This window comes from Mustela erminea, chromosome 10 (assembly GCF_009829155.1).
Source record: "Mustela erminea isolate mMusErm1 chromosome 10, mMusErm1.Pri, whole genome shotgun sequence".
Lineage (NCBI taxonomy): Eukaryota > Metazoa > Chordata > Mammalia > Carnivora > Mustelidae > Mustela > Mustela erminea.
This window is the reverse complement of record NC_045623.1, coordinates 79,442,604-79,500,190: the sequence shown is the minus strand read 5'-3', so window position 1 is coordinate 79,500,190 and position 57,587 is coordinate 79,442,604. Positions and strand designations below refer to the sequence as shown.

The 57,587-nt window shown below is 52.3% G+C and overlaps 2 protein-coding genes across 4 annotated transcripts; both read right to left on the bottom strand.

Moving 5' to 3' along the window:
• Positions 1 to 7,234: 7,234 nt before the first annotated feature.
• Positions 7,235 to 22,211, bottom strand: HEYL (hes related family bHLH transcription factor with YRPW motif like). 3 transcript variants are annotated; one of them, XM_032301864.1, is made up of 5 exons: positions 22,059 to 22,211; positions 15,630 to 15,696; positions 14,517 to 14,600; positions 13,303 to 13,384; positions 7,235 to 10,209 (listed from the first exon to the last, which is right to left on the bottom strand). In XM_032301864.1, the coding sequence occupies exons 1-5, from the start codon at positions 22,136 to 22,138 to the stop codon at positions 9,536 to 9,538; spliced, it is 987 nt and encodes a 328-aa protein (XP_032157755.1). In that variant the 5' UTR covers positions 22,139 to 22,211; the 3' UTR covers positions 7,235 to 9,535. The 3 variants fall into 3 exon arrangements, with proteins under 3 accessions (XP_032157755.1, XP_032157757.1, XP_032157756.1); XM_032301866.1 differs by having other exon boundaries at positions 15,630 to 15,692; positions 22,059 to 22,148; XM_032301865.1 differs by lacking the exon at positions 22,059 to 22,211 and adding an exon at positions 16,510 to 16,694.
• Positions 22,212 to 35,019: 12,808 nt separating this feature from the next.
• On the bottom strand, positions 35,020 to 55,565 carry NT5C1A (5'-nucleotidase, cytosolic IA). Its single transcript, XM_032302525.1, has 6 exons — positions 55,352 to 55,565; positions 48,539 to 48,706; positions 47,981 to 48,110; positions 46,228 to 46,350; positions 43,731 to 43,915; positions 35,020 to 42,188 (listed from the first exon to the last, which is right to left on the bottom strand). Exons 1-6 carry the CDS (start codon positions 55,475 to 55,477, stop codon positions 41,823 to 41,825), a joined length of 1,098 nt encoding a protein of 365 aa, XP_032158416.1. The 5' UTR covers positions 55,478 to 55,565; the 3' UTR covers positions 35,020 to 41,822.
• Between the last annotated feature and the right edge of the window lie 2,022 nt (positions 55,566 to 57,587).

The window sequence follows — 57,587 nt, the reverse complement described above, 5'->3', positions numbered from 1 at the left end:
CCTCTCTCGCTGCCTTCCTCTCTGCCTACTTGTGATCTCTGTCTGTCAAATAAATAAATAAAATCTTTAAAAAAAAACTGTGGTACGTCCACGCAGTGAAATAGTACTAAACAATGAAAAAGGGAAGGAACTTATTCACAGAACTTGATGGCTTTCTAAACCATTATGCAAAGTGAAGGAAGCCAGACTCCAATAGAAAACAGATCAATGTTTTCCAGGGGCTGGGGTAGCTCCAGATGATGCCAAGGGAACTTATTAGGTAACAGAAATGTTCTATATCACAACTATGATGTCCTGAGTGTGTATCTTGTCAGGATGCATCACACTGCACATTTAAAACCAGTGAACTTTATTGTATGTAAATGATACCTTGATTTTGTTGCTTTTTAGAAAATAACACTATTCTCAAGGTTGCCCAAACCTCCATATTCCACATGAGGAATAAAGAATGATCACCTTCTGAGAATGGACAGGGAAGGGAAATGGGTTGTGAGGAGAGAGGCCAAGTAGTAATGTGCTTACTGCCGAAAGCTGAAGCGGGTGGAGAGGCAAAGTGGGCCGCCATGTGAAATTTCTGATTGTGAGTAAATCAGACCAAAGGCTTTCTTGTCAGTTGAATGACTCTTGTCCAGCAGGTGTAGAACAGGCAAGAAGTTGGTTGTAACCCAGATTCAGGTCTTGCCTGGTATATTATCCATTGCTGTGTAACAATTACCACAAACTGAGTGTGTTAAGCAACACATATTCATTGCCTCATGGTTTCTGTGGGTCAGGAATTCTGGTATGGCTTACATGGGTCCCCTGCTCAGGGTCTTAGAAGACTGTGATTATGGTGCTGGCCAGGCTCAACTGGAGGAAAATCCACTCTCAAATTCATTCAGGTGGTTGGCGGAATTCACTCCTTTGTACTATACGATGGGGCCCTGGCTTTTTGCTAGCTGCAAGTTGAAGCATGCCCCTGAGGCCCCAGAGGCCATTCATAGCACCTTGCCCATGGGCTTCTCCAACACAGCCACTGACTTCATCAAACATCCAGGGAGAGTCTCTTACTCCAGATGGCCAAGACAGAATCTTACGTTAGGTAAGATAACCACAGGGGGCGGGGGGAGGGGACTCCCATCACCTTTGTCATAGGTTGTAGTTTCTCCATGAGGGTGATACCTCTCATCTTTACCATATTCTATTGATTAGAACCAAGTCACAAGTTCTGCCTTCACATAGTGGATAGGATTGATTATATAGGGTATGGACACCAGGAGGCGGGGGTGTCATGGGGTCATGGGGGCCATTATAAAGTCTGCTCCACACCTGATGACTGCAGTGAAGGGAGGGATGGGACAAGGACTGAGGTTATTTGAAGGGGTGGTTACAGATATGAGGGTCCATGGGGCCTTAACAAGTGAAGGAAAGAAGTGAAACCAGGAGGTGACCAATGGCTGGGAGAGGGTGGTGGGGTCAACCGTTTGAAGAACTGTTGAGGTTAAAGAATTTTTGTCATGGGAAGCCTGAGCAGAGGGAGCGTGGAGGAGAGCACATGGTAGCTGGAGAAAGGGATGTTTGAAATCAGGATTCTCCAGGGCGCCTGGGTGGCTCAGTGGGTTAAGCCTATGCCTTCGGCTCAGGTCATGATCTCAGGGTCCTGGGATCGAGCCCCGCATCGGGCTCTCTGCTCAGCAGGGAGCCTGCTTCCTCCTCTCTCTCTCTCTCTCTCTCTCTGCCTGCCTCTCTGCCTACTTGTGGTCTATCTCTGTCAAACAAATAAATAAAATCTTAAAAAAAAAAATCAGGATTCTCCAGAGGAGCTTTCTTGGAGATGGTGGGTTCTGTGGGAGTAGGCAGTTGAGGTGGTGTGAAAGTGGTCACTGGAATTGGAGAAGTGTTACATGGGCTCCCTGCTCCCACTCCTGTCCACGCTCAGTCTGATCTTCACACTGTGACTCCTAATATGTACCAGATCAAGAGTCTTCTGGACACTAACCCTCCCATGCCTTCCCGCCTCACTCAGAGTAAAATCTAACATTCTCCCATGACCTTTCCCCCACCTCTCTTAGACTTTGTCTCCCCCTGCTGTCTACACCCCAGGTACACTGGACTCCGGGACTAGCCTTTGATCCTCCCTGCCTAGAATGCCCTGCCCTCTGAGAGTTGCATATCTCCCTCCCTCTCCTCCCCTCCTTCTTCCTTCACCCTCTTTGCCTTCCCTTCTCTCCTCTCTCTGCCCCCCCTCTAGTGTCAGTCCCTACTTCCATCCTAAGTAAAATAGCACTTTCCCCCACCACTCTCTGTTCCCTTATCCAACCCATCATTCTTCCGCATCAAGCATTCCATGTATTTATGTATTTGTCTAGGTGTTTATCATCCGTCTCCCTCCATGAATTGGGAGCTTTGTTTTATTTACTGATGTATCGCAGCACCTAGATGAGTGCCTGGTGCATAGTCAACACTCCCTCTGTGTTAAGAAGGCAGACGGAGGGGCGCCTGGGTGGCTCAGTTGGTTAAGAAGGCAGAGGGAGCTGGTTTCTATGTCCTGAGTTGATACCGATGGGTGTGAGGCCAAAGCCTTGAGGTGTAAGCCAGGAATCCTTGTGGAGGTCTGGGAACCCCTCCCACCCTGAAATGTGGAAGGGGTGAGCACAGAAGATGGAGCACTTAAGTAGGCTGTAGAACTTGGCAGTTAAGATCTCTGCCCCCCAACACCTGTGTTACATCAGGTAAGTCACTTAATCTCTCTGAGCTTCTATTTCTTCACCTGTAAAATGGAGATAATAATAGAAACAAAAACTAAACTGTGACCTTGTGCAGACAAACTCAGACCTCACATGTACCTGGTACCAAGGTATAGGTACCAGGTAAAGTACCTGGTATGGAGCTTGCATAGGACAAGTGCTCAGTGATGGTTGGATGATGTTCTGGGACTTCCGTGTGCCTGCTTATGAACCATGACTCTCTACTAGTTTCCAAACAAGTTTTGCCATTTGCTGTTTTTCTGATCTGGAGGCTAATTACTGTGCCTGAAATATGACTGGGTTTCTCATCTGCATTACAGAAATAATAATTCCTACCCTGGGTCCCTTGACCAAATTGTCAAGGGGCATAAGTGAAGTAAAGCCCTTGAAGGCTCTTGAAATGTAACATGCTGTGCTTTGTGGAGCATTCTTACCATTCCTTCTCATTGACTGATTCCTTTTAGGGTTGCTGGAGTTGTTCATTATTTTACTGAGGCTCCAACAGAGCATCTGGGTGCCTGGGCTGGGGTGTGACACATTGGACTTCCTTGAGCAGAGCAAAGCAGCCCAGATTTTGCCCAAAGCTCTGAGTCAACCCTGACTTTAAAATGGCCCTTGGGCTCAAGTTGGTCCCTGAGGTTGGCCAGTCAGCTTTGTGAGATCCATGGGCTGAATGATACTCCTGCTGCTTTCTACTCTGACATGAAGTTTAAAAAAAAAAAAAAAAAAAAAGTCCTGAGAGCTGAAGTCTTTGGAGACCCAATGCCTGGCCCCTCTTCACCCACCAATGTCAAGTAATTAATGAGGGCCATCTCAGAAACCCTACTCATGAGAGACTCAAATGAGAGAGACTCATGAGCGACCACAAACAGAACCCATGGCTCTGTGAGGCCCGGCCTTTCACCAGAGCTCCAGGTAGGCTGTGTGCCTGGCAACTGGAAGAGAAACAAACAGGACAACTAGTCTGGGTCCGGGAAGGTATGAACATCACAGGGCCTCCACCCCAGTGGGGAGCCAGGATGCTGGAAAGAGGCCCTCAAGGCCCCGTGTGGCACACAGTCCCTCCAGGGGAAGCTGATCACCTGTGGGTGAGGCCCGCTGGCAACAAGTCCTCTTACTCTTACAGTGTGTTTTCTGGGGGAGTTCTCTGGAGTGCTGGGCCCAGTGCAGACACAATTCCATTTGAAGGTATTTAACCTACCCTTGTGGAATCAGAGGATGGTAGATAGAGTGTCTGTCTATACTTGGTTCCTTAAACTCAAAGCAAATTGACCTCCAGATCATGCATGTGTGGATGTATGTGCACGTGTATACAACACACACACACACACACACACACACACACACACACACACGGGAGTCAGTAGCTTCCAATGGCCCTCCCAGGCTGGGTGGTAAGGGCCTAGCGATAGAGACAATATGTCAACATCCATTCATACCTATTGCAGAGAACAGGACTAAAATGCATTTCCCAGCCTCCTTTGCAGTGTGATGTGGCCAACCATCAGAGTTCTCACCTAGAGAAATGGATAGACATAGACATGCCACTCCTGGGTCTAGACTTTAAGACTGGTCATGCCTATACCAGGCTCTTGTTCCCTTCTTGCTGGCTTGAATCTATGGAGACCTCACTTCTACCAGGAAGGCACAATGCCCTAAGGGATGGTGAGGAATCAAGATGGAAAGAATCTGGGTTCTAGAATGCCTGCATTGAGCAGAGCTTCTGGCTGACTTGGAATATTCACCAGGCAGTTACATAAGAAATAAATAAGCTTCTGTTTTCTTTCATCCACTGAGTTATTTATTGCTGGGCCTCTTTGTTACAGCAGCCAAGCCTTATTTTCACTAGCACAGAGGAAAAAAGCATGGTGGGATGAAGGCTTCCCAGGCTAACATAATAGTCCAGCCCACCAGTCCTTCAAGCCTACCACTGAATGTCTTCCCCTTTGTAACAGGAGGCAGCTTGGGCAGGAAACAGTGTCCTGTACCAGTTTAGACTAAATCAGACAGATCTTCATTTTCATTTTGACTAGAACATTGATTAGTATTGTAAATTTTGGGTGCTTTCCCTAAAAAATTGTGTCAATTTCCTTTTTAGTAAAATGGGGGATAATAATGTTCTTGCTCCCAGGACTATAGGGAAGATTATAATGAGAATGTCAAGGGCTCGCAATGTTTACTGTTATGAATAGAATCAGCTGATACCCAGGCCTGGTTTTTCCTACACTTTTTCCCCAGGAGGAAGGGAAGGAAGCTAGTATCTTGAGTTTTCCACAAAGTCAAAAAAATACTCAATGACCCTTGAATGAATTACAAATCCCCAAAGCTTTCAACACAACATGTTTCTTAGACATCTACCATGGGCCAGGGACTAGGAGGGGCTTGGGGGACGGAGACATCCATCTGGAAATTAATTTCTGCTTTGTTTCCCAGAAAGTATCGGTTCTTTTTAGGCTCACAAACTAGAGTCCAATTCACCTACTGAATGGAAATTTATGTTGACTAGGAAATTTATGTTGGAAAAGAAATTCCAACTCTCCTTCACACCTCCTTATGGGATGTCTGGGCTATTGCACACAGGTTAAATCGTCATCTCTGGGGCCTGGGCACTGATGTTTTTGAAAACATCTAAGTGTTTCCAATGAATAGGTAGACTTGAGTCTGGAACATTGATTAGTATTGTAATCTCCCAGTTACTACCCCAAGCAAGACTTTCTTAAATAGGTCCAACCTTGGCATTTACCTTGGCATTCACCTGGAAAAACCTGCCATGGCTTCCATTGCCCAGAAGCTAAAGTCCAAACTCTGCATGGTGTCCAAGGTTTCCACCAATTTGGATCCAGTCTCTTTCCATTAATGACACCAATGGCTAAGACTGACTCCATGTTTCATATGTCCCAAGCCCTGGGCTGAGGGCTTTCTGTGTGCTACCCCATTTGATCTAACTTCAGGAGACAGTGTCTTGGTTTAGTTGTCTCATCTGTAAAATGGGAACACTCTAAGAAAAGCATTACCAACAGTGCCTGGTACATAGTTACCACTCAGTTTATTGCCATTACTGCCTCATCCCTATTTTATTGATGAGGAAATTGAGGTTTAGGGGTGTTAAGTAATTTGCCCAAGACCACAATCCTGGTATGTGACAGAGGTGAAGGCTGAACCCAGGAAGTCTGGTTTCAGTGCCCCGGCTAGCCTGCCTTTCCTTTGTTGCCAAAGGCCCATGCTCGACTTAGAATCAACTCACAGGGCAGCCCGTGATGTCTCCAGGTCTTTGCACAGAGGTTTCCTGTGCTGGTAGAATGCCTCCTCTGGTATACCTTCAGGAAGCCTTTCTCCCAGCTGTCCCCACCACCGTGGCCACGATGGGCAGAGGCAGACATCCCCTCTGGGTCCCCTGAGCCATCTCAAGAGGCCCCCCTCCTTTCTCATCTCAGCATACCGTCGCCAGACAGAGGTCCCAGGCCTCGGAGCACCGGTATGCTCATCACCCCTGGCTCTCCCACGCCTGGCCTGGCACAGAGCGGACCTCTGCAAATGTTTGTCAGATTGATCGCAAGCCAGATCCATCAGGGCAAGAGTGGAGAACAACATGTGCTGGAGGGCCTTGTGCCTGTGCTCAGCTGACGGTGTGTGCTCCAGCGCGAGGGCACGCACACTTTTCTTTGGCCAGAGCCTCCTCACCATTTGCCAGAACTTCCAGTCCCTTGGCTCTGCCTCTCACTCTGCTCTCCAGCCTCCCCGCAAAGTCGGCCAGTCGGGGGTCCGCCCCTCGAGGCCTTGTGTCATCCAGCAGCTTGAGTCTGGAAGATTCCTCACCTCCTCAGTTCATTTATTCAACAAATATTTGTTGAACACCAACTTAGAGCCAGGTACAGTGCTTGACACTGGATCCAGGGCAGGGAGCAAGCCACCCGTGGCCTCACGGAGCTTATGTGCTGGTGGGGGACACGGTCAATCAAGAAGTAAACACACACAGATGTGCGGATGCACGATGGCAAGTGCCTCAGGGACGGAAAGAATAGGGGACTTTGAGATAGATGCGCTAACTATTCAAGCACAGTAGTCAAGGAAGGCTTCTCTGAGGAGGTGAGTTTAAGCCAAGAGTATAAAGAACTCAGCCATGCAAAAGGTAGGGGAAGGGCATTCGGGGCAAGGGAACCGTGTATGCCAAGTCCTAGAGACAGGCCAGAATGTCTAGGAAATGACGGAAAGCCAGGGTGGCAGAAGCACAGCGAATGAGATTAGAATTGGCTGGAAGTGACTGGTGGGATGAGAAGAGCTTGGTCTTTATCTTGGGTTTTACACCAGGGTTGGTGTGATATGATTTGCACGTTTAAAGCTCTCTCTGGTTGCCTTGGGAACTGAGTGACAAAGCAAAGGGAAGCAAGGTGACCTTGTGGAGGGTAGTGATCTGCGGACAGGTGAAGTGGCCAGATCAGCAGATAGCCGTGGGCTCAGAGAGAAGTGGATGGACTCCAGAGATCTCAAGAAGTAGAATCTTTCAGAGGTTTTTAGAAGAACTGAAACAATTTTATTTGATGTCTGCTACAGCCCCAGCAAGGGGGTAGGAGTCGGGGACACCAGAAAGGCTTGGGAATAAAAACAGAAGATACAAGTCCTCAACCACGAAAACGAATACACAGTCACCTTTCCCACCTGCCATCTCTTGGGGAAAATGAACCCAAGATCAACTCAGATGCTGAAAAGATCTGGGCTGTTTCCAACTCCTTCAATGGTGTCAACAGATTCTTCTGCAATTGGGTCCCAGAAATGTGGGAATGGGTTTCCCATCTTCTCAGGTTATGAAGTTGTCAAAACTGCGGGACTGGAGCCCAGACTGGTATCCTGGGAGCAGAGAGAGCCGTGGGGTGGGGGAGCTGGGGTGGAGAATGATTAGGAACAGCAGCCGTTCTTCCTGCCCTCTATGACAACGGTGAAGTCGGGCTCTGCCTTCTGCCACCTCCCCCTGCCCCTCTCTCCCAAGTCCTGGCAGTCTGCTGACTTGCCCTGCCCTCCCTCTCTGTCTCCCTTAGGAGCCCCCCTGGCTGGTGACCCACTCCCTGAGATTCTGCCCTCACTCCCTGAGGCTGCACGTCTCAGACGCATCCAGAAACACAGAAATCTGAACGAACACTGAATATGTTAGCTCTTCATGCCTCTTGGAGGAATTTGCGTTTTCAAAAGAGATTTCTGGGTCATTTAAATGATCTCTGCCCTCTGTCCCATTTCTCCAAAAGGGCCCTTTCACCAGGGTTTTAGCAAATTCTATGTCTGAGCCCAAGGATCTCCTCAATTTAGTCTCTGGGGAGGGTAGTCCCATCAAAAGGCGGGAGTGAAAGAATCTTCCCAGGGGTGACATTCAAAAGAAGTATTTACCAACCAGCGCAAATGAGCACCAAGGAATTGCCGGCCGGAGGACACCGTAGCCTCTGGTCAGCCTGGCACTGATCAGTGCAGGGTCCTGGGGGAAAGCCACATGGGGCAGGAGGGCATTTGGGAGCCCTCAAGGGAAGCAGATATTTGCCAGCAAGCACAGACGCGGCTCTACATTTCAACAACAGGTCTGGCAACACGGGTCCAGCTGAACGTCAGTCCCGTGTCTGCCCCGATCTTGTCTGATCTCTGCTGTTCCACTGGGAATGGGGGCCAGGCCATTTGCTCCTTCTGCTAGAGGACAAGTGGCCAGGGCTGGAGCTGGGTCATGAAACGGCCTCTGAGCAGAGCCAGCTGCATGGTATCCTGGGTGAACAGGATCTCAGGCCCTTGACCCACCGTGTGACCTTGAAGGGCCGAACCGCCTCTGACTGTCCTTCCTCTCGCCCCTCCTTGCAGTTATTTTTGTCCAGCTTGACAGCCCTTGGCTGTCCCACAGTCTGGGCTCTGCGAGCCGGATGCAAACCAGGCAGCACAAACGTCTGGTGCTGAATCCCAAGAGGACTCCTCCTGGGGCGCCATCACATGGGAACGTGACCCTCCGCACTGTGCACCCAACAGGGATCAGGCATCTGGAGGATGGTGAGAGGCAGGGAGCCTTTGTGTTCTCCACTCAAACCCGGCTCTTGTCTGGGAGTGCTGTCCCAGGCCTGCTGGTAAGGACCTCCTGTTTTGGAGTTTTACTGCTGCCCAGAAACCTCCCAGTCTCTATGTAGGGAACTGTGGCTTAGCTGGAGGGGAGGGGTCTGCAGTGGGACAGAACACCCGAGCAGGCCATGCTGGGCCCCTAACCCCCAGGCTTTGGCTGCGGTGGACGGGGGTTCCTGTCCTGTGGCCCACTACAGTGGGGTAGACAGGGGCAGATGGGGGTTCCCCAGAGACCACTTTGTGTCCCCTGCTCTGTTACGGTCTCCGGAAGTGAGGCAGACACTATGTCCTAGCCCTGGGGGCCTGGGAAGGCTGAACCAGTCACTGCACAAGCTGGATTCTGAACTCTCTAGAGAAGCAGCCAGCTTGAGGCTGTTGTGCCTTTTAGGGTCAAGCTTTATTCCCAGACCTTAGATTCGTGCCTGCTGCTCTCTGTGTGCTGGGACAGGAAAGGGTCTGGGCGACGCTTGTCGGGGCCCTCCCAGGACTTATTTGTCCCAGGTAAGAAATGAGACCAGGCCTCTGAGATCAGAACAGCTCCAGGAGAGCTGGGTCGACAAGCTGGGATGGGCAGTGAGGAGGGGAGGTGGGCCAAAGGAGGAAGGGGCCTCTGATGGGTAAGGGAAATGCCATCACAGACAGGAGCCAGGTCAGGAAGCAGGGCAGAAGACAGCACTGTTTAGAGCTCCTGGAAAAAGAACCCTCCTCGCTCCTTGGGAGAAGCCAGCTCAGAAGGCCCCGATTTCAGTGATTTCAGAGACCCAGGAGTGGCGGGGCCCAGCTCCTGCTGGCCTCCCAGCTGCCCCTGGGGAAGAGGGTCTGGGGGCAGGAACAGCCACATAAGCAGGGGACCCCACAATGCCAGGAGGTACAGGGGAAGAAGATCGTAGAAGGGGTGTCGTGTGGCTGCTTCTGGCAGCCCTGATGCTGGGGGCTACAGGCAGGGGAGCAGCTGGTCTCTCCAAGGGACGGGCCCTCCGCATGGAAGATGCCCCTCGACTGGGCAGCAAATTCCTGCGGGCTGGCAGGATGGTGCCAGTGGCTCTGCGCACAGGAGCGGTTCGGAGGGCCTGGAGGGGGTAAGCGAGAGAGGGGGCGCTGGGCAGGATGGGACCGGGCACTCTTCCCAGGATAGTAAGCTGGTTGCTCGGGGCTGACAGCCCTGGACAACTATGGAAGAAGGACCAGGGCCAGGCAGGGAAGGCCAGGGGGCCAGCAGGCGTGGGAGAAGGCTCCATCTCGGCTGCATAGCTGTTGAGGTGCGAGAGAAGACGAATCCGGACGGGGTCTGCACGGCTGCTTGGCCCTTCCAGGACCCCCAGGTACCTGATGACCTCGGTGAGGCACTCCCGAAAACCGATGCTGCGGAAGTCCACTGCCAAGGCTCGGGCATCAAAGAATCCTGCAAAGCGAGGTGTGGTGAGGGTGTGGGCCAGGCAAGGGCCAAGAGCAGATCCTAGGGTCAGGCCTGTGTGACCTTGCACCTGCCACCTCACTCCTTCGAGACCCCGTCTCCACCTCCATAAAGTGGGAATAATCACCCCTATGTGGGGTAGAGGGGACACACTGTGAGGATCCAATGAGTTCACTGAACTAGGAAGCATGATAAAACATGGAGTACCATTTTCATCAACATCTATGATGAATGCAAAGAAGAAACATGGTGACCAGGATAATGTCATTTAGGTGAATACTTGTCAGGCGTGAAAGGCCTGTGCCCATGGGAGGTGGCGGCCGCAGCCTTCAGGGCAGGTCAGTGGGGGGCTCCTCAGAGAAGGCAGTATAGTGTCATACCGTCGCCTGAGGTCTCTGGAGGCCAGGAGAGCTGAGTTCAAATACCAGCTCTGCCACTTAACTAGTGGCTTGACTGTGGATGCGTCTCTTAATCTCTCTAAGCCTCAGTTTCCTTGGCTGTAAAATGGACATAGAGTAATACTTGCCGCACAGGGTCGTGCAGGTGGAATTAAATGCAACGGTGGACAGAAATCATCCTTGACTTCTAAGTTAGCCCTCATTTACACTTGACCCTCAAACAACACAGGGGTTAGGGGCATCGATCCTCCCCCAGCACAGTTGAACACCTGAGTAAACTTTTGACTCCCCACAAAACTACTAGTAATGAGAACTACCAGAGATCACTTTTTACTGTGATAGCAGTCTGGAAAGACGGACAGCTCAGGCACGATGATTCGTGCCACCTGCGGTCTTAAGCAGATACTTGGCAACACGTGAATTCATTGCAAGAGTAACAGGAGGCAGCTAGGAAATTATTCCTGGAGTATAGTATGTACATACCACAGTTAACTTGATAAAGTTACAATTCCACCGCATCTTTACGTCTACATCTCTCTGTGCTGCAAATGGCACCGTGTATGATCTGAAAGGATTTGTATGAGGAAGTTCCGCTAAATTTTAACTTCAGTAATAAATGTGTGTATATATTAAGGTAGTAAGTGATAAAACAGACTTGTATCTTTGTTTACTTTATACATTCATGACACACCTAACTTTCTCTTAATTTTTTCAATATTTCGAGCCTATGTGGTATGTGTGCCTTTTTTTTTTTTTTTTCCAAACAGTTGCAAATCTCCCAAAATGTTTCCACTTAGTGTAAAAACTCTGCATGTAAGTAGACCTGCACTATTCAAACCTGTGTTCAGGGCTCAACTGCGTATGACTGGCCTGGCCCTTGGAGGTATGTGAGTTTGTGCCCTCACCTGCAGGGTGGTCAGGAAAGCAGGACCTGACTCTGGTCCTCAGTGGCCACCGCCACCAGGCTGGGATCCTTACTCAATCTGACTGGTTTCAGTGAGGTCTGACCAGGTGGCCTGGCCACGGAGGTATTCAGTTCTCACTGCCTTTCTACCTGCCCTTCTCCCAACCATCCTCCGTGCAAAGACAGACCAGCCTCAATGAGCACTGGCCTCATGACTCTGGTTGCAAACATCTGGTCCTTGGCTAATGGCTGAGGCTCCCACAGAGGGGCAGCTCTGCAGGAGACCGTGTTTGGAGTCAGGCCTCCTTGAGGGCAAGACCTTCCTTGGCTGTATACTTGTGATTTTGAGTAAGTCCATTCAGTTTCTGCGTTTGCTGTTCTTCTTCAGCTAACATATTCTGAGTTCTTATAAAGCACTCAATTCCCATTATCTGATTTAATCCTCAGAAAAATCCTATCATTCCTGTTCTAGAGATGAGAACACTGAGGCACACAGAAGTTAAATCACTGTCAAAGGTCATGAAGCTAGCAAGTAATAGAGCCAAATTCACAATTCATGGGATTTGAATCAATTCGATTCAGGATTCTAACCCAAAGCCAGGGCTCTAAGCCAGTCCTGTCCTCCGTTAGCCCTTGGCCAGAGAAGGGGGATGCCAACAACCCCTAACCTCGAGATTCTTGTGAAAATCAAATGAGATAATATTGGTGAAAGCATTTTGAAACGATAAAATGCTGGCCAAAATATTAGTCACTATTTTTCTTTGAATTGGATACCCATAAATGTAGTTGGAGAGCTCTCCCCCACTGGCTGATTAGAATCAGAAGTGTTTGCTGTTAGCCATGCATTCCTTTGGCAGAAGTTCTCAAAGTGACCACCTGCATCAGGGTCATCGTGCGTGTTTGCTAAACATGCAAATTCCTAACCTCCAGGCCAGGCCACCTGGCTCAGCATCTCTGGGGTGTGGCCCGTAGCTGTCTGCCCCCAGAGGATACTGTGGCTCACTGAAGCTGGAGAAGCACCAGGCTGGGTCACTTGAAATGTGAATGACCCCTCCAAAGGTGGTCAAGTTAAGGTTTTAGGACTTAGGTCTTTGTGGCCCAGGTCTGCGGAGCTTTCAAGATTTCTCAATTGTGAAATTGCCAAAATACATAGGCTTCATGCAGACAGAATTTCCATTTGTCCAGAAGTCTTTTTAAAGCCACAGTTCCACGACTTCACAGTAATGGACCAGCCCAAAATAACAGCACGAGTTACATTTGGGTTCTACTACAATCCCACGACGGATCTTCAACTGTGAGCATGACCTATGGTCCCAGTGCTGGTAAGGACACCACAGGACCCCAGCACTAGCCCACAAGGCACACCAGTAAACCGTTGTGGGTTAACATCTCAGGCAGCCCCTGCCAAGGTTTCAACTGGGACCCCAGTAAGAAAGAGTTCATTCAGGCTAAGGTTTAAGGAGGGTGGGGGTTAAGGTGGGGAACCTGTAGGGACAGTCTGTGTAGATGAGCTCCTCCAAGGGCTAAGGCTGGAAGAAGCAGAGTTGAGGACAAGGTGGGGACCAATGGGGACACTGACAGCAGAGAGGACAATGCTGAAAGGAGAGAGCCAAGCCAGGCTTTGTGACTGCTGCCCCTGGACCTGTTCCAGCCCCACCACAGACCGTGAGCTCCTTGAGGCCAGGGACCATGTCTACTCTGCTCACCAATGGATCTGCAGGACCTAGCCCCCAGATACGTGTTTCATGAATGACTCCCCGGAGAGAAAAGCACGGGTACCTGTCCCACCAGTGGCATGGAGCATTTTCAAGTGGTCCACTGTCATCTGCAGGACCTCGGCCTTCTCCAGCTTGGAGGAGCCCTGTGTGCACAGAAGACAGAATGTGAAGGCCTCCCGCTGACCTCTCGCTCCCCTCCCTGTGGTCATCAGCCCTCACCGGCTCCAGGTCCCCATCTTCCTCCCACTCCACCACGGCCTGCAGGCAGCCTTCTGCTTTGGCCAAGGTTTCTAAAACGAACAGATTCTCTTCTGTTCCCATTTCAGTCCACGTGCACCCCTGCACTGCCAAGCATCCTTCCCAAAACCCCTCCTTCCCTTGACTTTTTCTGGCTTCTTCTACCTTGCTCTGCCTGTTCCCTTAAAATGGGGCTGTTCCCCAGTGGGCACTGGCTCCCTTTTCTCACTTGCACATTCTCCCCTGAAGGTCTCGCCAACCTCCTAAGAGCTCACACCCTCTTAGCCCCACAGCACCTCCTCTTCCCCTGTTCTTTCTCCTGAACAATGTTTGCTATGCCTCCAGCATCCCCTGGTCTCTTAAGGAAAATCTGAGGGTCAGACTCTCCCCGTGAACTCCTAAGGGCAGGGACCAGGTCTAGGTCATGGCTGGGCCTGTGAAAATTTCAGCAAACACCTCTGGAAAGACCGACTTGTTCTCACCAGCGTAAAGGAAGTCACATAACCCATGACCGTGCCTTGGAGTACAGGGTGGAGAACCTTTGAGACTGTCTGATTGATTTCTCCATCTGACTCCCTTCCCACTGCCACACTCCTACCCCACACGGGCAGTGGCAGGGGGCTCACACCCCAAGCAGCCCGCTCCGCCTTCAAACAGCTCTGGAACTGTCAGCAGTGCAGAGGGTGAGGGGGCTCTAGAGGCACACAGTTCTGTGGTCCAGTTCTGTTCTGTGACCTCCTAGGTATGTGATCAAGTGCAAGGTACTTCACCTCAGTTTCCTTATCTGTGTAACGGGCATAATCGTCTCTACCCTTTAAGGTCATTTTGAGGATTCCTGTCAAGGGGTGATGGAAAGAAAGCCCCAACATTGGAGACACCAGAGTCAATATAAATTTCTATCCCCTTTCTCCCTGGCTGATACCAGCAGGTGACAGGTATCAGCAAATGAGGCAGCAGCACGTCAAGGAGCTGCTGCCAATCAGTATGACATGCCACCTGTGTGGGGTTTCCTCTGGCACCAACAGGAGTATCACATACCTGTTTTTCAAAGGCGGTGGGGACCAAGCGTCGCAACTCAGAAAGGCTGCTGTTGATGCGGTCTCGGCGCCGTTTCTCTATGATCTAAAACACAATGACAGGAATTTACTCACAGGCACTTCGCCGGTTTCCAATGTGCTTTGAGGGACACTGACTCATATCTTCTCTCACAATACTTCTGTGAGGGAGGGAAATCTGTTCTTACGTAAGCAGGGAGGAAACCGAGGCTCAGAGAGGGGCAGTGACTTGCTTAAGGTCACACAGCGAGGCAGTGCAAAGCTGGGAGTGAAACTCCAATCTCTGGTCGCGGTCTGGAGGGGTGATGTTCAAAATGCTCAACCACAGGCACAGCAGGAGACTGACCCATCAGAACGGGGACATCAGCCACAGCCCCGCAGCAGGCCCCGGAGGGCTTCCGCCGGCCAAGCTTACCCCTTCAGTTGCTGGGTGGTGAACAGGCACTGCTTCCAGCTGGGAAGGCCTCTCTCTCATTCACACAACCTCATTCTCACCTCCCCCTACTGGTAGCTGAATACTGATAGCAGGGCAGACATTATGACCCCCATTTTACAGATGAAGATGAGGACTGGAAGGAAGTGGTTGGCCTAAGTGAGTGGCAGGGCTGGTCTTTGCCCCATTTCCAGTCTTTGGACGCCCAGGGCAGAAGCACAGCTGCATCCTGGGGGCATAAGAGGGTGGGGGCTGGGATGAGGTGGCAGAGAGCCAGTCAGGGAGCTACCTTCTTCTGTTCCCCCACCCAGCATCCTGAGAAAAAATGAAAGTTCTGGTCTTGGACAGGAGAAGGGGAGGCCAGAATAAACAGTAAGGCCTAACTGCGTGTCAGGTGTCCTGAGTGTATTACATGAATTCATTTAATCTTCAAAATAGCCCTGTGAGGTAGGCACTCTCACTGGCCCAGTTACACAGCTGAAGAAATGAGGCAGGGAGAGGTTAGGGGGCTTGCCCAAAGTCTCTCTGCTAGCTCGGCAGAGCCAGGGTTGGCCTTCAGGCAGTCTGGATGGGGGTGATGTTTCTGACTTGGGTTCTCCTGACCAGGCCCTAGGGACTCAGGGCAAAGACTGGATGGGCAACTCTGCCCAGACAGACACTCACCCCTCTGCGTTTCTTCCTGGCTTGCATCTGCGAAGGGCTGGGGGTGGACAGCGGCCTGGCCATCTGGCTGCAGAAGAAGAGAAAGGCTGATTTTTCAGCGCTCAGGGACCATCTCCCTGACCCGGGCTGAACTCGAAGGAGGCAGGGATGTGGGCGGGCACTGCCCCCTCCGAGGCTGGTTGTGGTCTCCGCGGCAGCGGCCGAAGACTCCCAGGCTGGGAGGCGGCGCAGGGCAGGCGTGGGTGGGGGCCCATTGCTCCCCAGCCAAGTCGCCCCTGCGCTGGGTTTCGCCCCAGGGTCGCGCGACGGCTGAGGTGGAGGTTGCGGGGTTGGGGGGGCGGGGGGCGGTGGTCGCTGGGCTCTGGGCCCGATCCGCTCGGCCTCGCCCCCTGCCCCTCGCCGCGGGCGTCGGGGAACCGCAGCCGGCCGCCGCGCTCCTGCAACCCGATCCCGGGCGGGGCGGGCGAGGGCACGGGCGGCGGCGGCGGCGGCGGCGGGGCCGGGCCGGCGGGTTGGGTTTCAGAGGGAGCCGCTGGGAAGAGCGTGGAAAGAGCAGATGCCGCCGCTTCCCACGGGCCGGGCGCGCCCGCCGCCCGCCGCCCGCCCTCCGCCCCGCCGGCAGCTGCCGCCTCCTCCCACGCAGCGCGGCCCGGGCGAGGGGGAGGCGGCATCTGGGTCACAGGCCCCCTCGGACTCTCGGGACGCTGCCCTGGCCTCCCCCGAAGGCTACAACCCTGCATCGCGTCGGGTCGCCCCTCCGTAGGCCTGGCACAGGATGGATGTTTGCTCGCACCCCGGGGAGTCCCCATTGCCGGAAGGAGGTTCAGCAACGGCCCCCCACCCCGGGGAGGGGGGGGACGGCTTTCCTGCCGCGACTGACCGATATCTTCTCCAGCCCAACAGCTCGCCCCGCTAACGGTTTCCTGCTTCAGAGGCTCTCCCGGAACACAGGGGATTCGCGGGTTTGCACAGAGGGCCATTCATTTGGCCAACACCCCGAAGGTCCCATTCAGGTCCAGGGCTAGACTGGACACGGTCAGCCAGGCCCCAGCCGTCCAGACACTACACTCCCAGGGGGAGATGCCCTAGCAACAAATAACTTTAGTCAAGGGGACTCCCCTGCCATTTCCAAATGCAAAATGCCACACATCTGAGCATGTACCCGTGAGCTTGGCTCTGCTCCACCACCACCCTTGTCTTCCCCAGGGGCTCCCATCTCAGCAAAGGCATCCCATCTCCCAGCTCTGTGAGGCCACCTGGCCACCACTACCTTTGATTCCTCTTCTGTCCTCATCCACCTCATCCAAAAATGCCCGTTCCGTGTGAGATACATCTCTCCTCTGTCCTACTTATTTCCACTCCTGCTCAGAGGACAAAATCTGTCATCTGTCACCTGGACTGCTGCAAGAGTCTATCGCTGGGTCCCTTTGCACCCCTTTGACCCCCTACAAACAGGCCTAGTGATCATTTAAATACACATCTGATTTTGTCACTCTCTTAAAACTCCTCGGGGCCTTCCCAATGCTTTTAGGATCAAGGCTGTCATCTTCCAGGTGGCCCAGCTGGCTCTTGTCACCTCCTAGACTCAACCCTCCTTTGCTCTGTGTGCTGCAGCCTGTGAACGCTCTACTCCTCCTGTGGCTGCGCATACTGTTCCCCTAGCCTAGAGTTCTCTGGTGCTCCCTGTCTCCCCACCCCCAAGCCTCAGCCTCTTGGCTAGTACCTTCTACCACTGTTCAGATCTCAACACAAATGCCACCTTCCCAGGGAGAGCCTTTTCTGCCATCCCTCCTCCCATTAGATAGCCCCTGATCTACCCTCTCCTATCATCCTGCATTCACAGCATGGATGCCCACTTGTTGTTTTTTATGTATGTGATTATTTGATTAATGTCTATCTCTCCAGCAAGTGCGTAGGCTCCCTGAGGTCACAAACCATGTCTGTCTCATTCACCATTGCAGGCCCTGTACCCAGCCAGTGCTTGGAGCACAGCAGAGCTCATGGTTGCACTCCCTCCTCCTGCCCCCATCTTTGGCATCACCGGGGACCAGAGAATTGACACCATAAATGCTACCTCCCAGGCCTTTGTGGAATGGGGGCCTATGTGGCTCACCAGGAGGGTCCCAGCCCATGTAATTATCCTCTTGGCACGAGAGGCTAGATCATTTTCATCAAGTGCTCAAAGAAAGAAGGTTGCAGGAGAGTTCACATCAACAGTGATCAAATCCCCCTGCTATGTCCCTGGCTTTGTCCAGCTACATCTGGAAAAGGGCATCTCCTTCCAAACATCTGGATGAGAAAGGCTGGTAAGCTCCTGGGAGGAATGGCCCAGCAAGCTAGGTCCAGGGCTCAGATGGCCAGATCCTGAGATCTGTAGGGCAGCTTGTTTACAAAGCTATGCTCAGGACAAGCCCCAAGAGCCAAGGGATACTAAAACATGACCTTTGTCTGCCCCCCCCCCTCCCGACTGGATAAGGAGTCCCTAGGGGTATTGGGTTAGCACTGTGCACGTCACTGCCCCTCAGCCTGATCCCTCCTCAGGGACCATCTGTAGGAGCCTGGCACACCCCTTGTAGGACACAATAGCTCTGCAATCCCTTTATCCACTCTCCTGGTCACTCATTCTCTGTAGCATTATCCCCTTCCCCAACTCCCATATCTCACAGGCAAACCTCATTTCACAGTTTTCTTGGCATCACTACGTATATTTCCCTCCTTTGAGCCTAACAAAAGGCCCATTTTACAGATGAAGATGCTGAGGCTTGGAGACCAAAGGCAGCTTGCCCAGCCTACGCAGCTGCTAAAGAGCAAAGCCAGCATGGGAATCCATGTCTTCTGGCTCCAAAATCAGCATTGTTTTCCCCCTTAATTCCTATTTCCTGTCTGTCTGAATAGCCCTCCAGTCCCCTTATCCTTAAAGCTCCCAAGAGCTCAACCAGAGCTCACTTCCAGGCTGTGATCTGGCCCTGACACTGGGGGGAGGTGTGAGAGCTTCTTGTCTGACAGTCTGAAAATAAGGCAGATTTTCACGGACCCAGAGAAGATATGCCGACCACCAAGATCTGCTCCAGGGACCTTCAGTGGTCCCTAGCCAGATTTCTGGGGAGGTCTCTTGGGGTGGGGTTGCGGGGGGAGCAGCATTCTAGGTGGTCTGGCTGCCAGTCCTGACTGCCCTCAGCACTCACCCTCAGGCTCCCTGGGGCACTCCCCCCCAAACCCTTACAGATAGATGACTCCACTCATTTTGCATTAACCAAAGGCAGAATCATGATATCCCCAGTGAAGGGTTTTCAGGAGCGCTGAGCCCACTTGCAAATCTGAGAGGGGAAGGGTCTGTTCCAGGCCACACAGCAAATTAGAGGAAATTCCAGAACTGGAGCCAAGTCTCCTGGCTTTTAAGCCAGTACTCTTCCCAGTGTACCCCGTATTGCCACCCCCTCCTCCACCATGTGTGTCCCATAGCCAGTACTCCTTGTTCTAGACAGTACTTCAACATTCACTTGTCTCCGTTATTGCACAACCGCCCTTTGAATTAAATCTTACTGGGGCTATTTCACATTAGGAAAAATAATCATTTGATAGATAGAGTGACAGAGACACAAACAGTTAAGAATCATGCCCAGCGGGGTGCCTGGGTGGCTCAGTGGTTAAAGCCCCTTCCTTCAGCTCAGGTCATGATCCCAGGGCCCTGGGATGGAGCCCCACATGGGCTCTCTGCTCAGCTTCCTCTCCCTCTGCCTGCCACTCTGCCTACTTGTGATCTCTGTCTGTCAAATAAATAAATAAAATTAAAAAAAAAAAAAAAGAATCATGCCCAGCAAATCATCAGGCTCCTGATCTTTTCATTAGGCCAAGCTGCCTTGTGAACATGGCAGCTTCCAATTGAATGGTGACCCCTTCTAGAGCAGCCTTTATTGGAAGTTACCTTGGGCTAAATCAGGGAGCTGTGCAGTTTAGGAACATTACCTCATCAAAGCCCCCCCTACCCCCACCCCGTGAGGTAGGTATTAGCTTCCCTGTGCTGTAAGGAAGAAAATCTGAAGTCCAGAAATGCCCATGTTAATGGTGGTGAGAATCAAACTCAGGTCTGACATCAAAGGCCACCATGTGCCTTAAATCATGTAAGAAAGATCCACAGGCCCCGACCCAGTGCCTGATATATGACAGGTGTTCACTGAATGTTCACAGAGGGGGAGGGGAGAGAGAAGCTGTACTCTCCTTTGGGACCCAGCATGTGTCAGCGGAGTTGGGGGTGGGTGGGGATTGCTGGGTTCAGATAGGAGATCTGTGGGTGATTTTCTCATATGGGACAAGATGCCGCCATCAGGCAGACGCCCACAGTAACAATGGAATACACCGTATTTCTTATTCTCACGTCTTCAAGTGTGGGGGATTTGCGCCCTGCCTCTGACCCCGGGGAGCCTGGCTGCCCCACTCTTGTGGCCCTTGCCACTGTTTATCTGGCTCTCTTTGTACATGAAGCTCTTCTTCTCTGAGAGTTCCCCGAGGGCAGAGTCTTAGCAGGATACATCTGGGCCCCCCACGCCCAGCCCAGGGTCTGGGCCACAGCAGGCATCGTTCAGCACACCCTGAATTGAAGCATTGATGTCTGCTGGGGGGAGGGCCCTTTGGTGAGTGCTACAAAGAGGGGTCTATAAGTCAGCCTCTGCCAGATGTCCAACTGCTTTCTCTGCTTTGAGAGGGTCTGCTCCTTTAAGAATCTAGACAGTCTCTAACTAAAAAGGCTCTGGCTAAAAAGACAAAATGCCGTGTAGGAAAAATCTGCCCACCGATCCTTTAGGCCGTTGCCCCAATGCCACCACCTTCAAGAAGCCCTCCCTGATCCCTCTGTGTATAAGTGACCTCTCCCTGCTTGGATGCCCTCACAGCCCACAGTCTGTCTCTCCTTCCATCTTCCATTCTGTCCATGGTCTTTGTGTGACCTGGCAGGTCACTGGCCAAAATGCAAATTCTTGGAAGACAGAGCCAGCTCTCTGGCATCAATTTCATGCCTCTGATTCATGAAGACCCAATGACATTGAATTTGAGAACCCCCTCCACTACCACCACATGGTGCTGGGCCCTTCCCCTGCTCCTAGCAGGCCCAGACTCAGAGAATTGCTTCTCTAAATAGCAATTTCTGCTAAACAGTTTAAGAATGCTAATAAGTAGCATAGGAAATTGTATTATATATCCCCAAACCCAATTAATGTACAGGATTCAAGGGGGATATCTATTACCTTACATCCTGTTATAAGCTATAAATACTTGGAAACTGGTAACATTTTACTAGGATTTGTGTTTGAGGTAGGATCTCCTGGTCTCAGAAAACTGAAGTCACTGAAATGATAAAGTCTGCTCAAAAACATCCCTAAGGATGAACTGAATCCCCCTTTCAAATTGTTCTAGAGAGTCAGGTTTGGATGAGTCAGGAGAGATCAGATAGCCCCCCTCCATTTCCCACTCCATATCTTCCTTTTATTTTATTGATGAGGAAACAGGCTCAGAAAGAGAAAGCAACAGCCGAAGGTCACATGGTGAGTCGGTGGCAGGTTTGGGTCTGCAGACTCCCACTTGGTTCCTGCTGCTCTTTCAGGGCTCTGGGCATCACATGTTGGGTGCGTAACACGAATTAAACATTTGCTATGTGCTAAGCCCTCTGCTAAGCCCGTGACATACATGCATCATCTTATTTGATTTTCCCGGTAAACCTGGAATCGGTTCTGTTATTTATACCCATTCCACCGATGAGGAAACTGAAGCTTAGATTGTTCACAGAACTGGGGAAAGTGGAATGGTGCCGGTGGAGTTCGTTCCACAGGTTTGAAGCAGGTCAGAATATTTACCAGGAGCTGAGAGGCATTGGCAGCAGGGTGTGCATTAGAAAGAGTGTTGGAATTGGAATCTAGGCCCCTGCACTGGCAAGTCAGCTATTATTTTCTTCGGTACCAAAACCTTCATTCCAAAGTCCAGTTTGCTCAAGGGAAGGAGATCCTTCCCCGCTGTGAGCCTTTTGTGTACTAGATGGAAAGTGCACCCAAGCTAGGGTAGAATAGAGAAAATATGGCTATTCTGCCTACTCAGCGGGGGTGTGGAACAATGAAGGTTTCCTAAGATCTTCAGGCAAAACTCCTCTCCAATAGCTTCAACCTGGCACTTCTACAGAAAGACTATCACCAACTGGGCATGAAACCCCAGAGCTGAACTCCACTTCCATCCCGGCACCCTGGGCCTCAAATGCAGAGGATCCAGACACTCGTGCGTGTCACAGCCCACGCTGCACACGTGCCCCCACTCGCACCTCCCCCCCAACACACACACCTGCGGGCCTTCGCCCACACCTGCGTCTCCTGAGGCCGTATGGAGAAAGAGTCCTAAGGCCCGCTGAACCCGTCCAGGCACTCCCAGTATCCCCATCCCAGCCCTCACCTCAACTCGCCCTCGCGGCCCACGTCGATGGGTCCGTCGGACTCGCTGTCAGACCCGCTCGGCTCCCTGGGCCGCTTCATGGCGAGCACAGGCTCTGGGTCTCAGAGCGACCGTGCCCGCTCCCGGCCGGGAAGTGGGGCCCCGCCCCCGGCCCCGCCCCCGGCCCGCCCCGGCCCCGCCGCCCTTTCCCAGGGCCCTCTCCTGCGCCGCAGCCCCGGCGCCCCGGCGCCCCTCGCCCCCGCGGTGACGCGCAGGCCGAGCCGTGGGAAGGCCCCGGGCGGTCACCGCCCCCTCCGACGGCTGGGAGGTCCGGCTCCGCTCCGCCGCCCTGGCCGCGGCGCGCTGGGTGGCCTTGGGCAGGTGCCCTTGGAGGCCCACCTCCGGGGAAGCCGGGGGTCCTCGTCTGTCCCTGATTCACCAGGGGCGCTGCGGGTCTCTGGGGGCGCCCCTCGGGGATGTCCCAGTTTCTACAAGGGTAGAGCCCGTCGGCTCCTGCCTCCTGGGGTTCTGGGAAGAGTCAGACACATCGGGTTTGGTGAGGTTGGTGGGGGTGGCTGTGGTCTGATGCTTGACAAGAACCCTCTGGCAGCTTTTCCCATAGGGGTCCAAGGCATGTGGAATGTGTGTGTGTGTGTGTCGGGGCGGGGTGGGAGGGAGGCTCCAGCATGAGAGAGGCGGCTGTCATCTCCCACAAGGGACGGCTGAAGTTGTGGCTGTACCGGGGCTCTGGCCAAGAGAACTGGACCGGTTGGTGGGGGTGGTGGGTGTCCCTGGGAATCAGTTCCCAGTTACCAGAGGCCAAGAGCACCAGGAGAGGTCTCCATTCCCAAAGCTGTGGCAGGGCCTCAAAAAAGAAGGTGGAAAAGTACTCTTCAGCCTCCCTTCCTGAGTCCCCCCACACAACCAGAGCCAACTGTTCACTCAGTAGGGACTCCAGCTGAGAAGGGAGACTCAAGGAAGATTCTCAGGGATTCACCAGCCAACCTTATGGCCCAGTGCCTCAGGGGAGCTCCCAAGGCTCAGAAGGAGGCAGAAAGGGAACAGCCTACAAGGTGGACTTCAAGGAAGGCAGGGAGGAAGAGACGGGAGTGTCTTGATGTGGTGCATCAGACCCCAGAGAAGTCTCTCTCCTTCACCCACCCACCAGAACACAGAGGAAGCCACCCCTCTGCTTGGGTCATCTGAGCATACCTGCACTTTCCAGACCTGCTTGCGGACCTTTGATTACAGTAGTGGGCAATAACATCCCTGTGCCCCCTTCCACACATGTCCATGGACACATGGACAAGTACACGTTCACACACACTCTGAGACATGGGTAGTAGGAACAGTCAGAACCTACACGCAGTGCTTTCTCAGAAGGCCCTAGTGGTCACCCCAGCCACACCTATGGACTCTTACCCCAGATGCCCTTAGCGCTCACACACCTTCTGTGGGCACACACCAGTGGAGTGGAAATCGCAACCAACATAGAAGTGGCATGATCCACGCACTGTGCATTCCCTGGAAAGGCAGAGATCAGAGATGCCACGAGGTACCTGCCCCTGTGTAGGGACTCCAACTGCAAGGCCTGGCAGTGTCGTGGATTTGCAGGGGAAGGTGAAGGGCTCTTTTGTGCGCATGTTCATGTGAGATGCCCCAGGTCATCAAAATGGGATGCACAGTGAAACAGGGGGTCTGGAGCTCAGAAAAGAAGTCTATTTAAATCTGGAAGTCACTAAGTAATAGGTGGCACCTAAAATTACAGGTGTAGATGGATTACCCAGAGAGAAAGTGTGGATGAAAATAGAAGAGAGGTCTAGCTAAATAGTTTTATTACACCTGAAACTGTTTTGTAAGTATTAATTCATTTAATTCTGGACAGCTCTATAAAGTAGTAATATTGTGTCATCCTCACTTTAAAATAGGAAACGAAGACCCTGAGAGGTAGAGTAACTCTATACCTGAAATGGACAGGGGGTGCCTGGGTGGCTCAGTGGGTTAAAGCCTTTGCCTTCAGCTTGGGTCATGATCCCACGGTCCTGGGATCGAGCCCCACATCGAGCTCTCTGCTCCGCGGGAAGCCTGCTTCCTCCTCCTCTCTCTCTGCCTTCCTCTCTGCCCACTTGTGATCTCTGTCTGTCAAATCAATAAATAAAATCTTTAAAAATAAAATAAAATGGACAGGGAGTAGGGGCACCTGGGTGACTCAGTTGGTTGAGCATCTGACTCTTGATTTCAGCACAGGTTATGATCTCAAGGTTCTGGGATAGAGCCACTGCATCAGGCTCTACACTCAGTGGGTAGTCTGTTCTGAGACTTTTTCTCTCTCCCTCTGCCCCTCGCTCTGCTTGCATTCTCTCTCTCTCTCTCTCAAATAAATTAAAAAAAAAAAAACTTTAAAAAATGGACAGGGAATTCAATGGAGGGGCTGGAATTCAACAAGACAACTGGGTTCCAGGACTAAACCATTAGGCTTTATTACCTTGTATAGTTTTTAAACGTTAAGCTCTCTTATCTAGTACTAAGCCTAGAACTACGCCATCAGTACTATAGCCATGAGATACATGTAGCTACTAGGCAGTTGAAACGTGGCTGGTCTAAATTGCTGTGTGCAGTAAGTGTGAAGTACATAACAGAACTGAAAGAGAGAGAGAAGAAAGGAAGGTAGAAAGGAAAGAAGGAAAGAATCTCATTTGTGTCTTTACTATTGATTAATATGTTAAGATGATAATACTTTGCACATATTGGACTAAAAAAATTAAACTTAACTTCGCTTTTATTTTTAGTTTTTTTTACGATTTTATTTATTTTTGTGAGAGAGAGAGCGTGAGCACAAGCAGGGGACAGGGAGGGGCAGAGGGAGAAGCAGACTCCCCACTGAGCAGGGAGCCTGATATGGGGCTCAGTGGTGTGGTCATGACCTGAGCCAAAGGCAGATGCTTAACTGACGGAGCCACCCAGGCACCCCTAGCTGTTGTTGTTGTTTGTTTGTTTTTAAATTTGGCTACTAGAAAAATTTATGCAACTCTCATTACATTTCTTTGGACCGTGCTAATCTAGTGCAGGGTTACTTAACCTCAGCTCCTTTGGGGCTGGAAAATTCTTTTTTGCTTTTAGGCTTTTTTTTTTTTTTAAGATCTTACTGATTTATTTTTGAGAGAGAGTGTGTGCTGAGTGGGAGGAGGGGCAGAGCAGGGTGCCCTTGGGGGGACTCAGTCCCAGGACCCTGAGATCATGACCTGAGCTGAAAGCAGATGCTTAACCAACTGAGCCACCCAGGTGTCCCTGGGGCTGGAAAATTCTTTCTTGTGTGGAGCTGTTCTGTGCATTGTAGGATGGTTAGCAGCATCCCTGCCTTTTACTCGCTAAGTGCCAGTAACACCTGCCCCACTTAAAAATGTCCCTGGGTTGTAGGAAACGTCCCCTACAGGAAAAAGCACCACTGGCCTAGGGAAACCCCAACACTAGGCGTTGAGTAGGAGAGAGCAGCCAGGAAGGTGGAGGAGAGCCAAGTGGGGTGTTACAGCAGCCAGAAGGGTGTTTCAAGTCCTCAGTCAAGCTCCTTTAAAGTTTCAGTAGATCGTGTCCCTTACTGCTCAAAACTATCCATAGGTTTGCCATCCCATTCAGAATAGAATCCCTAGTGTCAGCTGTGGTCTCTATCTAGGGTAACTATGTAACTTATCATCTAAAGCTGGGGCGCCCTTGAGAGGGGAAAGGAGGCAATAGTAATAACTATGGCGGAACATCCCAAGGCTTCCAGATGTGGAGGGTCATCCTAAGTGCTGGCGCCTGTCCCAGCCTTGCTCACTCAGCGCGAGAGCCTTCTTGCCGTTCCACCAATATTTATGTTTTTTGCTATCACACGGCTTTACATTTACTGTTCCCTCTCCCTGGACCCCTTGTCCTCCCGATCCTAGATCACCTCGCTCCAGGCAGGGCGTCCCTCAGATCTGCCATCCTCAGAGAGGACCCTCCCCACCTCCCATCTAAAATAGCCACCAATCCCCTGGTCACTCTGTGTTCCCCCCCTCACTTCGTCTTCCTTTACTGCGTCTACAAATATTGCTGGCGTTATATTATGTAGGTGGATATACTTGTTTATTGTCCATGTCCTCAATCAGAAGATAAACTCATCGAGGGTAGAGATCTGTCGCTTTTGTTTCCTGCTGACTCTCCAGCACCCAGCACAGTGCCTGGCACGTAGTGGGTGTGCAGCGAATAAAAACTGGCTGGCAGAAGAGTAAGCTAGGACAATGGCTGGAGGGAGACGTGAAATTCAGCGTTTGTTTGCTTTTGCTTTTGTTTTGTTTAAAGACGATAATGAGTGGGGTCTGGATCCAGTAGCAAGGACTTCTACTACAAAAAGGCTTCCATCTTGAAGTTCCTGGGGTTAGGAGTCATTTTTGTTGTTTACAACCATGTCCTTTCATGTCCCCAGCTTTAGATGATAAAGAAAGTGCCCAGCACGTAGTGGGCATTCTAAAATATTAATGAAATAGGGGTGCCTGGGTGGCTGGCTCAGTGGGTTAAAGCCTCTGCCTTTGCCTCCGGTCATGATCCCAGGGTCCTGGGATCGAGTCCCATATTGGGCTCTCTGCCCAGAGGGGAGCCTGCTTCTTCCTCTCTCTGCCTGCTCTGCCTCTCTGCCTACTTGTGATCTCTGTCTGTCAAATAAATAAATAAAATCTAAAATAAATAAATAAATAAAAATAAAATATTTATAAAATAACTAAACGAAATAATAGTGATGATGATAATAACAAAATTCTATTGCACTCACCATTTTACTGTACTAAGTATTTTGACATCTATTAACTCATTTAAACCTCACCACAATCCTATAATAGAGGGTATTATGACTATCTATTATAGTCCCATTTCACTGAGGCATAGGGAAGTTAAGTAACTCCCCCAAGGTCAATAGCTAATGGGTGGTTGAGCTGGGATTCTACCCAAGCAGGTTGGCACCATCCACGTTGGTCATCTCTATGTCCTGCCTTAGCGTGGGGTAGACCAAGCCCAAGACTCCTGCATTCGGCCACGCAATGAGGACTGGGTTTGGGGGGGAAAGAGAGGGAACAAACCCAAATGATGCTTGATTCCTGTCTGGGTACTTGAGGAGATGAAGGTGACAGGCACCAAGGGGAACACAGAAGAAGGGGAGAAGTTCAGTGTCGCCTTGTTCTTTCTGAGACCCATGAATACCCAGGAATAGAACCCGGTGAGAAGTCTGGACTGGAGTAAAGACTGGGGACTGGTAGCTGAAGCCGTGGGGCACAGGATCTCATGTAAAGCAAGAGGGAAAAGACCCAGGATAGAAGCCTGGGGAACAACAGCCAGAGAAACTCCAGGAAGATGGAGGAAAATTAGGGAAGAATGGAGGGCCAGGGGTCACGGCCAGAGAGGACCAAGGACAAGTGCTTGGTTACCAGTCCTGGGACTCAGAGAGGAAGATGAGCAGTCACAAGGTCACAGAGGCCTTGGCATAAGTGGAGGAGACAAGAAAGGGGCCAGGATGGGGAAGTGTCTGAGGGAGGCAGAAGCAGTCTTAAAGAAGAGGCAGGTCAATGAAAGTGCCCCAGAGGGCCTCAAGAGGAGTTTGCTTGCTGATGGGGGAAGGGGGTGTCAGAGCAGGCAGAAGAGCAAGCCCTTCTGGGGCTCAGAGAGAGGCAGAGAGGGACTTCTGTTCCCCCCACTTTCCCTGTCCTCCTACTCCAGAGCTGAGCGAGCAGGGAGATTTTCAGAGGCAAATTTCAGCTTCAGCTCTATGTCTGGTCCCCACTCTAGGTCACCCCATCTCCTCTTGGCGCTGGTACTCAGATTCCTGAATGCTCACGGCCCAGGCTCCAAATAGTTGCGTTTCACGATACCTCTGCTGGGCCAGGCACTGAGCCTCTGACTGTTGGCTAGCGACGGTATCTGAGGGGTCCTAAGGGAAAGGATGGCTGGCACGGAGGTGCTCGGGGCGGTGGTTGGGAATTACTAGTTGTGCAGTAATTTCTGTCCGTCTCTGTATGTCCCAGAGGCAGGACCCAGGTCAGGTCTGCTCACCGTCATCTCCCCTAGCACCTTTACCGAGGGCCTAGCAGTGTCTGGCACTTAGTAGGTGTTTGATAAATATTGGCTGAGTGTCTAGCGATGGAGAGGGGTACTGGGGGGCTCTGTGGAGGCGTCCTTGTGGGCACTCTCCTGAGCCAGGGCCTGGGGGGAGGGCTGGAGCTCCTGGGGGCCACTCCATCTTCCCTCTGTAGGGCCTTGCCCCTCCTTTTGTGTCTGGCCTTTCTGCACTTTGGTTTTCTTATCTGTAAAATAAGCTGAAAACAAAGCTATTCACTCCATAGGCTGGTTGTGAGGGTTAAATGAGGTAAGGGGCATCGAGCAGTGCCTGGTGTTCAGGATGAAAGTTGGAAATATTAGCATTTGGGCTAAGCCTCTGTCTCGGTGCATTCTCTCCCTGGGAGATTCATCTGCTTCTGTGGTTTTACCTCCTATAAGCCAACGGTTCCCAGATTTATATCTCTAGTGTAGACCTTTTTTTCCCCTGAGCTTTGGACCCATATATCCAACGGCCCAGCGTCTTTCTCCTTATACTCCTGTTGGTCCACCGATGTTCCAAGACCCAGCGGGGTATGCCGGGCCTGCCCAGGACCTCCCCCCCAGCTCTCTGCGCCCAGACCCACATCCACAGGGCTCCCAGCCCAGATGTCAAGCGTCCCCATCACCACTTTCCTGCTTGCTGTTCCATCCCTGAGAACCCATCTGAGCCTCCTTGCCTCACCCCCTCCCTGACCTCTGCTCATCCCAGGCCCTTCCTGTCCTCCCCTTGCTCTCCTCCCCTGCTCCCCTGGGACCTATCAGCCCTCACTCCCCACCTCCACAGCTGCTGCCACAGCTGGTCCCTGACGGAATGCGCAGCTGCTGAGAGCCACATGTGGGGAACAGGCTGTGCACAGCTACCCCTGGGGCCAGGCGGGGGTGGGGAGTGGGACCATCTGTCTGTGTCTGTTCATGCATCTACTACACACACACACACACACACACACACACACACACACAGAGACACACACACACACACACACACACTCCTAACCTCCTTCTCAAGGGATGGTGGTGGACAGTATTGATTTGGGCCCTTTCTCTGCCCCTGGACTGCAGAGTTCATGCCCCATCAATGGGGGTCCAGTGGTCCCGGTTTGGGGTCCCTGATGGCAGACTGGCTGGGTCCAGCTAGCTTGGTGCCCGGATAGTCCCTGTCCCTGTGTGCGGGTAGCACAAAGCCTCCCCAGAGCTTGCCGAGGACCAAAACGGTGGCCTGGTTGATCAGAGCCTCTCTTTCTTTCCCAGACCCTGGGGGGTGGCCGGTGACGGAGGAAGCCAGAGGCCTCAGACATTCCAGAGCCCCCTGGGCAGCGCCTGAGGCTCCAAAGGAGTCTCAGCCCTGGGGCAGCGCCAACGGCATCTGTCCCGGTTCCCACACTCTGGCCTCTGGAATCTCCACGAATTTCTCTTCCATGTGTGCATGATGTCAGCAGGACAAGGACACTGGGGATAGAAGGAGGGGAGGCACTGAGGACACTATGCTCCCAGAAGTTAGATGGCCATGGGGAGAGCCCCCCCACCATAAGGAGAGGATGACTCGGCCTCTTGCTCCCAAGCCTAACTAGGTCTGGACACAGCCCGGGGCATTCCTATCAGAGCCCCTTGCCATCTCTAGGGCCTCAGTTTACTCATCTGTAAGGCAGAAATAAGACTAGCAGCTACCTCCTAAGTGTAATATGGAGGCTATAAAATCTTGACCCTTGCTGGAGTTCCTTCGTGATGTAGACACAGCTCTCTCTCTCACCACTTCCCTGACCTCCACCCCAGTCCTGTCATTTTTCATGTTTTAGAACACATAATGTAGGTTCATACTTCTGAGTCTGTCCATCTTGAAAGCCTTTCCTTTCTCTATCTGGAAAACTCCTACTCAGCCTTCAGAACCCAGCACATAAGCCCCTTTCTAAGATGCCTGTCTAGACTCCCTTGGGCACTGGTACTGCTTCTTTGTACTCCAATGGTTCCCTCTATGGCAGCCTGATCTTCCCATACTGTACTGTCTCTTTACCTCCCCTGACTGGCTCTCAGGAAGCTGTCCTTCCTGGGGAGGATGGCCACTCTCAGGATCCCAGACACAGCACCCACCCACAACTTGCGGGTGCCAGAATATAACCAGGACATGGCTCTAGGCTCACCTTGATACTACCTGGTAGAACTGCCCCCCACCCAGCCCCCAGCCCCTAGTCCCACTGGTTTGGTCTTAACAGGAAAAAGAAGTACTTTGTCCTTACCAGCTGTCAAGGCATTTCTTAAACCCAGGAAACAGCCACTGTTTCCTTTCCCCCACCCAGGGCAGCCAAGCCAAAGTCCCACTGTACAGATGGGGAAAACTGAACCCCAGAGAAGAGAAATTAGTAGTAAAGACTGGATTAGAACTCAGGGCTCCTACCCCAGTCTAAAGCCCCAAATCCGTTTTTCCTATACCTAACTCCCTCTTGCAGTTTAGAGCTGGGAAGTGATAATGGGGTCAAGGCAGGGCCCCACTGGGTTGAGCGGGAGCCCCGGACTTGGGAAACAGCTGTCCCTCACCTCTGGCTGTGACTGGAATTGGGTCCCACCACGCTCCCTGGCATTGACAAGGAAACCTCCCTCTCTTGCACCACTAGTAATGATGGAGAATTTTAAGACCACCTGGGGACAGATGGGCATGGGACCATGGCCCACAGAATGTGTGTCAGCTCAGGTTTTCCAGGAGACAGATGCTAAGACAAATGAGAGGTGCGGATTTATTGGGGATACCACCTGTAAAGATAAAGGGAAGGAGCAGGAGTAAGACCAAAGAGCCTTTTTGAGCATGGTGGAGTTCTGACGCCTGTGAAGGAAGAAGAGCCTCAGACTGCAACACAGCTCTGACAAGGTCTTGGTCAGGCCCCGAGTAGAGATTATCCACTAGGGGAGTCCCAGAAATAGTGAGCAGAAATAGCCCAGCTCTGGTCTCTCTATGGTGCCCAGCCACCAACTGAGAGCGGTCCAGGGCGCCTCTGCCGTCTGCTCCCCGAAAGTCCCAGTGGATCCAGGTCACAGCAGCAGGGGACTATTGGCTAACGCCGCTCCTCACAGCAGCTTCTCTTGAGGACATATAGGAGTGACGGGCCCCCCAGCAGCTGCCGAGGGTCCGTGCTTGGCAAAGTCACCCAGCCAGCGAGCAGGTGTCAAGTTCACGTTCCCGCATTGCAGGCATCCTAGCCTAACCTTTAAACCTCTTGGATCTTCACAGGGCTTGATGTGGGGGGTGGGTGGGGGACTTCACCAGAGGAAGGAAAGAATGAAGATTCAGAGGAAGTCAGGTGGGAACATTCCAGAGGGAATAGCTGTGAACCCGGAGCAGCTGGTTGGCATTACACGTCCTTTCAGCATCCACCAGCGTGTGTCTTCAGATGAGTCGCTTCTCCTCTCTAACACGTGGCTTTCACCTTTGCAAGATGGGAATAAGAGAATATCTCACTCACGCCTCCCCTGCCCAGATCCGAAAACAGTGGGACGAGGGGACCAGTTGTTTTGTGTCTGGAAAGATGGCTGTGTCTCTTACAGAGGTGCCCATGAAAGGCCACTCCTGAAACTTCCCCCTGGAGGAACCAAGTGGCAGAATACTATTTGTACTACGTCTGAGGTTCAGGGAGACAGAGCTCAAACTAACAATGAAAGCTCAAATTTTATGTGTGTTTTATCTTGAAATGATACACAAGAGAGTCGGTATAGTGTAGCACTGAAGATGTAGACAACTTGAGTTTGAATCAAACTCTGCTACGGACTGTGGGTGAGTTACTTTGCCTCTCTGAACCTCAGTTTCCTCTTCTGTCAAGTGGGATAATAATAGTACCTACTTCATGGGGTTATTGCGAGGATCAAATAAATCGGTTTATAGAAAGCATGTAGGACAATCATTCTGTTTGTTGTTATGATGTGAATTTGTCATTTATTCCTCAAGTTACCTGTTTGTAAAAAAATTTTTAATGGCTTACTGTCAAAGAAAACCAACCACCGATAAGGAAAAGTAAAGGCAAAGGAAGAGAACACACTTAGCCCTCAAGGCTCAGCCCTCAGGTCTTTCAGCTTTGCAGGTTGAAAAGTGAGGACACAACAGAGGAAAAAGAATTATGACCGTGATTTCTCCTTTCCATTGTTCTAAGGCACAGTCACACTTCTTCTGTGTTGTAGCATTTTTGCTCCCAGATCCAGTCCAAGATCCTGTCAGAAAATGGAGGATTCAGTTACGGCACCAGAGGGTTGAGTCTGTTTGCTTGAGGCCTGGGCAGGGGAAAGTTAGGGTTCAACGACCTCCCCCACCACCCTTCCGTACCCCTGCCCTTTCCCTCGCCTTAGACATGGCCCATCACCTACAACCAGCGTGAGCAGCTCTGGGACCACTGGCCTTACAGACTTCCTGAAAACTTCACAGAGAGACCAAGACATCTCAGAACACAAACTCTCCATGACATTCCCAAGTACGTGACCTCACAGTCCCTGAAGGAATCTGATGGATGGGAGGTGTGTGGAAGGATGTGGATGAGGAGTCACATTTCTCCTTCTCCCTGGTAACTGGCTGGGAAGGTGGAGGACCTTCAGGTGGGAGAACCAAAGAGGCACATTTGGGGCTAGTCTTGCCTGGAGGCTGGGGAATGGCTAAGATAACGTTGGAGGCCTCTAGTGATAGCAGGCAGATGGGAGCGTAATGACTTGTGGGAGTTGACCTCCAAGATGGCTGCCGATTTTCTCCACTTCCTAAGTTCACACCTTGGATCATGCCCCCCACACTGTAACAGGTTGGTCTTCATGATCCACCGCATGTGGTAGAAGCGATAATATGTCACTTCTGAGGCTGGGCCTTCAAGGACAGTTTTTTTAAAGGAAGTTTGCCTTGTCTGCTCTTGGTTACTTTGGGGGAAGCCACAGTTACGTTGTGAAGACACTTGGGCAACCAGAACTAAAGCTGCCTGCCGACACCCATGTGTGTGCGAGAGCAGATCCCCCAGTTCCCTCAAGTGTGCCGGTGACTTCAGCCCCAGCTGACAGCCTGACTACAACCTCCTGAGACACTCTGAGCAAGACCCTCCGAGCTCAGCTGCTGCTAGGCTCCAGCCCCCAGAGACCATGAGATAAGAAATGTTTGCTGCTGTAAGCTGCTAAGTTAGTTGGGGTAATTTGTGACACAGCAAGAGATAACTAATGTCCCATGCCTTTGGTTTCCTACCCACATGGGGGATGCTTTGGTGGTCTTTTAGGAGAGATATTCAAAATACTTTACAACCAATTCAGAAATGACATTGGCTACAAACAGCAGACTCAGTTCTAACAGCCCTGAATTCAATTGTTGAATTATAGGCACCTTTTAAAATTTTTTTTAAAGATTTTATTTATTTATTTATTTATTTATTTATTTAGAGCAAGAGAAAACAAAGGGAGGGTCAGAGGGGGAGGGAGAGAGAGAATCCCAAGCAGACTTAGTGCTGGACAGAGAGCCTGATGCAGGGCTTGATTTTAAGACCCTGAGTTCATGACCTGAGCTGAAACCAAGAGGTGAAGGCTTAACCATCTGAGCGACTCAGGTGCCCCAATTATAGGCATGTTTATTGAGCCCCACTTGAGGGTCACTTTGGGAACACCAAAATAAAACTGGAGATTTCTCCTTTGCACTATGGGACAAAGAGCCATGGAGCTAAAATGGAGAGAGTGATCTCTCCCTCACGAAGTACCAGGTTCTGAAAGAGCCTAGCTGAGGAAAGTGTTTGTTTGTTGTTTGTTTGTTTAAGATTTTATTTATTTATTTGACAGATAGAGATCACAAGTAGGCAGAGAGGCAGGCAGAGAGAGAGGAAGGGAAGCAGGCTCCCTGCTGAGCAGAGAGCCCGATGTGGGGCTCGATCCCAGGACCCTGAGATCATGACCTGAGCCGAAGGCAGAGGCTTTAACCCACTGAGCCACCCAGGCGCCCCATGAGGAAAGTGTTTTGAGCTAAGTCTTGCCAGGGCCTCAGCAGATGGAGGGGAAAGCAAGTGGCAGGAGAAATGAGGGTGGTGGACAGAATGGGGTCGAGGTACTGGGCCAGGTCTGATGGGCTGTGGAGGGGCCTGGGGTGCAGGAGGAAGGATAATGGGAGGGCTGAGGCTAGAGACGGAGTCACCCTCTTCCTCCTCCATTTCACAGCCTCTCTTATCTGCTCTTCCTCCCGCTCCATCCCACCCTCCCTTGCTAGCTCCAGGTGGGAACAGAGAGTCCACGCCAAGAGCACCGCTAGGAGAAGCTTGCCTTCTGAGGGACTCGGGCCGCCGAATCTCCCCCCAGGGTGGTCTTCATGCAGACACTCGTACCCCAGGATGGAACTGATCTCAGGCCTGCTTGCTACAGGTCTCGCCAGGGGCAATTCTCCAGGGGGCCGTCAGTCAGTCAGCAGATAACAATCGTGAGGAAGGCAGACAAGACAGTATATGTTTATTTTAAAAGTCTTCGATTTATTTGAATGGCTTTTAAGAGGCAGAAGCCCATGTTGTGAAATTCAGTTACAGGACAAGCACGAGGACTGAGAGGCATCCACACTGACGATCACACAGCGCCCTTTATCACGTGACTGGGTAGCTGCTGGGAGCCAGACCGAGCGGGGGCATGGGGAGGGCTGAGCAGACCAACGAGGGGCAGAGTCGAGAAGGTACGAGCCGTCTTACCCCCTCTTCAGACGAGAGAACTCAGAGAGATGAAGAAGAACATGCTCTAACTGTTTAAGGAGGCACTTAGGAGATTTAAAAAAGCAACCCAAGGAGGTTCGGTTGTAAGGAAGACCAGGGCAGCCCGTGTTTGCAAAAGATATAAATAGACCTATAAAGATATAAATAGGGCTTCTGACAGGTAGATACAAGCACGACTACATGTAAGGCTTCACTTTCGATCTTGTTCTACACGAGGGGGCGGGCACTGAGATGCTTTTAAATAGATACCAGAAGCTAAAGATACGTGTGTTAATAAAGAACTTTATATGTACACAGTTTAAAACACACAGGGGTGAACTAGGCTATCTCTGAGGTCTCTCAGAGACCCCAGACTCTGTGAGCCCGAGGATAATATCCTCACATGCTCAGTGAGTCGGTTCTGAAGAACTCAGTTCCCTGGGCCTGGGCCAGAGGGAGCAGACAGGAGGCTCCAGGGCTGGCTTCGGCCTGCAAGATGTGTTTTGTTTGGCCTGCACGATCCTTTCCAAATTCAAAATAGTTGCCAACATTTGAAAGTCCAGATTTTTAGCTTCCCTTGAAAAATGGGGTGCGATATCTGGGAACAGCCCCACACATTCCCACACGGCAGCAACCGTGTCCGACAAAGAGCAAATGTGTGCTCCATTACCAGAAAGACCCGGCCGGCCTCATCTCTTCGCTCACTCACATTTCCCGCCTGGCCCTGGGAGGCTTCAGGGTTTGGGACCAGGCCCAGGCATCCAGTCTGCGGTGACCTCATGATTTTCTACATGGTGGCAACTCCAAGATTAGCCTGAGGCCTTCCCCTAATTCTGTGGCAGACCCATCTAACCAGTGGGCCCATGAAGGCATCTTCACCCACAGGCCAGGAGCGTGGGAGGCAGTAACTCTAGTCTATAGAACCCCAGTATGTCTTACAGGGACCACTAACTCTGAGAAGATGGGTTCCTGAAAAGCTGCCAGCATACTTCACTTTCATAAATTCAATCTCAATGACATCAAGGAGATATTTCCAGATCAAGGTCAAGGGTTAGTCACTTCTGGGCCAGACTAGAACACCCAAGCAGAGTAAGGAATCCTAGCCTACGCTGGGCTGGGCCAGGGGGGCAGGGAAGAAGGTAACTTTTCTAGCCATGATCATGAGATGACCAGGACAGCCATGGGAGGTTGGCAGGTTTTGCGGTGTTTAGAAAGCTCCATTCAAGTCATAGCGTGAATGACTCTATCTGGATTTGTGCAGTATGCAATCTGCCCAACTGCCCACATTGGCCCTGGAACTATCAGTAGGAGGAAAGAAACAAATGGAGATGGTGAGGCAGGTGCAGCCAAAAGGGGTATCCTAGCACAGATTCTACCACTTCCTTTCCAAGTCTGCTGGAGGTAGGGCTTGGAGGCGGAGGGATGGGAGCCAAGATTTTATTGGCCAAATCTGAAAACTGAAAAGAAAGATATGGAACTTGGCCTCAGTGGCCCCCATGCTGCACATGTGCAAATGCCCATGAGATGATGGGAATGGCCAGAAGCAGTCCCAAGAAACAGGGCTGGCCATAAGTATATGCGGCCCAGGATCCTTAGTTAACAGAGATAACCATCCTGTCCACTGTACATGTACACACACACACACACACACACACACACAGAGTTGTCACAGAGATATCTGATCTGTTACACGCCCAGGTAAACATGGACACATGCAGCTTTCATCCTGTTGCACATGCTCATATGAATCTGTCCACACACACAGTCACAGTGGTTGCTGGTAAGAGAAATCAGCTTGTCACACAGGAAATTTTCAGAGCACCTATAGTGCTTTTAGGCCAAGCTACACAAAGGAGTCCAGCACAGCACCAAGTACCACAGCAGAGAAAATTAACCAGTGAAGAAAACCAGGGAACTTTTGCCAATGGCGGAGTTCTGGCCTCTAGCGCCACCTACTGATGGGAAGGGTTTTCGTGCTTTGCCTTGAGCTGGTGAAACCCAGAGAAGGACCTACATTTAAAGGCACCCAGTCTGGGGAAGCAGCCAACCCCAGGATGCCTACCATCCCCCCTCCATTCCCCCCTGCACCCCTCCTGCCCGGGTAGGGTGAGACCCCCGGATTCTGAGTGGTACCGTGTCATCAGAGAATAAACAAGGCCTTGCAGAGGCCCTGGAAAGCTGATCCTCACACCAACAAGGATGTCAAAATAGGGTTCCATCTTCTGTACCAACTCCAACTTGCTAGTAGGGGCTCCTGGAATGCTGGATTGAGAAGGATTCTGAGGCCAAGTCTGGGCTTAAGAGACAAGAGTATCATGATGGAACAGTCATGTCTATAGGTGGGACCACTTCTGCCTTTCTTGCAGCAGATCCTGGAGACTGGGTAAACTCCTCTGGCTGCTGGGTCCCAGATTTCTCCTGATCCACAGTTCCACCATGAGGGCGTGTGAGTTGCTCACACACGCACAGCCCAAGACAATTGCCTTTTGACTTTCACTGGAGTTTTAGCTCTTGCTTGATCAGTAAGTTCTGGATCAGCTAAAGCGCTCGCTGGAGTGGCCTTCATGAAGACCTTGTTCCTGCTTCCACGGAGAGCATACGGATGACTTGTTAGATCAGAGTGCTGAAGTCAACATCGGCTGCTCCATTATATCCAAAACCAATATTTAGCTAAAGCCCATTCACCTACCAGCACTTTTCATTTCCCAAGAGGCCCAGGAGGGCAATGACGAGCTGAGAACCACAAAGGCACACCGAGCAGGTGCTGAACAGCCAGCTGGGCTCAGCCCTAGCCAAGGGTCCTGCTCCCTGCCCTCACCCATCAGCTGAGGAGGGCACACCCGAGTCAACTTTATGAGTCAACAACATTTCAAATTATAACAGGCCATGGGGCACTTGGAAATGGTCAAAACCTGAAATCTGAAATCCTCCGATACCAAGGATCTGTTGTGTTCAACATCACGGTACTCAGCTAGTGCCTACGATTTTCTGCAGCCCTAACAATCCCCGCAGATGGGCACAGAGCCGGCCCATGCTGCCCTCCCTTGGCCGTGAAACCAGCCTCTGCCTCCAGCACTCGGGTGGATATGAGCTGGTCTCTCCCACGAAAGGGCACACTGCGGGTGTTTGCCTCAGTCCAGGGTCAGATAAATATTTTCAGCTCCTTGGTCTCTGTTGAAACAACTCGACTCTGCTGTTGTGTGCAAAACCAGTAGTCATGGCTGTGTTCTGATGAAAGTTTCTTTACAAAAACAGGTGGTGAGAGGGATTTGGCCCATCATCAGTTAAACTCTGCATGAGCCCCACACAAGGGCCTTTAGACTGGGTTCCAGAGAACTTGGGTGATGCTTCAGCAGCTCTGCAAATGTCTGGCTCTAATTTAAATTCTTCCTAGCTACTTAGGACACTACAACAGCAATGTACCACATATTGTATAGCAGTTTAACAGGAAGGAGGTCAGCATGCTAACTGGTGGGCAAGCCCCTCTGTCACGAAGCTTCTCTTGTGGCCTCTATGCTGTCTGGGCTGAACGGCAGAATGGCTGAGAGCCTGGGTCCCAAGGGACAGACATGGGCTCATTTCCAGGGCTGCCACTCACCAGCTGAATGACTCTGGGTAAGTTACTCTCTCTAGACGAGCAACTAGAGTGGATGATGGCCATTGGGCTAGCACAGACTCCCGGACGCCCCTTTTGCTGAATTGTGGGAAGACGGCGTTGTCACAGTGGAGGGAGGCCAGTGCAGCAGAGGCCATGGAGGGGCACTCGGGGGCTTGGGCCAGTGCTATTTCGCAACTGTCATAGAGGTATTTCCATGTGTTGATCACCAGTTTGGTGTGCAGGCGCTCACCTGTCACACCAGCTGGATATCATTATGATCCCAGATCCATCTCACGTTTGAGCTTCTTGCAGGTTTTGGTTTCTCCTAGCGTTTCCTGCTCCGTTCCCGCCAATCTGATTGGGCACCTGGGGAGAGGAGGGAGCAGCTTTGCGATGATCTTTGCAGTCTCAGCGTCTAGGAACAGGGCTTGGTTTCCTGCTCACTGGCAGATTCCCCTGGGTCTGGGACACTGTGGGCAAGCACATCCTGGGAAGCATTCAGGGGACTTGTCGGGGGGCAGAGCTATGGGCTCCAGGAGTCCAACATTTCAGGAGCTGGGATTCCCTGCCCAGTGCTGCAGTCCAGTACGGCCTGTGATGCTCACCTGGCGTTTCAATCTGCCCGGGGAACCAATGCACAATGCTCCTTGCCTGGGGTTCCTCCTCACCACTGGAAAGAATCAGAAAGTGTGTCTGGCTACTGCCTCGCCTGCCCCCAGGATTCTGGCCTTTTACTCCGGCCCCCTAAAGCTTTTTTTCCAGGCCCGAGATGCTCATTTATGGTTTCAATAACAGAACCAGATCCCAGTGGCTCTCACTGCCCAGGGCAGTCTGTGTCTATTACTGGTGGCTCCAGCGAAATCCACAGCTTTTACTGCCCCTTATCTTTCTCCTTCCAGCATCATATTTTTCTGCTTCTTGAAAGACCTGGAAGAATCAGGGCTGTTTATCATTAGGTCCTGGAGGCAAGACCTCTTGGTTCCCAGAATCCCTAGGGTTTATCTTAATTAGGTGCCATCTGGTGCCTAATGTACATACCCCATTCTGGTCATGCAGACTAATACCATTCTTTGAACCTCAACTGTGCCAGCTTTTCAGGCTGCATATGGCTCTGGCTGGCTTTGGAGCCCTAGAGGCTCATCCAAGGGGGTGATTCTGACTGAGGGAAGGACAGAGGGCCTTTCATGGTTCAGCCAAGATCAAAGCTGAATCCCTCTCTCACTTTTTTTCCTAGAGGTGGTTCTTATGTCTCCTAGTATCTCTGGCTGGGCTAGGAGCAGAGGGAAGAGCTCAAAACCAGGCCCCCTGCCCTGAGGCCTCCTCTGTTGGCCAGATGGATCCTGGATGTGGATTGAAGGACCTATACGAAGATATCATCATCACATGCCCCTCCTGTGATAAGGCAATCAGTGGTGGGGTCTGCCCCAGAAACTCAGCATGGCCTTGACCTTCCCCCTTCCCCCTTCCCCCGCTCCCCAGCCCAGCTCCACACACAGTGGGTGCAAAACCAGCCTGGCATTTCTCTTCTGGCCTAAACTATTGCTCATCTTGGAAACACTTCTGTCTCCTCACTTTGTCTTCCATCCTGGATCATCTTTCTGCAACTACTACCCTGCCATACACTGCCCTGAACTTGTCCCCATTCAGATCCTGCACTGAGTCCACAAGATGACAAAGGTCAGGCCCAAGGTAGCCCTTTACCTCCTTTTCCCGCCCTCACCAGCGGTCCAGCTCTCTCACCCACACCTCCAGGCTCCTGCTCCCTATGATGGGGCCTTTGGCTTCCTTCACAAAGTGCTTGCTTATAGCTGGGATGGCCCAGGAGCCAGATAATCGGTCGCCTGCCCTCTCAGATGACTGCTCACCTGTTCTGGGTCTTCCTGAGGGACCAGCCATCCCTGTTCACACCCTCCCTTCATAAAGAGAGCCAGGCTCGTTAGCAAAAAAAGCAGCGGACTCAGTAAAGAGTGAGAGTTCTCCCCTAGAAGTGGTGACAAAGAGGCTGCAGAGGCTCCTGCAAATGGGGGATTCACTGGCCCGCTGCCGGGAGAGGTCACTTCATTCTGGCGTCCCTTGCACAGCATCCCGGTGAGAGAGAGCTCAGTGCTTTCACTCATAGTCCCATAGCTGGAGGATCTTGCTAGTGCACCTTTCAGCTCCTTCCTGTCTAATGGGTCACGGTCTCAGACCAGATTTTCTCATGTCACCCTGGGCAGGCCTTCTCTCAGGGGCAAGCAGGACACCCTCCCACTTCAGCCACTGAGCTTTCTTCCCCTGCATTTGGACCCATGACAGCGAACCCCAACACTCGACCTCTTCCCCGCTGGCAAAGCTGCTTGGCAACACAGCAGAACACGGTAACCAAAGGACTGAGAGCGGAGGGGAGAGGGTTGGCAGGCTAACTAAACTTTGGCTAACAACTAAACAACAACTAAACTTTGGCTAAAAGCAAAAGCAAAGGAGGCCCTGAGCAGGCGGTCTGAAAGCTCCTCCGGGGGAAGAGCCCACAGTGCCCCCTGCTGGCGGAACGAGAGTTTGTGTGCAGGTTAAGTTCACTCCTCTCTCCTTCCACAAACCCTGCTCCTGGCAGCTGACCCCCCGACGGGGGACTCACAGTAGAGGATCATGAGAAGCAGACAGGTCATCTTGTCTTGTGGTTTCCAAACGTGCAGAATGAGAGGTAGGGTTGCTGCGGACGACTGTGCATTTTGCCCCTTTGACAAAGACCTCCGAGCCGAGGAGTCTGTGGGAGCTGAGATACAGGCTACGTGCTTCTGAGCAAGCCATGTACCCCAGAGTGGATCTGGATCAGCGCAGAGCAAGGGTCGTCTTTTTGAAATTCATTCTCAAGACAGTGTTCTCCTCTAATTGCACAAAGGTACCCTACGGTCTGGCAGCAGCCCTGGGCCAGGCAATCTTATTAAACCATGCCAAAGCAGCTCCAAGAGAGATGGAAAACCACTTACAAGATGCGGGAACTGAAGCCCATGAAAGGGAGGGACTTACCCCAGGTCGTCAGTGCACGCCGCCACAGAGCTTGGAAGCCGGATGCCTTCTCTCTCAAAGCCAAGTTCTTTGCACCGCACTGAGCTAGTCTTAATCCCAAGCCCCCTTGGAGGCAGCCTGGCTCCTCTGACACTGTCACCCACATTCCCATCAACCCACCCTCTTCCTCCCCTGAAACCAAGCTACTCTGCAATCTTACTCTTCCAGCCAGGATCGTGGCACAGTGTTTGCCCTGCGGGAGGGCTCTGGAGGGTGCTGGGTCAGTCTGCATAATTCCCTACAAGTTCCTCACTCGTGGGGATGAGGGCAGACGTGCAGAAGGACAGAGCGGTGAGGAACTAGAAGGGTCCACTGGACGTTGGGGTGGAATACAGACAGGGATCTGTGCCCGCAGCCCTGCAAGTCAGTGAAGCTGGCAGCTCACTGTGCAGCTGGGGCTGGCTTCAGAGGGGCAGGCGGCCGGGGCTTCTGGGCCACACCGTAAGGCACATGGGCGGCCACCGTGCCCATCTCCTGAGCCCCGGCTACGTGGAACATCTGGTCATCGAAGAAGATGTGTGGGCGGATCTTCTCGAGGAGGGGGCCCTTGGGCGCTCCTGCAAGGAACAAGGCCTCATCCGTCTCCAGGCCCCAGCTGCGCAGGGTCTTGAGAGCCCGGGCCCCCGAGCTGGCTGCGCTGCGTGCTGTCACCAAGTAAGTACGGATCGGGCACTCCAGCCGCAGGCCCTTGGAATAGAACTTCTTCTGCAGCCTACCCAGTGCCTCCAGAAAGCCCTTCAAGGGGCCCTAGGAGAAGGCAAGGGAACACCGTGAGCTCCTCTGTCTCCCAAACATTTGCCCCCTCTCCGGCAGGACTCCTCCCCAAAGCACTAGGATCCTGCTGTTTGGGGTGGGAAAGCTTTTTGAGACCCCTAAATCTCCCAGCTCTGCTACACCTGCTGGGGCCACTGTGTGCGTCAGTGGGTCTGTAGGTACCTCTGTCAGTCTGGGCATCCGTATTGCTGTGATTGGGGTTGTCTGGGTCAGAATAACCATCCCAGGGCAACTGTCGCTATGTATGTCCATCTATGTGCTCTGTAGGTACATGGTTGTCAGTCATGCAGCTGTGTAACTGTGCCCTTCTGTGCAATATCAGCCAGGAGGATATTTTAGTGATTATGGGATGGGCAACCTCCAATCAGAATGGACTCCAGCTGCAAACAACAGGGACAGACAGACCAATGGGTACCTGCCAAACACCGACCCTGCCCATTGGACACAGGTGGCTCAGGATGTCACGCCCCAGCTCTCTAGGGTCAAGGGAAAGACTGACTCTCTGCTGTGGCCAGAACAACACAGCTGAAGGAGGATGTGTGAATAAAGAACCAGATGCTGATAAAGGGGAAAGCTGTATCCGTGGCTGGAAACAAGGGCAGGTGGGCTTCTAATCTTAGAGACCCCTCCCTGGCTGGGTGACCTGGAGCAAGTAGTGGTCTCCTGGGCCTCTGGCTACCACTTAGTGGTAAAACTGGTCCTGTCCCGGGTTTCCAGAGATTTCAGGAGGACTCCACAAGAATGGAAGTCAGATGAGTATTTGGGAGCTGCCACTAAAAGCCTGCTGAGCTCTTGGGGAAAGAGTTCTGGGATTATTACACACCCAGACTTTTGTTAAAAGCACAAATAGGATCTCCCAGGAGGTCTGTGGATTCCACCACCTCCAAACCCAGGAAATTTTCTCCAGGCTTCCTGGCATATTCTACTCTCAGGGAGACTCCAAACAGTGGAAGGGTCCCCAAGCCTCCTGGCCAAGGGACAGATGGCAGGAGGTAGGAGGGCTGGTGTGGCCCAAAGCAGGGGGCTTGCTCCAGACCCCACAACCAGTGGGGTCTCCCTGCCCCCTGAGGAGCTGCCCAGATTTTCCTCTCCTCCAGTAAGGGAAACAGGGGCTTCTTGAGGACGTGGGACCTGGGAGACTACTCAGAGGGGTGGGTGAATCTCAGAGAGGGGTTGAGGGTTCCGGAGAGAAGATGGCAGTTTTGGAGACAGAGCGAGGCCTTCAGAAAGAGGAAGGAAGCTTCAGAGGGCAGAGGAGCTTAGAGAGAGAATGGGGGCTTCAGAGGTGGAGGATAGGACTGCAGTGAGGGGGACGAGGGTCAGTGAAGGTGGAGAAACACATTGAGGGGGCCAGGAGTCAGGTGAGAGGGATGAGGGCTGGAGGCCTGGAGAGGGGAACTGTCTGGATTCTGGGTTGGGCCTGGGGTTTGGTTCTGGGCTTGAAGTTCCAGCCAAGGGCAAGTTTAGGGGACCCGCCTTGCTCCTCTCAGGGGTTCTGGGGAGTGTATGCAGCACCTGGGCCAAAGGTTTGTTCTCGTGGGCCTTCTCATGCTCAAAGAACCTGTCCAGCCCGTGGGCCTTGACGATGCGTTCCGACTCATCCGAGAAAAGCACAGCATCCCCATCGAAGGCCACGCGCAGCTGGCTCTGGGACACAGCCACGTCCCTGCTGGGGCTGAAGATGGTGGCCGCTGCGATCCCTAGGCAGAGAGAGGCAAGTGTTGTCTGCCTTCATCTAGGCAGCGGGGGCCCCTGACACATGCCTCAGAGACCTGGGGCCAAGAGAAAGTCATCTCAGGATGCCTTTGGCCCCCCGCCCCAGCATCTCCCAGGACTCAGGGCAAGACTAATGGGGGCTCATACTCAGAATATTTAAAAACTGGTCAATAAAAATGGACAGCGGCTTTTGCTCTGAGGAGGGCTCAGAGGGCCCTGGCCCATGTCAGGGTTTCCCTTTAGTTGCTGCTTTGTGGGAAGGTTGCAGGGTGGGGCTGTGTGTGCCAGAAAGAGAGGTAACTCAGAGGACTCAGGGAAACAGCTGTTTACCAATCAGTATGGAGAAATTTCAATTCCTTAAAATCTAATAAGGTCACACTGGTATGGACCAGCTGAATGTCAATCCTGACCAGAAGGAAGGGTCCCCCAGGCCACTGCTGTCCTTCTAGCAGATCCTCACAGGCACGATGGGGCTGGGCTGGCCTGGCCTCAGTTACTCTCTACTGTTGATTCCTGCAAGTAATCAGCACCCTCTCTAGACCAAGGTAGAATTAAGGGTGTTCGAGCTCTGGAGCTGGAATCCCAGGCTGAAGTCTATGGGTACCCCCAGTTCACTGCCACAGTGGCCCCAGGTATACCCTACTCAGGGTTCCTTGAGGCAATGTTGGTGATCAAAAAGGGCAGTACCAATACCATCTGACCATGCACAGACTCTGCAACCCTGGGCTTCTCCAGAAGTCAAGGATGCCCGTGGGAGCCCAGGCCCCAGACTGGAGCTGCACTGGGCAGCAGAGAACCAATGCTAGGAGGCTGGAGGCCTGGGGGTCTGTTGTCTACTGGTCATCTCCCAAGGGCTGCTTCAGCTCTGCTCTTGGAACTCCAGGCTCGCAAGGGCTGGGCTAGGGCAGAGGTCCTGGGAGGAGAAAGCAGTGTCAGGCTCCCGGCAACTTCAGCAGCCAGAAGATGCGCCCGGGCATCAGGCCGGGCACCTTCTCAGTGCCTGCAACATGGGAGCCAAAAGGAACCAGGACCAGCCAGCTGGGGGCAGGGTCTCCCTCCTGACCATCCCTTGCTTGCTATCAGGCACTCAAATTACAGATGTGGAGAGGCACGCACTCAGGCCAGTGCCAAGGGCCCAACCAGACCAACCAGAGGGTGTGCCATCTGCCTAGGGAAATTGCTTCTGGTTTCTGGTTAAAGAAAGCCTCTTGCAGCCCAAAGCAACACAGAGGAGTGAGGCATTGCGAGGTTAGAGGCCAGGCTTCTAGGCAGGAGACAGCATGAAAGAGGGAGAGAACAGTGGATATTTAAAAAAAAAAAAAAAAAAAGTGGGGCACTTGGGTGGCTTGGGTTATGATCCCAGGGTTCTGGGATGGAGTCCCACATCGGGATCCTTGCTCAGGGGAGAGTCTGCTTCTTTCTCTGGCCTTTCCCCCCGACCTGTGCTCGCTCACGCTCTCTCTCTCTCTCTTTCTCTCTCTCTCGGGTGCTATCTCTCTCTCACATGTGCTCTCTCTCATGTGCGCAAAAATAAATTTTTAAAAATCTTAAAAAAAAAAAAAGTGAATATATTGCTGGTTGATAGCAAAACCTGCCGGGAGTGTTCGGCCTGAGGAGCCCGCGTGGGCAGTGCGGCAATCCTTCCTCCCCTGTGGGCCTGTTTTCTTCCATGAGCAACAGGGATACACACCGTGTCCGGAGAACCAGGACTGTGGGAAACAAGGTTCCCACAGTTTAACCCTAAACTGTCCCTTGACAGAGACCCACGGAGGGAGATTCTCTTTGTCAGCCCTTGTGGCTGGGTCTCCTAACCTCACCCCAGCACTGGCCAGGCCAGCTGCTGGAATGCCAGCCGTTTCCCAGACCCCAGGGCTCAGGAGGAACTAGATACTGACCTTCCTCCCCACTGGCCCAGACGGGCGGCAAAGGCTGCTTTTGGTCACACAGGCATCAGAACTACCGACCTGGAGGGTTCTTAAAAGTGAGTAGCCTTCCAGGCTGTAAGGAGGGTTTCCACGGGAAGAGAAGGCTGGGGGATGCTGATGAGTAAAGGCATCCTTACGACGGGAGGGCGGAAGGTGGCAGAGTGGAATAGAAGGGCAATCAGTGGAACAGGTGGGCCTTATTCTCAGTTTACCTGACAGGTCACAGGAATTAAGGAAGGCACTCCCTTTCCAATTACCAGAGTAACCCCTAGCATCTGCTTAGAGCCTTAGGGCCAGCACCCCCCACCCCCTGCAACCTCTGCAACCCTTTTGTCAGACTCCCCACATTCTCCCTCCTCAGCATGACTCACCTTCATCAATGGCTTCCCGCACTTTCTCCGCATCAGCTGACAAGTAGAGGTTGGTGTGATAGGCCTTGAGGTAGCAGATGGGGCTATTCCCACCTGTCATGCAGAACCGCTCAATGAACAGGTCTGGGGAGGAGGCAGAGAGAACCGAGGTGATGCCTGAGTCAACCCTCAGGGCCTCAGAGGGGTCCCTCCGTGGCCAGTGGGCTCCATCTTGGCTCTGAGTGGGGATGGGGCAGCAGAGCGATTCTCGGAGTGATTGTAGGCCACCCTTCCCCCTCCATCCTTCACCCATGAAACATGGATGACTAACCAGGAGTGACCGCTTGGCCCACGGTAATGTGCTCTTGTCAGATAATCACACTACTGCTACGGAAGGTGGGTGTCCAGCCAGAGGCTGGCCCTCCTGGCCGTAGCTGACGGCCAACACACCTGACCCAAGCTGGGCGGATCAGATCCTCTCCAAGCCCGGGCTGATGGTCACCCAGTACCCCTGCGCGCAGCGGTTGGAGTGGATTTGCCGGTTGGTAAAAGGCTGCTGCTCTGGGCCTACTGAGTCACTCCATCACTACTACCCCAGCCCCTCATGCGGGACAATCCACAACAGAAGGCCTAATTCCTGGCGCGGCAAGGCTCTGGTCCGGTACTACGGCTGGTGGCTCTTGATCGCACCGTGCCTGTGTCCTGAGGTAGTTAAATATTTTGAGTATCATTCTGCTCCCAGCAATTTGAAATGAGGATTACGAAAATGCCACCAAACTCTGTTGGTTGCTTAAAACAAGGATTTGTAAACGTATAAATTTTGGCCATATTCAGGAAAAGCAGAGAGACCGAGTTTGGGAAGAGAGATGTGGGTAGGGGGAGGGGCTGGAAACAGGCCGAGAGAAGCAGAAATAGGGGCTCACCTGGCCCGGAGAGAAAAAGCCCAGGAGAGATTTCCAGTACTTGGATTTAGGCTGCTCTGAGCCCGGTTTTACTTCCTGCCCTGTAGTTCTAAAAGACATCCTTTTAACCTAATAAGATTCTCACCAGCGTAGGCTAGCTCTGGAGGGTGTGTTACTTTCAATCAAGAGTTTGGATTAAGGGGCGCCTGGGTGGCTCAGTAGGTTAAGCCTCTGCCTTCAACTCAGGTCATGGTCTCAGGGTCCTGGGATCGAGCCCTGCATCGGGCTCTCTGCTCACTGGGGAGCCTGCTTCCTCCTCTCTGCCTGCCTCTCTGCCTACTTGTGATCTCTGTCAAATAAATAAATAAACTCTTAAAAAAAAAAAAAAGAGTTTGGACTAAGACACAAAGTCCCTTCACTCTGACAATTGCACCTGCTTCTCCTAGCAGCCTTGTAAGGCCTGTGAGCCCTGTTGGCGATAGAGAAACTGAGGCACGGAGGCAGCAGGTGCTCTGCCCAATACAACAGGGCCTATGCAGTGGTGTGCTGGCGCTGGCCTGCACCAGCTTGCAGGAGCCAAAGGTTAAACATTCAGGGATTTTTTTTTTTTTTTTTGAGCCAGTTAGAGTGTCCAACTGTAGATAACTTGAAATCAGGCAAGGAGGGATATTCACACCCTAAGATGACTATGTTACAATCAGGGTTTTTGTTGTTATTTCTTTTGGTTTGTTTTGTTTTCTTGAGGAACCAGATTACCGGCATACCTCTGGGCTTCAGGTTCTAGCTGGTATTACCTACCCCCTCCCCAAAGGAGCGGCCCCATCTGCAAGCATCTGGTAGGCGTGTCCCATGGCCAAGCCCCTGATGCTCACCATAGTGGTTGATACTGTTGATCAGACGGACACCCACTTGAGCGTGGTTGTTGGTCACGAGGACGATATCAAAGATGTCCTCACTATCGGGGTACAGCTCCCGCAGCCTCCTGTTCACAGCCTCCAGAGCCTGGATAGGAGAGGGGACCCTCCTGCTCAGAACCCCAGGGACTGACATCTGGAGTTGGTAGCCAGCTTTGGGGAGGAGGAGTGAGCTGGGATCTAATGGGGGCGGACAGGGATGGTCAAGAGCTGGCTGTGGACGTGGACTGTCTCATCCTAACATCAGCCATTGCGCTGGCTGATATCTGCACAGGGCCGCCTCCATACAGGGTGAGTGGGGGTTGAAATCCTGCCCAGCTCCACTCACTGAGCTAGTGACCTGGAGTGGGGTTGCATTAGCGCAGGGGACAGGGAGGCTTCTTCCCACGATGGCTCTGTCCCCTTGTCAAGCCGTGTTCCTGTGGGCTGGCATCTACCCAGAGGAGGCCCCCTTTCCTTATTCAAACCCAGGAGGGCTTTTTTCTAATCCCCACAAAAGCACTGCATGGCACCTACCTTCACAAAAGGGAAGGCTGGCCCTGGGCTGAAGGGCTCGTTCTCGTGCTCCAGCTGGTAGCGTACATACTCCTCCACGCCCTGCTCCGTGTAGATGCGCTGCTCCTCGTCCATGCGGAACAAGGCTCGGGAGGACACAGCAATGGTGACAGCATTCTGAGGCTTGGGCTGTGAAGGTGCAGGAGGAGGGCTGTTACTCCCACTCTGAAGCAGGTCTCCCGTGCCAGCCTCTCTGGGTGCCCAGCTTTGGGCAGGGGCAGACCTGGGTCAGGACCCCTTCCATGTGGGACCCAGCCAGGACCTGAGGGAGACGGGGGCTCCCTGCCAAGAGAGCATGATCCAGTGGGAGGACATGTCTTCAGGGAGTGTACAATCTTGTGGGCCATCTGGACACAAGGGAAAAATGAATACAGTGCCTGTAGCCAGAGTGTAACTGATGCTTGAGATGGTCTCCAGATGATTTCCATTATAACATGAGAGCTACATGCCCTGTAGGAAGAAATGGTGCCCAGAAACATGGTAGCTTATGTAAGAAAATTTATCTCCAGCCCAGATCTTTCTCCTGAGATCCAGGCTGATATATTTCATTGCCCCAGTTGACTAACAGACATCAAACTTAACATGCTCAAGTTTGGATTCCCACCACCGCCTGCACCTCCAAACCTGGTCTCCCATCTGCCTCCTTGTCTCAATGCTCAGCACCAGCATAGACTCAACGCTGAGGCCAAAACCCAGAAGTCAACCTCAAGTCCTCCCCGCTCCTCAACTCCCCTACCTACACCAGTCAATCAATCAATCAATCAATCACCCAAACCTGTCAACTCTATAGAATCCATCCACTTCTCTGTGCCCTCCCTGCCAGAGTCCAGTCCATCACCATCTCCCATCCTAGGTCATGCATATCGTTGTTAGGGGGTGTTCTCAAGTTCACATCTGATGATGTTCCTCCCCCTTTCAGTGGTAACTGCTCCTCTCAAACTCTGTTCCACAGCCTTGAGTATGGAGTAGGAAGCCCTTGGAGACAGATGCCTACCTCTTCACACTGTCAACTTTCTGCTATCCAGCTTTGCTCAATCTGACCTTTCTCATGTCTGAGTATCGTTTCCGGTCTGTCCCTGAGCCTTTGCACATGATGTGCCCTCTGCCTGGCTCTTCGTCTAGCTAACTTCCCCCCAACCTGCAGGTTTCAAACTACCTGTCCCCTACCTTTCCTGCTCCTAGTCATAGGTTTCCTACCTCTCCCATAGATTTCCTTTTTTAATTAAATGTAGCATGGCCCTAATTGCTTATTTATCTATTTCTATTTCTAGACAGAGTCCTGGGGAGGAAACAGGGACCATGCTTAAGTTTGGAGGGAACATAAGCCAGAACTATCTTGTTCATTCAGAGTATCTATAGTGCTTAAAATTGTGCCCAGCATCTAGTAGCTACTCAGTAAATTTGTAATGCTCCTGAACTCTCACATAATCTATTTCAATGAGAAACAGTATTTGCTATGACAGATTTAACATGACCTAGAAACTCCAGGACAATACCCTAATCTGTTCAGATTGCTTGACATACAGTAGATGCTCCAAGAATGGGCTCTGAGTTTTCTATAGGGGCTCTATTGTGTTGTTTGTTTGTTTGTTTTTGGTTGATGCAAATTTTACAAACATTTACTGGTTCTTTGCTCCAGGTCCCTGGGCTCTGCCTGGGAAGTGGTCCTGGCAATGACAGGGCTCCTGCCCTCAGAGTCACCTGCTGATAAGGAAGAAAGGCAGGTAAACAGAGACACAAAAGGGGCTGGCATGAGTGATAGGACACAAGGGAAAGCAGAGTCTTGATGATGGGTTCACAGTAGGCTGTCACGGGAGAGGAGGCATTTGTGTGCAGCCCAGAAGGAGGAATCAGGTAAAGGAAGGTATCAGGAAGTGAGCAACTACGCAGTGCATTCACAGAGGTGAGCAGAGCCCAGGGCAGGGGGCGTGAGTGCCCGTAAGTCCAGAAGAGTGGGCAGGTGCTAGGAGGCCTTCCCCAAGGCCCAGGAGGGCCTCAGAACTCCTTCACCACCCTCGGTGGAATGGAGAGAGACAGCAGCTGGACCCTTAAGAATCCCTGGGGAGGGGCACCTGGGTGGCTCAGTGGGTTATAGCTTCTGCCTTTGGCTCAGGTCATGATCCCAGGGTCCTGGGATCGAGCCCTGCATCGGGCTCTCTGCTGGGCCGGGAGCCTGCTTCCTCCTGTCTCTCTGCCTGCCTCTCTGCCTGCTTGTGATCTCTCTCTGTCAAATAAATAAATAAATAATCTTTAAAAAAAAAAAAAAAAAGAATCCCTGGGGAGGATCAGAATGTGGGGGTGACTCCCACTTTGCATGTGAGGAAACAGAGGCTCAAGATGGGGGCAAGATTCATAAATGGACCTCAAATTCAGGCCTGTTCCTGATAGCATTGCAGGCCACGTATCCAACTCCACTGCTTCTTTCTGGAATCAAGCCTGGGACCCAATCAGTGGGTAACATTGAGTGATTACCATGTGACAGGCACTGTGCTGGGAACATGGCAGGAAACAACACAGACAGGATCCCTGCCCCCACAGAGCTTATGATCTGTCCCTAAGCAGAGATTTGTGCCATCCTTTCGAAGAGCATTATCCACTAGAACTTTCTGTGATAACAGACACGTTCAGTCGCTTGCAATGTGACTATTGAGACTGAGGAATGGGATTTCTAATTGTGTTTAATTTTAATCAATTTAAATTTGAGTAGCTATGAACGGCTAGTGGCTAATGAAGCTTTAAACCTCAAAGCAGTAAATGGAAGACCAAAGAGTTCCCCAAGCGCATGCAGTAAATCTCAGTTTGCCTTTGACTTTGACCCCAACAAAGATGGTGTATCCAGCCAGCGGGGTCAGGGAAAGGCAGTGGCAGGCAGGACAGGTGTCTCTTCTGGGGACTCAACCCAGGTACCCTCCCAGTTGCCAGCCACCCCTGTTTGTATGATCACGGGTTGGGGAACTCCCAGCCCCCTTGGCAACTGTGAGCTTTCAAGGAAAGAAGGGAAAGCGAAAGCAAAGCATAGAGGGATGGCCGGGGATGGTAAGTGTGGGTGGGGCTGGCGGGTTGGGGAGACCACTCTCGTAAACCCAGGAAGCCTACTGGCCTTCAGAATGGAGACTGAGTTTGCCCCACCTGCTGGGCTTACTTTCCCAGGGACAGGCCCAACACCCGCCATCCAGGACAGAGAGCCAGCTGCCCTCCTGGCCCCTCCAGGCAGATTCCCAAGCCAGCGGCTCTAGCCCAGGCAGCCAGCCAAGGTCTCACTCTTGTCTTGTTGTCCCACAGTCCCTGCCAGTCTTCTCCATTCTGGGTCCCCTCTGGTTGAGCTGCTCAGACCCCATCCCTACCCATCCCACTTCTGGCCATCACAAGAAAGATATCCTAGTTGTCTTGGCCCTAGGAGTCTCCACTTCCTTCTTTTACAAATGGGCAAGCAGACTCAGAGATGGACAGAGTATCACTCTAGGTCACACAGCAAAGTCAAGGCAGATCCAGGTAGGTAAGATCCCTAGGCTCTGGCCTCTAACCTGGCCTCTGTCCACATAGCAGCATCCCCCCATATACCCTTCCTAGATAGCTTCCAGATGTCCCCAGCCCCTTCCATTTCAGCCACTTCCTTGGGACACTTGCCCCAGGGAGCCCTCCCCTTCCAGATTTGGGAGAAATGGTGGGGGGACACCATGCCTCCAGACTGAGGTTTCTAAGCCGCAGGGCTCTCTTTCTCCTCAGAATGGGGGTCCCCAGGGAAGAACCTTTCCACCAGCTCCACCTGCTCTCACACTGTACAGGAGGGTAGGGTCTTGGGGCCCAGAAGATGTGAACTGCTGTGAGAGATAAAGAAAGAGTGGCCTCTCCAGGCTCCAGCAGAGTTGAAGGGACAGGTAAAGGGCTGGCCAGAGCTGGGGAGAAGCCAAACACTTGGAGACACCCCTGGGCCTAGCTGCAGAGGGAGACCACCTTTTCATGTGTTGTTAGGCATGGCTAGGAACAAACTGTTCCTCCAGAACACAGAAAGAAGTCCCGATTCCAGACTGGGAAATGGGTCAGGGGGACCCTTGTCCTAGACAGGGGACTCAGCCTGGGAACAATGGGCTCCAGGGAGCTAGGGTCCTGCCAGTTCTCTGCCTTCCACTGGTGCTGGGGGGCAGGTGGGGGATTAATGGAGGAGAGCCAGCCTGCCTGAGGAGCTCTCATTTAGACCGACATGATTCTGCCTATTGGGCCCAAGTAGGGAACACAGCCAAAAGCTGTTCTTTCCGAACAGTCTTACTGGGAGAAGAGCTGCTGGAGGAGAAAGGGACAAGATAGGTCTGGACTGAGGAGTCCTCTGACCCCATGAGGTGAGGGGCTCCTCTGGGCCGTCCGGGCTTAAATATTTCACTCAGGCTCCTGGGAATGAGACTAGGCTCTAATGGGACCCAGGAGGCCTAAAGCCCTCAAAATAGCTTGTGGGAGGAGGGGCTACTGCAGGAAGAAGTAGAGGCTGGGAGGCTGCCAGGCCCCTTACCTCCCAGAGGCCCATGAGGTGTCAGGGGTCATGACTGACAACTAGGCCTGAGCTCCCTGGCTCCATGGTCCTTGAGGGGGAGATGTATTGGTGAGGCTCTACTCGCCCCTCCAGCCCCAGTGTCCATCTCCTGAGCCATGGCCATGAGATCAGTCAAGGTTCCCCCTCAGGCAGGGACCAGCTCCTCATTGGTCTGTTTGCTGCTGGACTCACCATCTCCCATCCACTCCCCAAGCAGCCCCAGAGTGATCGCACTCAAATGAAATGGGACCAGTTAATATCCTCCTGAAAAACGGTTTTCATACTTTTAAAAAGGTAGGTTGACCTTTTATTTCCATGAACTCCTGGGTAGAACCCCAATATGTAAATCAGCTAGTACTATAGTTGATTAGCATACAATTATTTTACTAGTTTACTTTTTGATTCCAGTGTATTACCTGTACATGATCTATTTCTTATAATGTCAACCAATGGAAACAGCACAGTTGTGAAGTGATAAATTTGAACCTAGGAATTAGGCTGTCGGTGCAGACTTAAACGTCATCTCCTAGTTAATTTGTTGCTGTATTTGATTGGTTTGTGCACAGTATTAGAAAGTCCTGAGTCCCATCAATAAGTGGTTGCAAATCGCAAAAAGATTTTGTTTTCTGTTAAAATATAAGCCTCAAGATACTCGGCAACAATAATTGCCAGCAAACTCAAGATAAAACAGTTCCTAGGGAAAGCTTTGTCTTGAGGTTTGCTAATGAGAAACCAAAAGACAAACAAAACAACAACAACAACAACTAATCAACCTACAGCATTAAATTAGTATGTTGGTGGTACTGAAGGTGCTAAGATGTCCACATAACACATTTGAGTGAATGGAGTTTTATTACACATTTAATTGTTTAAGAGGTAGTTGGGGAAAAAAAAGAAAAGAAATTAGATCCGCATGTGTGCAGACCTCCAGAAACATAGGGCCCCAGTGGAACCTGGTTTTAAAACCCCTAACCCCACTGACAACCCAGGCTCCTGAGTATGGCATTCAAGGCCCTATGTGGGTCTCTGGCACCCGACCCATGTATCTCCCAAAAATCCTGCATTCTCCCACCCAGTATCAAAGACATCCTCAAGCCATTTGCCCATCCTGTTTCCCAGTCTGGCTGAGAAATGCTGCCTACTCAGCCTTTAAGCTGAGCTCAAACGCTGCGTCTGCAAAGCCTTTCTTAGTCTGTGTCTGCAAAGCCTTCCTTAGCGGGCAGTCTCTCACTCCTGTATGCTCCCTCTGGACCATGTAGGGTCTTTCATCTGAACACTCAACCTGGCCAGGGTCTCCCTCAAAAGTCTCCCTCAGTGCACCGCGGGCTCCTGAGGCAGGGACTCAACCAAATTCATCTCTCAGTCCCCACTGCTGAGCAAGCAGGACCTGGAGATGCTGCAGGGAATGACTGTTGATAGGGTGGGCCTCCTGGGGAAGGGCCCTAGGAGGGAAGCAGCAGGATGCTTTAAGGTCAGGCTGGAACCTTTCGGAGGATGCCTCTGGGCCAACCTCCGTTCAGCACCCTTCCCAAGCTCTGAGATCTGGGAAGCAGCAATGAGCAAGGCCCAGGGGACAGCGGGGACATCAGGAATCTGTCCGATGGGAAGAGGAGCTCTCTTCACTGTGTGAGTCTCCCAGACCACCACGGGAGTCACGGAGATGTTGATGCCCACTGCAACAGGACCAGAACCTGGAGCTGTGGCGCAAAGTCCAGCCTCGGGAGCCCTGAACGTAGGGCGAAGATCCAGTGCAGTTCCCTTCCCTTAGGACGCGGACAGCGCAGCCCCCGGAGCCCACAGCGCAGGGCCATGAGCCAGAGCCCGAACGCAGACTCTCGGGTCCGGAGCCCGATGCCCCAGATGGCAGGGACCTGAGCGCACAACGAGGAGCCGGGTTTCCAGGGTCAGGTTACCCCAGCCCAGGGCGCTTGGGCAGGCGCCGCTGACCCGCTGTGCCAACAAGTGCTGTCCGCGAGCCCCTGGCTGCGCGCTCTCGGAGGAACTGGGCTCTGAGGACAGCATGGGGGAAGGGGGTTCCTGGCGTGGAACCCGAGCCCGGGGAAAAAAAAAACACCGGCGCAGAGCTCCCAAAATAAACGCGAGCCGGTGCCAAGGGCCCGGCACATTCTGGTGCTAAGGAGCTGCGTCCCCTCCTGGAGGCCTGCCACGGGTCCCTCTCCAGAGGGCTTACGACCCTCCCTCAGTGACCCCTCCCCTGCCCTCCCCCCGTACCCAGACCCTGCTGTTACCGATTTGGGTTTCTTCTTGGGCGCGAGGTTTTCGTAGAAAGTCTTGGTCTCCTCCCAGCACCGGGCCGCCGCGGTCTCTGCCCCTGGCCCGGGCTCGCGGGGCTCCCGGAGCTCCCCGGCTTCCATGATCCGGCTGCCACCCTGCCGGCCCGAGCTGGCGGCGGCGGGGACGCGGCGCTGACAGGAATGGGCTGCAGCAGGGAGGCGCGGCCGGGGAGTGAGAAGGGGGCGGGCCGCGCGGGGAGTGTGCGCGCGCGAGCCGCTGGGGGTGGGGGTGGGCGGGGGTTTGTTAAACTCGTTCTCCGCTGCGGGCGGGTTGCTGATGTTGGATGTGTCCTGTGGGGGGGGGGGGGCGGTGAGGGGGCAGCTGAGTCCCCAAGTGAATGTGGGGGTGGGGGGTGGTGACCGGGGAGGGTTTGGCCTTTCGGGCTCCCAGGAGCACCGGCCCTGAAGCTGGGCTTGCGGGCTGCCGCGGATTCGGGATTTCGGGGATCGTGTTCTTCGCTGGTGCTTAAGGGCGCCGAGAGAGGAGAGGTCTGACAACTTTCCCCCCCAGGATCGTGATCCTTAAAGGAAAAAATGAAAAGCTAGCCTCCCGTCGCCAAAAGCTAGCCGGCGGCCGCTTTCCCCTCCGGTGCCAGGACCCTGGGAATCCGATTGGCAGACCGTAGTCCCTTCTGCGGAGGGAAAGGTGGCTGTGGATGGACAGCTCCATCCTTGAGCTGGATTCTGCTCCTAGCCGGGCGCACAATAGACGGCCCGGATGGGCAGCTATTCCCCTGTAAGGCGGAAGGACCTTTAAAGTCGGTGGAGAAACCAGGTCCCCACAGCCTGGCGGGGGACCCACACCAGGAAGACACCCAGGGACTCTGAACCCAGGTTCTTGCTGGCCCCTTGACGGCCAGTAGGGGGCTCACGCTCACAGGTCCACCTGCAGAGGGAGGGTAGGAAAGGAGCTTGGTACCAAAGACTATTGGACCACCTTCCTGGAGTTCCAGAGCACTGTCCCCTCTTGGTGCAGAGCCCGGGGTGCAGCCACTAATGTCACCTGTCCTGGAGTACAGGTCAGGAAGCAGACAAGGGGCATCTCTGTGTGAGCCTAGAAGTCCATACAGGTGAGTGGGAGCAGCAGAAGAACATACTGGCTTAGCCTGGAAGGCATCTGGCTGGAAGGGGGTACAGAATGGAAAGATATGCCCAGCCTCCACCATGTCCTGGGGGGAACCAACGAAAGTTTGTGTGGGAGGAAGGGGGAATTAATAACAAAATTTGGGATCGGGGTAAGTATGTTTCTTCTCCAGACTTGATAGTTTCCATAGATGGCCCCAAACCCTCTCCCGTCTGCCTACCCTCTGGCAATGTGACTTGGACAGAGATCTGGGTGAGCCTCAGCAGGCTGCAGCCATGTGCAAGATGAGGGTAAGAGGGGGCAAAAACTCTATAAGCAGAATTAGCCAATCAGCAGAGAAAGATGGAAAAAGCTGTGCAGAGGGAGCAGCGATCCCCTGAATGAGAGACCATGCTGCCTTGGCAGGAAGCTGCTTCTGGTCCAGACAGCTTCCCAAGTCTCCAGCTGAGGCCAGGGAATAATGTGCATTACTAAAGTCCTGTGAGATTCTCCACATCACTTCAACTAATGCCTCCCCGAAGTTGGTGGCTACTGGTTTTGTCTGACTAGCAACCCTTCCCATCCACTTCTACAGCTATCCTTTGGAAAAGATGGGTTTGGAGTGTGTGAGTCCACTTAAATGCAGACTTTTTCAATAAATATATTGAAATAAATTATTCAGTAAATATACATATAGTGCCATAAATATATTTTCTCTTTATGGCTTTCTTAAAACAGTTTCCTTTCTCTGGCTTACTTTACTGTAAGAATACAGTGTATAATGCATATAACATACAAAATCTGTGTTCATCCACTAGTTCTCAGTAAGGCTTTCCATCAACTGCAGGCTGTAAAAATGAAGTTTGGGGGCAGTCCAAATGCATAGGTGTGTTTTTTGAATGTTCGGTGGTAGGGGGTGGTCAGTGCCTCTAATCCCTGCATTGTTCAAGGGTAGTTGTAGTTCAGGAGCCTGGCCTCCCCAGTCACAGGAGTAAGCAGTTGAACCAGACCTGACCAATCAGAAACCCTATTTCCCTGGACATAGCAGTTGAACAAGGAAAAGAGCCTGGGACCCCAGCTGAGCCACCCGCCTGTGCTCTTATTTAGGGTTGCTGGGAGATTTGGCTC

Excerpts from the sequence above, each read along its gene's own strand:
- HEYL (XM_032301864.1), bottom strand. The coding sequence starts at position 22,138 with ATGAAGCGGCCCAGGGAGCCGAGCGGGTCTGACAGCGAGTCCGACGGA. Across the intron at positions 15,697-22,058 it reads GGCCGCGAGGGCGAGTTGAG|CCAGATGGCCAGGCCGCTGT; the intron begins GTGAGGGCTGGG and ends CTTCTTCTGCAG. Across the intron at positions 10,210-13,302 it reads CCATGCCACTGGTGGGACAG|GATTCTTTGATGCCCGAGCC; the intron begins GTACCCGTGCTT and ends CTCGCTTTGCAG.
- NT5C1A (XM_032302525.1), bottom strand. The coding sequence starts at position 55,477 with ATGGAAGCCGGGGAGCTCCGGGAGCCCCGCGAGCCCGGGCCAGGGGCA. Across the intron at positions 48,707-55,351 it reads CCAAGAAGAAACCCAAATCG|CCCAAGCCTCAGAATGCTGT; the intron begins GTAACAGCAGGG and ends GCACCTTCACAG. Across the intron at positions 46,351-47,980 it reads CAACAGTATCAACCACTATG|ACCTGTTCATTGAGCGGTTC; the intron begins GTGAGCATCAGG and ends CCTCCTCCCCAG.